The following is a 72,089-nucleotide window of genomic DNA, read 5'->3' on the forward strand; positions in this document are numbered from 1 at the left end:
GTAAAGACCCTGCAATCATAGTTCCTTTATTATGAAAGTGCAAGTGAAAAGGCCCAAACAATAAATACACTTGCAATAAAACCATTATATAAACTTGTTAAATAGAGAAAAGTTCCATTCAGTGCAAGAAGATTTAAATAAAGACCTTACCGTAGAATGTTGGAGAGTATGTAATAAACTGCTAATATAACTTACTGCATAACCTCCACAGTTCTGTTAAAAGGTCATTACTGAGTTCTATGGATTACTGCAGATCCTGAATGTGGGAAAGTGGGATGGCATGTCTATCTTCAAAGCAAAAATCTTTATATCCTCTCTCTGAACATAAACAGAGAGAAGAACTTTTAAGAGAAGTATCTTGAAAAAAATGGTGTTTTATTGTTGTTGTTTTGAGAATTATCAGTGAAACAGGTGGATCTGACACACCTTCAAGTATTTCATTGTAAAAACCGTTACACCAAAGGAAAACCAATTACAATATTTGTAAAAACACAATCCTATTCTCTGTCAACAACACTGCTTTGATTTCAAATCCAAGGCTGGAAGGTCTCATTGCACTATCTAGTGCTGTGATCTATTTTAAATGACTGTTTGGATGTTTTTTTGTCAAAATATAATCTACACTCTTCTGTCCCCAAAATTTCCATTTTAATAACCTTCAGACTCCTTACTTCAGCAGACACACCTACTGCTAATCATTACAGTAACATAAGACAAGCACACTGCACAACTCCTATGTTAAACAACATATACACCAACTGAAAATACATTTAATGAGAACTTGTAGAGATGTCAGTAGGAGCCATATATTTTTAAGGCCTCAACTTCTAGTCATTTTAAATGTATAGCAGACCATTGGTTTTCAGTAGTTTGATTGCTGTATGCTAATACTGCCTTTGCTTTTGCAGTAATTCTGTTCCTTATATCTTGTCCGTTACTAACAGTAGTACTTACATAATGCTTTACAAATATTTATTAATGGATCCTCCTAACACCTCTCCATGAGATTAACTAATAAATATTATTCTCTATTTTATAAATGAGAAAACTGAGGCACTGATGTTCAATGACTGGCCCATGGCCTCCGTCAGTGGCCGACATGTGAGAACTCAAAAACAAGATGGTAGATTCTTTCCATTTCAGCCAATTTGTGCCACTCAGATGACACAAAGTGGCCAGAATTTGGCCCTAAATTGACAGGTGGGAATTCCCCTGGCATGCGTAAACAATTTATCTTGACATGTTAAAACTACAACTGCCTTGTCTACACTCGAAGTTTGCCATGTGATAGTTATGATCTGTCAGCTAACACATGGTCAAAATAGATTTTTTCCTAATGTAGATGAATGCACTGTTGGTAATATAAAGCCTATGAAACAGTTGTGCAGTTCCAATTCAATCTGGTAGAGGGCAGCAAAGCACATACCACAACAAATGGACTAGTGTGTATTTTTAATTTGTATGAATAGTTACAGCAAAATCATCAAACAGAGCTTTTGCATCTTTGTGACTACAGATCTATCTTCAACTGAAGAGATCCCATGTTCATCATAGTAATTCCTTCTAAACGATCATCTAGTTTATTATTGGGTTTTATGCTAATGTCAGTATTTCCTTTATAAGGCTCCATTATTATTTGATTGACTGATGGAGCACCACCTGGGTACTCAAGACTTTGTAGCTAAGAAAAACATTTCCTGTCCGTACCCACATACTAAAGGAACTTGCATTCTAATTAGACACAGAGAAAAAGTGCAGACACATTGACTCAGAGCCCCCAAGGTTGAGTTTACGCCATGGAAGTTGGATCTTTAATTTTTGCCAATGTAATAATGTAGAAATATGCATTTTCTTCACAGATGAGAATCAGTCTGTTCCTGGGGAATCAATGGTCAATGCCATTTTAATTAATAAGAAAATAAGGAAACCAAAAGAATTTAAAGAACACATTCCTGTCAGAAAGGTCACCCTGGAGTTAACTTCCAATGGCAATGTACAAGACAGTTCACCATGGCGTACACACCTGGGAATCCACCGTCTACTACAAACTGATTGTCAGAAGGCTCCATGTGATCTTGACCACTGCAAGAACGAACAGATTAGCTTTGACAATGAGAGATTGACTGTGAAGGAAAATGTCATGTTGCCATATGAAAAAACACTAACTGCAAGTGAACAATCCACAGTATCACTCAATGAACTGGGAAATTCAAGTATGTTAAACAGTCCCACTGAAGAGAATAGCAATTCCGTTTCAGGCATCTGCCATAAGTATCCTTTGAAGTCAGTCTCTTCAGCAATTTGGACACACCAACAGATTTCATCCACAAAATGTATACCCATATCCAGGAAGCTAAGCTATTACCCATTTCCTCAGAAAAAAACACCCAGGATCTCAGAAGCTGCAAGAAGACTTGGATTATATGTCTCACCATAAAGAAATTTCAGTAATGTGTAAAGTTTAGTTAACATTTAAAATAAAATTTCAGTAAACTAATTTTTCAAAGTAATTTTGATTTACTTGCTAAGGGGTTAGTACTTTATATTATAAGAATTTGCATGGGCCAATCAATGTGTTTTAGAAGTTCATAGAGTGAAAAGTCTGTTAAATGAGTTGCAATGTCATAAAGGATATTGGACAATAAAGAATTTTTATACCTAGAGCATCATCAGGATTATCCATACTCATTTGTGTACCTTCAAATATAGGAACTAATGTTAACTCATTTTGCATTGATTTATTTTTTTTTCTAAATCCAAACTACTGATTTTTGAGGGACAAGAATTCTATCATAGTGAGATTACAAATCATTTGAAAAAGATTAGCACTTACAAAAATTGCTGATGAAACAACTGGATTGGATTTCAGTACTGCAAAATTCAATTAGCTGTTTGAACAAGCAACAAATGAAGCAGGTTTTAGAACAACAGTAGCCAGGGTGATTAATACATTCTAGTTAACATGTGGTTTTATTATTCATTTACTTCCACAAGTTATTTATGATTGATTTTCCTGTGTGTATCCTAAAACAGTGAATAAAACCATCAGATCCTATTTCTGTTGCTGTCCTTAATGGCATTAAATACAGCAAATATCCAAATGCTTTTCCTATTCATAAATCCCACATGCTGTTAATTGTTTCTTCCAGCTGTGAATTAGAAACACACCTGTTCCTTGTGGTGTTGTTGTTGCTGCCACAGTAAGATGAATTAGTCAAGTTGTGATGTGGTTTTCAATCAAAGAATTGGTGCTAGCTAACATAAACATACAAGATAAATCAGATGTACAGTATGTACTTCCAAGGGTCATGTGGAGAAACAATTTTTTGGGTCATTCCAAGATGGAATGAGCAAAGCCCTAGGAAATACTGAGCACTATGGGGAATTATTTTACAGTGGCCAGGGGATGGACTAGAAAACTTAGAATATCTTTCCCATTTATCACTTCTCATTCTTTGATATTCTGTGCTAGTGAAAACATTCTTCACCTTCCAAAATAAGCTATTATGTGCTTCAATATTAGATTTGGTCCTGAGATGTAAACTTTCCATTTGACTTGTTACACAGCCAAAGCTACTAAAGGACTTATCTGTACAGGGAAATTGATTGGTACTTATTTAGCAGAATATTAATGTCATATATCTTAGAGCTTTTATAGCTATGCCAGTATAAATCCCACATGTGGACACCCTATTCTGGAATAAAAATGACTTTATACCATAATTATTCTAGAATAAAGTCACACCGATTCTGGAATAGAGTGTCCACACAGGGACTGGCATAGCTATAGGGGAATACCAGTTGCCAGGCAACTTCCCCTGTAGACAAGTCTTAAAATAAGATCTGAGTAAGTGGGGCACCTGCTTTATGAGACAAACTTCAAGGAAATATAGTTTCCTAATAACCATAATAATATGATACCACTTTTATATTAAAACTGGTCTACAAATATTAATGAACACTACGCAGAGTTAGTTGCTCCGAACTTTTAAAAGGATCATCTTAACTGCGCAATATGCTTTGGGATGATTTTTGGCCTAGTTCTCCAGACAGTTTACAGTTAGGGATGGTAAACACGGATATTAAATGCTGATAACTGTGTGAGGTTTTTGCCCTCGGCTTTAAGAGCCTATTCAGCTTCCATTAAATTCAAAGGTGGGATACCCGATGACTTCAATGGTAGTTGGACTGGGCACTAAATTAGCCAACCTCACATAATGGAAGCCAGGAAATCTCCAGTAATTTTTTTTTTTTTAATGTTTTAATTTTTTAATCAATGATCAATTGAAGACAATCTATTTTTACTAGGCAATAATTAAAAGGCACAGAAAATATAGACGCAGCATACTCTGAGAGAAAGACATAGCTATGCCAGCATACATTTTAAATGTAGAGCAATACTTACTCCTTTTAAATTTAAATCTTTGTAGACTTCCTTGCAATTTAGGGCAGGGCAAATTACAACTAGAGACTTTAATATTGTACTTAATATTCTTTTGAGCTGAATGGACAGTTCATATATCTTAGAGCTTTTATATTAAGTTGTATTCATCTCAATAAGGTATTCTCTTTGAGTTGCAAACACTCTATTGAGATAAACTGGTGGCTCATACCTTAGAGCTATTGAATCAGGCTGTTGGCAGAGATCATGGGTTAGTTTCTAAGGCCTGGTCTACACTTAAAACTTAGGTTCACACAGCTACTGCTCTCTGAGGGTTGAAAAATCCACACATCTGTCTGACATAGTTTTGCCAACCGACCTACAGCAATCCTGGAGTTCCTACAGTGATGGACAAACCTCTTCCATTGCTTTGGCCTGTATCTACACTAATATGGCACCATATGCACAGAACCACATAGCTATGCTGGCCTAACCCCAGAGCACAGACGCAGCCTACACCAACAGAAGATGCGTCTAGGGTGCCTTCATCCTCTACCCCAAGTTGACTATGCAGGGGGCCTGGAACAAGACATTACATTGTGGGAAGTAATAACCAGACTTACAAAAGACCAAAAACGCAGCCCCAGGAAAAGATGGCATTTGCTATAGCTTCATGAAAAAACAAGACCGTAGTTGCCTGGTATTAACTGCTATTTTCAACAAATGCAAACACTTCTGCCGTACTTTCAGTTTCTGGAAGAAGTCCATGATGGTGTTCCTCTACAAGAAAGGCAAGCGAGACAACCTCAGCAACCCATCTCTCTCTATTCCATATACAAACTGTATGCCAGCTGCCTTGTGGCTAGGATCACAGACTGGTCAGTGAATGGAGGAGCCATCAGCACCATCGAGAAGGGCTTCAAGACTTGCGAAGGCTGCTATGGACACAACATTGTCCTTCAGACTGCCAAACACCTGTCAGGGATGGTTCAAGTATAGTTGGTCCTGCCTCAGCACAGGGGGCTGGGATTTGATCATCTCACAATGTCCCTTCCAAGCCTGCATTTCTATGATACAATATACCTTCATTATATCTTTATACTGATATAACTGTGTCCACACACAGGTTTTACCAGCATAGCTAAAGTTATACAACTTGATTTGTAGACAAGGCTTAAGGTTTTCCTACAGTGCACATATGCAGCTGCAAACCAGCTGAGGTCTCTCTGAAAGGGGAAGATATTCTGATGCCTGGTCCACACTTGAAAATTAGATCAACCTAGCTACATCACTCAGGATTGTGAAAAATGTCATGCCCTGAGCACCGTAGGTAGCTTGACCTAACTCCCGGTGTAGACATGGCTAGGATTTATTTATTTATTTAGGATTCTTCTGTTGACCTAGCAAGCTCCTCTTGAAGAGATGGATTACCACCACCAGAAAAAACCCTTCCGAGGATGTAGGAAGCATCTATACTATGGTGCAACACCAGCAGAGCACAACTGCTGTAGCAAAGACATACCCTGAGCCTATACTGCCACAGCTATAATGACATAGCACCCTAGTGCAGATGCAGCATACGCCGACAGGAGTTTTTCAGTATAGGAACACCACCTCCCCAAAGGACATTATCTATGTTGACAGAAAGACACTTCTGTTAACATAGTTGTGCCTACACTGGCGGGGTTGTCAGCATACCTATGTCGCCAGGGGTTAGGGGGGTGTTTTTTCTTGTCCCTGAATGACATAGCCATGCCAGTCTAAGTTTTAAGTGTAGAGTAGGACTCAGCCTCTCCTTTCTCCCTGCAGCTGCAGCATCTGTGGGGGAAGGGAAGACCCATGCCACTTCCCCCCTCCACTTCTCTGCAATCAGGGAAGGGGCTCTGGGATTCTCTACCATCCACTCCTGGGCGCAAGGCATCTGCAGAGCCCCTTCTCCCTGCACTGGTACTGATGTGGGTTAGGGACTCAACACTGCTTCCAGATAGTATCTGTACTCCTCACAGCCCTTGACTTCCCCGTGGTCACTCCAAACCCTATAAGAGACATAAAGGGAGAAGTGAATGGTGTGCAGTGAAATGTCCATGAACTCCCTCATCCCCTCCATAGGTGATCCCCATTCCTCCCTCACTACTGCCACTATCTCAAAGTCAGAGAAAATTCACATGCAAAAAATGGAAGAGAGGTTAAGTTTGCTTAGCAGCAACACAGCCACACTGCCCTCTTTAGGGCAGGAAAGGCATATAAAAAAACTTCTATTTTCTCTGTGCCCACCTCAACTTCAAATCACTACTCGTTCATAAACTTCCACTGAGCCTTCCTATGCTTGGTGGAGCAGTGTTGAGTCTGGAACATTTGCAGCTGGTTGTCAGAGCTCATGCTGCCACCTCAGGAGACTCATAGCTGCAGCTGTGCACCACAGGCTGCTCACTTGCCCATGAAGATAACAGAAACAGCTGGGAACATAATAGTATTTTACCCCATCCTAAAAATTCCTGCCATTTTCTCTGTGCCCCTCCACAATCCCAAATCTGCACTCGTAATTACACACTACCATGACCATCACTGTCCTCCGTACCATACCATTACCTGGGCAGGACTTGTAGTGGGTTGGCAGTATAGCTGTGTCCACACTAGGAATGCTTTGCCAGGATAGTATACCAGTATTCCTATAATAGTGAAGCATTCCTAGTGTATTCATAGCCTTAGCTCTTGCATAGCATTTTTCAGCCATAGACCTATTTCTTAAAAAACAGGTAAATATCACTATCCTACAGGTCAGGAGACAGAGGCAATTTGCCCAAGGTCACAGGGGAGGTCAGTGGAAGAGCCAGAGCTCCTGAATCGCAGTTCAGTGCCCTATTCACTGTGCTGTGCTACCTGTGGGATTCACGTGTAAAAGGTTGCAGGATGTAGCCTCAGCTATCCTGGTTACAGTCACAGTTCTGCCTAAACAGGGTTTGTGTACACAGGGAAATTGACCAGGATAGCTATTCTGGAGTAGCTCAATTACACCATAATAAGGATCCTGGAATAGCTAATGCTGGTGTCAACGTCCCCCATGCAGACAGGGACAGAGAGAGGATCCCCCGGGGGATCTGGGCTCCTGCACGTGCAGATGGGCCCTGTGAAGAGAAGGAAGAGAGGAGACACAGCGGGAGGAAACCTTGGCAAAGGCACGTAGGAAAACGAGACATGTAAAACGGAGACAGCTACATCTAGATGTTCAAATCCAGCCCCATTTACAGTGACGGGGGGCGGGGAGGTGTCTCCCGTTCCCGCCCCGCCTCTTTCTTACCACGGCGGGGCCGGGGCCCGCGGCCGGTCACCTCACTAGATCCCCCCCCAGGGCCCAGGCGGATGGCGCCCCCTAGGGGCGCGCGGGAATACGAGGCTAAGATGGTGGCGGCGCCGGCGCCGGCCTGCACGTTTCCTGCACACGTGAGATTCGTTCCCCGCACCCTCCGCCGCTTCCGGGCTTCCGTAGGGAGCCGGCTGCCCCGCCTCCCGCTGACCTTGCGAACGCGACGTAAACAAACGGCCGGGAGCCCGCCGAGCAGCGGCAGCTACACAGGTGAGCGAGCCCCCGGCGGGTGGGGGCGGGGCCTTCCCGCCCCTGGGAGAGACTCAGCCACGCGCTGGCGCAGCCGGGCCCCGCCCCCTCCCCTTCCTCAACTGTCCCCGCCCCCAATTGCCTCTGCCGCCTACTGTGTCGGGGGACGCAGGCGCGGTGTTGCCCGGTGCCCCCGCCACGCGCACATTCCCCCCTCCCTGCTCCGGGAGTGATTCTCCCCGTGACCCCCCGACCCTGCCTGGGGATCGCGGCACCGGCCACTGAGAAGCAGCCGCCGCTGAGGCCAAAGGCGGCAGCTGGGCTGGGAGCTCGTCTGCGCTAGCAGAGGCCGGGCCCAGGGCTTCCCCCCCCCCCCAGTGGCTTTAGCGCTGCGACAGCCGGTGTTAGGCGGACAGGCCTGGTTAGGTTAGAGGTGGGGAGATGACCCAGTGTTTAACCCTCCCTGCCTTGTTCTGCAGCCCTTTAAACTGCGCGGGGAGCGAGCTGCAAACCTGAGATCTAGGCATGCTTAAAAACCAGATTGACTTATGTGGCTCAGGGCTGTCAAAAATGTCTTGCTCTGAGCGCCATAGGTTGACTTAGTGCCTGGTGAATTCTTCCATCGATGTAGGTATTGCCTCTTGGCCCAGGTCCACACTGCCTATAACTACGTCGCTCAGGGGTGTGGGACATTCACACCCCTGAGCGACACAGTTATACCGACCTAATTCCCAGTGTGGGCAGCCCTATGTGTATGGGAGAGCTCCCCCCATCTACATAGCTACCACCTCTCTGGGACGTGGAAGACCTATGCTGATGGGAGAAGCTCTCTTGTTGGCCTAGGTAGCATCTTTACTACGCACTACAACAGCACTACTGGAGCAATGTAAGTGTAGGCAAGCCCTTGGAGAGATGAATTAACCACATCAACAGAAACGCGCTTTGCATTGCTATAGGACACGTCTGCACTATGGTGCTGCAGCGCTGTAGTGGTGCCCCTATGGTGGCTGTAATGTAGACATAGTGTTTTACTAGTGTATACAGGTCCTTATAGAGCATAGCATACCACCCTACTCTTATTATATTTGGATACTTTTTATTTAAAAATACACCCAAGTTCTGGGACTGGTCGTACTTTTTATCACGATAGCCACATATCCTAAAGATAATGACAGTGCCATTTCCACCCCCCCCCCCCCCCCCCGGAATAACTAATCTCTCATTTCCATTAAGCTTGATTCTTTGGCATGGTTAAGTCGAACAGTGCCACAAAGACCAAGTTGCATTTGATTATCTGCAAACGGTTAAAGGCAAGATTAGCCACTGCCACAGAAAGAGAAAATGTAGAGCTATAATTATTTTAGTACTTACATACCAGTCTGCATTTATGAAATACCCCATCACTGCTGCATCATTCTTTCACTGAAGCGGGAATGCTGGATTTGCAGGAGCAGTGGCTACACAGGCCAGATTTCTCTGGGAAAATCCAGGTCTGCATGCCTGGTAGAGAATCTGAAGTGTATGGGTCCAAATCCTTCCATGGAACTTCTAACATTAACCACCATGACACTACTGTGGTCTTTAGGTCCCTTTCCAGGAGACCGTGCCACATGAGCTTCCCCCTTGAGCTGGCCATGCCGCCTCACTTCGAGCAAAGCCCCAAGTTATGTGTTTTTCTCAGTGAGCTTTTACCCTTGCTCCCCTCCCTCTACGAGGCTGCCAAATCTTATTTCTTTACCCATTTTCTCTTGTGTGTCATATAGAATAGGGGAGCAACTGATTCTGTGACTGCTTTTTATTCATAAACATCTGATGTTATATTCAAAACATCCATTGGGAAATACCCCCAATCTTTTATTGAAAACAGCTTTGGGAAATACCCCATAGCTTTTAGTGACGCAAGGCATCACGAAAGTGAAAGTTGAATCGTTCCAGGAACATTAATGTCGGACGATGGAGAGGTACGTCTAAATGTTTTATTAAGAATTCTGTTTTGAATACTGCAGTTTACTTGTCATAAATGAATATTAATAGTAAGATCAAAAAATGGCTCTAAACTTTGTTTAATAAACATGGATGATTTTTATAGGTAAAAAAGTGGCTTGCATCTTTGCCTTTACAAAAGTGAAACTACTTTGTTTTTTATATAAATATTCTTAAGATAGTTTGTTAGAACGGGAGTAAAATACATTTAACTTATGATTTTTCAGTCCCTATTTTCTGCTTTAATAGTTTAATAAAAATAACAGCTAAGCTTGATTTACAAAACTATACCAAAAATGTTGATAGTAAAGCCACTGTATGTATGATCAGTTTTCAGATTCAGTTTGAATTTAAAATTCTGCACATTGCAGTTAGTATATTCTCCAATGTGACAGATATATTTTGAAGACTTAGGGAAATGGAAGCTGTTACAAAAAGAACAGATCTGGAGTTTTAGTAAAACATCTAAAGGAGGTTTGCATGTAGATACAGTGTAACAATTTGAGATTTTTTATCTGGTCTCAACAAATGTCAAAGTCTCTGTTACTTGGATAAATTATTATTTAAGGCAATATATGTTAAGTAAAATATCTGCTATAAAATGATTTCAGAATTGAAAAAAAGATAAAAATAGTAAATAATAATGGGGTAAATGAATAAAATGTTGACTAAAAAAGAAGTGATTGTGTGCGGATGAAAACATAGGGGGAAGACTGTATTAGTAATACCCCCTGTGCTTTATTCTTATTTGTTTGGAGTTCAATATGTTTATCCTGTTTCCACTTCTTTTGGAAGATGATATTCTGCCACTGCCTAAAAAAAAGTCCCTTCAAGTAAAAGAATACATTGCTCACTCTGTGCAGCGGCACCGGGAACTTCCAGGGACTAATAGTCAAGAGTGTATGTGTGTTAGGCTCTTTACTCTTAAGCCTGGAGAAGGACTACTCCAGAGTAATAGAAACAAAACAGACAGGGCAGCTTACATCAGTTTCTACACAATTAACATTTCTATTTAAAAACAAAAAACAAAACAGTTTCTTGTCTTTGTGGTTACAAACAAGCTTCCAAATGTCACCCAGTGTAAATTGATCTCGTGTCGATCAGATTACAGGGAGGCTGTCTCCTGGTAAGGGTAACCTTTGCCCACAAGTTAAGTTTTTGTTTTTTAGGAAGGGAAGACCTTTTCAAAATCAAATATTAATAGAAACATTTCTTATTTTTTCCCCATTTCCCATGAACTGTCTGTAGCACTGTCCTAATATACAAGATCGGAAGTGAAACTATCTACAAGCAAAAGCGAAACTGATTAATCTATTTTAACACCCAGTTTTAGAGGAATGAATGTGTAAATGCCAACATTTAAAAAACCTTTCCATGTAAACTGAGGAATATTTTTTCTAAATAAGCTTGGGTATCTAGGGGCCAAAAGTCCTCCACCAGAATCCTTCCTGTGCATTCACATTTTTCCCTTGTATCTCCTCCATCTCTATCTCTTCCCTCTCCCCACTACCTTGGTTTCCTAATTTACCAGAATGTGACTCCTCTAACTTGGTAGGCCAATATTAAGCTGTTCAAGAGTCTTACCTCCCCCCTCTCTGAGGCCTGCTTTCACTTTGCCTATTCTGGCTGAGGCAGAGATGGAGTGTTAGAGTCACAAAGCAATTTATTAACACAAAGTAAAGGTTGCCTGGTAGTATCTCATGCCTTTTCTCAGGCTTCTGCCAAGGGTAGGGTTTGAATTTATAGTGTATGCGTGTAGCTCAGCTTCAATGATATCTGTACTATGTCCCCTGGAGCCACTAAATTACTGTGACAATGGATTGCCGACACACCCTCATACATAGGCTTGCTGCACATGCGCGTTTCAATCTCTGGCTTGCGAGTTTTAGCACATAATGTTCTAGACAGCTAAACTCTTCCATATTAACTTTGTCAGCATTAAGTATCAGAGGGGTAGCTGTGTTAGTCTGGATCTGTAAAAGCAGCAAAGAGTCCTGTGGCACCTTATAGACTAACAGACGTATTGGAGCATAAGCTTTCATGGGTGAATACTCACTTCATCAGTTGCCACTATATGCATCTGACGAAGTGAGTATTCACCCATGAAAGCTTATGCTACAATATGTCTGTTAGTCTATAAGGTGCCATAGGACTCTGTCACTTTTGTCAGTATTGCTTTTCCAAAGGGGCAGTGGGTGCCATGGACCAGCTGAGATAAAATGTCAAGTGAATGAGATCAGTGGGGGGACAAGTAGAGCCATGGTATGTGGAAAAACGAAATAAAAAGAACCTGTTGATTTTGTAAAATGCTGGCTTTTTTGGAGGGCTGTATCTCAAGAACACCTTGCTGAAATGACCCCAAATTTGGACCACTAACACTACCCAGCATCCCCATGAGACACAGAAGTTTTCAAGACAAGCTGAGTAAGCATGCAGATTTTAGAGTTGATCTTTAAACAGAAAATGCTGCTCGACCTTCAGTATAGCAGAGTTGGCACTTTGATATAATGAGTGTTCTGATTTGGTTCAATGGGGCCCGGAAGTTTAGCTGAGCTAATAGCCTCCTGCTTATCCAATCAGTGAGAGAGTAAACTCCAGCAGAGAGCAAGAGTTGAAACTATTCCTTGGCTTCCCGCTGTTGCCACAAGCTGCCAACATTCCCACAATGGTAGCTAGGTAGGTTAGTAAAGACAGAGCAGTTGTGGCCAAAACCAGGACTGTTGGCAGTTAAGAAAATGGAGAAAAAATAGAGCATATATGGTTTAAAAAGTGATTTAAAAATTCTTTTAGTTTTTATAATCAAAGATGTCACTGGTACCCTAAAAAACATTGGGCCCTGATCCTCCAGCTAGCTCTGTTCAATCCCAGTGGTTAACCTGCATGGAGCCAGCTGCAGGAGCAGGGTCTCTGGTTTTTTTTTTTAATATATTATTTTTAACTTATGAATTTTCCTTATTAACAGTGAAATTACAATAAAGAGAAGTATATAAAAACAGACTAAAGAAAATACTGTAGAATTGTCAGCAAATTTCCATCTCCAAGTTTAAATGAAATTTGAAGAGTTAGTTCATTTATTGGTTTCACATTGTACTTCACTTGTTTGGTTATTTATACGTAAAAACTGCATTACTGATGTTTTGCTGGCAGCCATTATCTTGCTGAAATCAACACTGGCCAACACATTTCCATCCTCCTGTGCAACTGGTGTAATAAAAAGAAAAAATGTTAATATTTAAATAGAAAAGTTTTTCCAATTATTACATAATTATCAGAGCACAATAAAAATTGAATTAGAATCTTTGTAAATTTGCTTTGTGTATTTTTAAAATCCTATATTAAATGCAGTCTTCCTACAGAACTCTGAACAATACAGTGCATGTTCCCTGAGGCCCAGATCCTCAAAGATGGGTGATTTAAGTAAAAACCGTGGGAGGTAGATGTCTAAATACCTTTGAGGATCTGGGCCTGAGTTAAACAAGGTATTTTGATTCATCAGAGAAACAAACATACAAAAAGATTAGTTAGCTTTTTCATTTTTCCTATTGTGTTTTGTATTAAAGAATGGCGCAAAAGAAATACCTTGCAGCAAAACTTAAAAATTGTTTAAGAGAAGACAAAATTCAGCTTTGGAAACCTCCATACACAAATGAAAATAAAGAATCTGGTCTGGAGTTGAAGGTACGTATTCTGCCTCGTTGTTCTGCAGTCATTTTTTTCACTTTTATTTCATACACGACACATTTTACTATTTTATGTTTTACTAATGTATGTTCTTTTATTTTTCTGTTAGGAGCTTGCACAGAAATATTCAGCCAAGGTGAATCTCGGTGAAAATGAAACGGAGTGCATTCTTGAAGAAATAAGATGTGAAGCAATTGAGCGTGGAACAGGAAATGAAGCTTATAGGACAACAGGGGTTGCAAAACTTGAAGTGGTTTTACCTCCTAAGATGAGAAAAGTAAGTCTGTATACGTTAAAGTTATGAAAAGAAGCATAACTAAAATCTATAGTAAAGGCCGTACAACTTTCATTAATTCTGTATCTGATGCAAAACATTTCATTTGTGCAAAGAAGCTAAATTGATTGGAGAAGGAAGGAATTCAGTTCAGTCATAAAACTACCTAGAAAAAAAATAAAACACATTGCAGCATTTCCCTCTTTAGGGTCATTCAGAAACAAATTCTGAGTGGAGAAAAATGAACCAAATTTAACTTGATCTTTTCTGATCTCACCAGCCAAGTTAAAAGTAAATGTATGGTGCTCATTCAGTTTTACTACTTCTATAAAACATCTAAAATTGTCAGTATATGGATATTGTTCTTTTTATATATTCTTTGTTTAATCACAGTTTTAATTATAAACAAAATACTTATTTAGGCACAGTAAGTAACCCCAAAACAACACTATCTTTTGTCATGTAAAGGACACTTATGTGACAACTGTATTCACTAGGGCTGTCAATTAATCGCAGTTAACTCGATTAACGCAAAACAAATTAACTAGATTTTTTAAAAAGTCACGATTAATCACACTTTTAAACAATAATAGAATACCAATTTAAATGTATTATAAATATTTTGGATGTTTTCTACATTTTCAAATATATTTATTTCAATTACAATACAGAATACAAGGTGTACAATGCTTGTTTTATATTTTTGTTTATAAATATTTGCACTGTAGAAAAGATAAACAGAAGAAATAGTATTTTTCAATTCCTCAGACAAGTACTGTAGTGCAATCTCTTGATCGTGAAAGTGCAACTTACAAATGTTTACATCGTTACCTGAAAGGGAGTACAGGCATTCACATGGCACTGTTGTAGCTGGCGTTGCAAGGTATTTACGTGCCAGATATGTCCCTTTGTGCTTCGACAACTGTGACGGGTTGGATCACAGAAACCCCCTTGGGAGCTGCCACCAGATGTGCAAAGACTACCCCTGCTCCTGTTTTCCCTGCCAGCTCAGGACTCCAGCACCCCTGTCTCGCTGAGCCAGACACTCCCGTCTGGCTCCAGACACAGACCCAGGGTCTGAATCACTTGTCCCAAAGCTGCAAGTTTACTTGAAAACAGCCCACAGTAGTGTGCTTGTCTTTAGCACTCAGATGCCCAACTCCCAATGGGGTCTAAACCCAGATAAATCCGTTTTACCCTGTATAAAGCTTATACAGGGCAAACTCATAAATTGTTCGCCCTCTATAACACTGATAGAGAGATATGCACAGTTGTTTGCTCCCCCAGGTATTAATACATACTCTGAGTGAATTACTAAATAGAAAGTGATTTTATTAAATACAGACAGTAGGATTTAAGTGGTTCAAAGCAGTAACAGACAGAACAAAGTAAGTCACTAAGCAAAATAAAATAAAAAGCGCGAATCTATGCCTAATCAAACTGAATACAGATAATCTCACCCTCAGAGATGCTTCAGTAAGTTTTTTTTCTCAGACTGGACACCTTCCAGGCCTGGGCACAATTCTTTCCCCTGGTACAGCTCTTGTTGCAGCTCAGGTGGTAGCTAGGGGATTCTTCATGATGGCTTCTCCCCCTCTCTGTTCTCTTCCCCCCTTTATATATCTTTTGCATAAGGCGGGAACTCTTTGTCTCTCTGGTTTTCCACCCCCCCTCACTGGAAAAGCACCAGGTTAAAGATGGATTCCAGTTCAGGTGACATGATCACATGTCACTGCAAGACTTCATTACTCACTTGCCAGCACACACATATACAGGAAGACTCACAGGTAAATACAGCCATCTGCAGACAATGGGAGTCATCAAGATTCCAAACCATCATTAATGGTCTACACTTTACACAATTACAATAGGCCCTCAGAGTTACATTTTATATTTCTAGTTTTAGATACAAGAGTGGTACATTTATACAAATCAGATGATCATACTCAGTAGATTATAAGCTTTGTAATGATACCTTACAAGAGACCTTTTGCATGAGGCATATCCCAGTTACGTTACATTCACTTATTACCGTATTTTCTCTAAAACTATATCAGTTACATTATATTGACTTATTATCAAGTTTTTATAAAACCATATAGACTGCACAACGTCACAACTACCATTCCAGAGGTCACGCTTCCATGCTAAATTTAAATTGGTATTCTCTTATTGTTTAACAGTGTGATTAATCACAACTATTGTTTTTTAGTCTTGCGATTAATTGAGTTTTTTTAAAATTGTTTGACAGTCCTAGTATTTACTTTAACTATGATATACCTATATACCTGAGTAATACTGTAAATTGTAAACTTAGTTACTTTAAATGGTAGATGTCCGCTTTTAATGATACGACCTGCAGATATGTTTGCATTGGTTAATCTATGGGTCAGTTAACTACTTTCCCAAACTAGCCATCTGAGGCAAATTAGCTTGAACTTGCTAAATCCATTGCTTGAACTTGACACAGAATGGAAAAAATAGTTTGTCTAGTGTGTCTTGTACACTTGGCCATGTTACAAAACCACCAGATAGAGGACTCAGCATATTTGAGAACTTTTCTTCAAGAAATATCAGGTCAGAACTCTAGTACTGTATATGACTATATAGCTGGGTAGATGAGGACATCCATGGACACCATGCTTATGTACCTGCCTCAGGTCAGCACCGTTAGTCCCTGGTTTTTCACGGTTTCTGACAAAAATGACTAAATTTTCCTCAACATTTAAAAAAAAATCATCTTATTTTATAGACACACCAGTTGCAGCTCCATAGTTAAGGCTGAGTTCTGCACTTTAAAGCAGGGATTCAACCTCTTGTTTTATTACAAAGAACAATTGCACCCTCTGTTTAAAAGAGAGAAAATTTACTCAGTTTTCTGAATGAATTTACTTTTGCAAAGTAAATCTTTTTACTGTTGATATTTACTAAAAAAGGAGTCTTTTTTTAAAAACATTTAGCATCGTCTGTCAGACCTTTGTTGTTGTTCCAAATTATCTCAGCTCAGGTATTATCTACAAAAAAAATTGTTTCTTGAATAGATCTAGTACAATGGGTAGTTTTTTTTATGATTATTATTAAAGAAGTTAGAATTAGTCTTCATGACTGAAAGTTTATCATTCAGCAGAGGCTGGACAATAATCTTCATAGAAATTAACCAACTCTTTGAAAGTGGCTGCAGTTTCCTATTTTTAATGTGATTGAGGCCCCCGGTTGCTCTTAGGGGGGCTTGCCTGTATGGGGAAATTCACTGATATAATTATGCAGCTATAAAATTATACCACTTTCATTATATTGGCATAATTCCTTTTATTAGTCCCTAAACACTTTTATTCTGGAATACATAGTGATATAGTTTCCCTGATGGACAGACCCTTAGCAAAGATGACCACCACCTCCATTCAGCAACTTTCTGTTTCCTGGCTGCATCGTGGAGTGAGTCAAGATCACTTCACTCCCACTGGTAACAATAGAAGGTAGTTTACATCGCTGCTGAGGGCGGTCTGTGCTCTTATTCATATTGACAACAATGAAAGATGAAAGATGCAGTACTTAGTGTTTCTGAAGGAGATTTTATGAGCCAGCCTCTGCTGAAAGATAAACTTTTATGAAAAATACTGGGTGGGGAAAGCCTTAATGGTAAAACTTTATTTGAAAAAACTATGCATTGGAATAGCTCTACTCAATGGGGAATGCGTTGTGGGTGCAGGGTATGCACCCTAAACAACCTTAACTCTGCTCTGTAGCATCACTATGAGGAAAAACAATCTAATATGTCTCTGTCTAATCTGGGACCACAAACATTAATAGGCTTTAATTATAATCTGACTATTCTATGGCAAGACAAAAAAAGCAGAGTTAAGGTTGAGTGCCTTAATTGTGCATTTCTATAACTTGTTTGGATTTGAGTTAACCATAACTCTGAATTTCCTGGCTTTACAATGATTATTTTGGGATAATTTCAGCATCCCTGTAAATCATTACTATGTGTAGTCTCAACCTTAATACTATTTTAACATAGTTTTTGTCTGAAAATAAAGAGAGAAATTGTGGCTGTTCAAAAGTAGTTAATTAAGAAAATGCCCAAAGTACCTGGATACCATAACTTTTAAAAATATTTACACTAGACCAGAAAAAACTTGCTGGAGACTAAATTGATCATCACTGGCGAGGAACTAAGATCCCAGTAAGTATAATAATCTTTGTCTTATTTCCACTTTAAATGGTTAGTGTCTTCTTTTGGTTTCGTGTCATCCTTTTGCATAGTGCTTTATTACGGTATGTTCTAGATCAGGGGATCTCAAACTTTCATAGGGTGCATATCTTGATAGTGTGTGTCTCATGGACACATCTTGTTTATGACTACATAACATCTCTAGTTACTGTGGCAATTGCTTATGTGGAAAAGTCATGTGATTTAACATGTAGCAACAAGGTGAAGGGTTAACACCACATGACTTTTAAGCTAGTTTGCCATGGACCACCATCATATGCTTAAAAGGCCATTAATGGCCCATGGACATAGTTTGAGAATTGCCACTCTAAATCAATAACCAACTAGAGATTCTGAGAGTACGAAGTGTTTTCCTTTAAATATATGCCATATATGAATGCCTTCCAACTACTTGGTCTGTCCTGGCCACTTTCCTGGCTGTTCTGCTCTCCCCGTCTCAATACCTTAGGCGTTCGTTTTTCTGGGTTTACTGATTTCATTTTTCAGGGTTTATTTTTAGCAATTTTTTGAGTTTAATGTAGAAGCCCCCAAATCAGGTTTTTGGGGAAATTTCTCTTTGTATATACTGTAATGAGTAATGTATATTATTTACATTATTCATTACATAATATATACTGTAGTAAATACTCTTTGCAATGTTCCCTATTGCAGTTTAACACGGTACTGTTTAAAGCACACTATGGAACCTTTAGTGCACACCAGCAGGGTCTGTGTGGACCAATTAATGAGCAACATAGTAGTTCCCTGTAGTTTGCATTACTGTTTCATGTAGACAAGCCCTTAGATACAAGGAATGATTTCTAGTGTTTTTCCATTGTTTATTGGATAAATACTTTTTTTTCTTTTTATTGGGGGTGTTTTATTGCTGTTTATTGATTAAAATCTAAACTCATAGACTCATAGACTTTAAGGTCAGAAGGGACCATTATGATCATCTGGTCTGACCCCCTGCATGCTGCAGGCCACAAAACCGTCCCTACCCCTTCCCTTGACTCTGCTGTTGAAGTCCCCAAATCCTGAGTTGTAGTGACTTCAATTGGCGGAGAACCCTCCTGCTAGCGATCCCTGCCCCATACTGCGGAGGAAGGCGAAAAACCTCCAGAGGCTCAGCCAATCTACCCTGGAGGAAAATTCCTTCCCAACCCCAAATATGGCGATCAGTAAGACCCCGAGCATGTAGGCAAGAGTCTCCAGCCTGACCCCTGTTAGCCATTATACTATTTACCTACCATTGCTTGGTATTCCTTGGCTAATATGTTTTACCATTAAACCATTCCCTCCATAAACTTATCTAACTTAATCTTAAAACCAGACAGGTCCCTCGCCCCCACCGTTTCCCTCGGAAGGCCGTTCCAATATTTCACCCCTCTGACGGTCAGAAACCTTCGTCTAATTTCAAGCCTGAACTTCCCCACGACCAGTTTATATCCATTCGTTCTCGTGTCCACATTAGTACTAAGCTGGAATAATTCCTCTCCCTCCCTTGTATTTATCCCTCTGATATATTTAAAGATAGCAATCATATCCCCCCTCTGCCTTCGTTTTGTCAGACTAAACAACCCGAGCTCCTCTAGTCTCCTTTCATACGACAGGTTTTCCATTCCTCTGATCATCCTAGTCGCCCTTCTCTGCACCCGTTCCAGTTTGAGTTCATCTTTTTTAAACATGGGAGACCAGAACTGCACACAGTACTCCAAATGAGGTCTCACCAGCGCCTTATACAACGGAAGCAGCACCTCCTTATCCCTACTAGATATACCTCGCCTAATGCATCCCAAGACCGCATTGGCTTTTTTCACCGCCACGTCACATTGTCGACTCATAGTCATCCTGCGGTCTACAAGGACCCCTAGGTCCTTCTCCTCTTCCGTTACTTCTAACCAATGCGTCCCCAGCTTGTAACTAAAATTGTTGTTAGTCATCCCTAAATGCATCACCTTACACTTTTCACTATTAAATTTCATCCTATTTCTGATACTCCAATTCACAAGCTCATTCAAGTCTCCCTGCAGAATATCCCTATCCTCCTCCGAATTGGCAACACCTCCCACCTTCGTATCATCCGCAAACTTTATCAGCCCACTCCTGCAATCGGTTCTGAGGTCAGTTATAAATAGATTAAATAAAATGGGTCCCAAAACCGAACCTTGAGGAACTCCACTGGTAACCTCCCTCCAACCTGACAGTTCACCCTTCAATATGACCCGCTGCATTCTCCCCATTAACCAATTCCTTATCCACCTCTGGATTTTAATATCGATCCACATCTTTTCCAGTTTAACCAATAATTCCTCATGGGGTACAGTATCAAACGCTTTACTGAAATCCAGGTATATTAGGTCCACCGCATTTCCCTTATCTAATAAGTCCGTTACTTTCTCGAAGAAGGAGATCAGATTCGTTTGGCACGATCTGCTCTTCGTAAAACCATGTTGTAATTTATCGCAATTGCCATTAACCTCAAGGTCCTCAACTAGTTTCTCTTTCAGAATTTTCTCCAGCACCTTGCACACTACAGATGTTAAACTAACAGACCTGTAGTTACCCGGATCACTTTTTTTCCCTTTCTTGAAAATAGGAACCACATTAGCTATTCTCCAGTCTAACGGGACCACCCCTGAGTTTACAGATTCATTAAATATTATTGCTAATGGGCCTGCTATTTCCTGCGCCAATTCCTTCAATATTCTTGGATGAAGATCGTCCGGTCCTCCCAACTATCAGAAACCATATCAATATCCTGTCCTCTCCTCACCTGATATGGTGAATTTGTGTCCAGTTACTAGTACTGTTATTTTATCTTCAAGCAGACTTATAGTAAAAGTTTGAAGCCAGTTACAAATATATAACATTTTAATTTTTATTGCAATATGTTGCCAAAATATTTCATATCAAAATGAGACAAGAAGGTATTTATACTTTGGAATTAACTACTTTATTTCACAGGATTGCACAGATGTATGGATTTCAAGAAAAATGTATCAAAATAATAATAAATAAGAAGCAGCTTGACCTTGGTATGTATCGCCAATTGAATATATGTTATATTTATTTTGTAATTATGTCTTTCTTAGAAATTATCTTTCTTGTCATTTTGTCAGTCACAGAAACAATATTAATAGCAGGGAAATAAGAACTAGATCGGTTCTCAAACTGTGGGTCGGGACCCCGTTTTAATGGGGTAACCAGGGCTGGCGTAGATTTGTTGAGGCCAGGGCCGAAGCCTGAGCCCCACCGCCTGGGACTGAGCTATGCTCAGGCTTCGGCCTTGGCCCTAGGTGGAGGGGCCAGGTTACAGGCCCCCCCCACCCAGGACTGAAGCCCTTGGGCTTCGACTTTGGCCTCCCCCACCCCAGGTCAGTGGGGCTCAGGCTTTGACTCACCCCCGCCCAGGTTCAGTTTCCTGCCCCCTTCTGTCATAGACTTTCTGTGTGACCCTGGGCCTTAGTCTCTCTGTGCCTCAGTTTCCCATCTGTAGAGTAGTTCTTTAGAGTAGAACCTAACAAATATGACTGCTGTTATTGTGTAGCTCATGGGGTTCTCAAACTTCATTGTGCTGCAACCCCCTTCTGACAACAAAAATTACTACATGACCACAGGAGGCTTGGGCAGGCTCAGGCTTTGGTTCCCCCTCCTGTGGTCATGTACTAATTTTTGTTGTCAGAAGGGGGTTGCAGCACAATGAAGTTTGAGAACCCCGTGAGCTACACAATAACAGCAGTCATATTTGTTAGGTTCTACTCTAAAGGAAAGTCTTTGTGATGGTCAAAATCAAAGGAGAGAATTATGGAAGAGGACAACTTGTTATCTTTACCATCTTTCTTGATTTGCAAGACATTTGTGTGAACAGAAGCTTTGTCTTTACAAATTAACTTTCTTCTGTTCTTTATTAATTCATTCATTGATGTCCTAATTTAGCTACCTTGTAAGAAATCATGATGTAAATGGAGAGAAAGGATGGACCAATGGTTAGGGCACTAGCTCAGGCCATCAGGAACCTGGGTTCAGTTTCCTGCCCCCTTCTGTCATAGACTTTCTGTGTGACCCTGGGCCTTAGTCTCTCTGTGCCTCAGTTTCCCATCTGTGAAACAGGGATAAAAGCACTTTCCTACCTCACAGGGGTTTGTGAGGGTAAATACATTTACGTCTTCACGTCTGACGAAGTGGGTATTCACCCACGAAAGCTTATGCTCCAATACATCTGTTAGGCTACGACTTCACTACCCGCCTGAATCGGCGGGTAGAAATCGATCTCTCGGGGATCGAATTATCGCCTCTCATTGGGACATGACAATCGATCCCCGAATCGACGCTTGTACTCCACCAGCGCAGGTAGGAGTAAGCGCTGTCGACGGGGGAGCCACAGAGGTCGATTTGCCACCGTCCTCACAGCGGGGTAAGTCGTCTCGGATACATCGAAAAAACACCCCCCTGAGCGCAGTGCTGGGAGCTACACCTCTTGCCGGGGCAGCGCTTTAGCATTGCCAGTGTAGACTAGCCCTTAGGTGGTTGCTCCTGTTGAAATCTTCCTAGCAGGAATAGCTGTTTTTAAAATGTTATCTGGCAGTACAATGAAATGTACTGTCTTCGTAAATGTCATTTGATTTGCCTATTAATCATGCTCTGTTTTTCAGGAAAAACACTTGAAGAGCAAGGTGTAACACACAATGTAAAGGTCATGGTGCTTGAGCTAAGACAGAGTGAGGAGGATACCAGAAAAAAAGTTCAGGAAGAAGAAATGCAACATGAAGAAGAGACCATGAAGGAAAAAGAAAGAAAGGAAAGGATGAAAAGAACTAAGAAGGGTTTAGAAATACTGGCAACGAGAGGTATGGGGTTTTTACCCTTACATGCAGTAGAAGACAGTAGAAGTATGAATTAAAAAAAAACCACTTCTATTTTAAAGAAAACAAGGTAAAGTGGAAAGATTAGTATAACTTTGGGTTGTGATCTAATCGCATCTAAACAAGGTCAGGCCTTGTCAGTACTTGGATGGGAAACCTCCCTGCAGCACTTGGGTTTTGCTTGAAGTGGACTAGATGATTCATTCATTCCTAAATTGATGCTGAACAAAGCCATTGTCATGATCCTAGGAGGCACCATGCTACTTCTATTTGAACTTGTGACTCTAAGGGTAGTAAAGCCAATAAATTGGCCAGATTCCAGTTTGTGCTATTACATTCTGCCCACTTGAAAATTGGTTTCTCCTGTTGGTTATAGTATTCTTCTTCATTTCCTGTCTTAAAAGACTTCTTTGTATAATGCTCGTGTTTCCATAAGAGAGACAGGGTGGGTGAGGTAATATATTTTATTGGATTAACTTCTGTTGGTGAGAGAGACAAGCTTCCGTGCTTACACCGACATTTTCTTCAGTCTGGGAAATGTACTCAGTGAGACATAGCTGAATATAAGGTGGAACAGATTGTTTAGCCTAAGTTGTTAACACGTATTTCAAGGGGACCATTCAAGATGAAGTGATTCCATAGAACATTTTGAGTTTTGAGGAAGGTACTGTATGAATCTATTGTTAAATGGGACACTTGAGAGTTAAGATACTGACAACTCTGGAAACGTGTTTTGTATTTATTGCAGAAATAGCTAGGCCAGAATGATAAATTGTAAGTTGTTATGCCCTTCTCTGTCAGTTATTTCTGTTATGACCGTAGGTGGCCATGATTTCACTATGCAAGGTAGTTCACGTGTCATTCTGGTCCACAGTGAGGCCATTCTCTTCTCCATGAGTTTTGATGGAGACTGTTGGCAACTGTGGACCAAGTTAAAGGAACAGTCAGTTTAAAAGTTGTCATTTTCAAAACGTGAGTTAAGAGTAGTTTCAGGCACTACACCTGCCCAGGATGCCCTTTTTAGTTTGAAGTTTTAAAAATGTTTTTATTTCCCTAGTTTCTGCTTGAAAGACCCACAAATAGAAAACTTAACTGGACTATTCACTAAAGTCCTGTCAAATGTAGAAGTATACAAACGAGTTTCCTGTAATCTTCTCTTACAATGAGTTGCTTACAATAGTATTAGGTTGTAACAAAAAATGTAAGTAGGTGGAAATGCCCCTCTGTATTGGGCCTGTTAGGCAACTTAGATTTCAGTTCTTCAGTAAGCTCTTTGCAGGTAGATCTCTGCACCTGCATAGACCCCCATAAACTTAGTTCCAGAAATACTGAGCAAGTATTGTAGAATAACACACCTTCATTGTACAGTTACTACTGGGGGAATTCTGCACCACTCCGCAATGCAGAATTTTCCAGAAATGAATGTAGTGCATGCAGAATTTCCTTCCTCCCGCCCAGAAATGGGCTGCAGTGCTGCTAGGAGCCACTGGACTTGTCAGAGCCCAGTTTGCACATAGAAGACACTGCTGGGGGGAGGGAGAGGGAGCTCGAAGGTTTCTGTCAGCTGCAGTTCCTAGCATGCCCTGAGGGAAGGAGAGGGTGGCATACAGCAGTGGTTCTCAACCAGGAGTCTGAGGCTCCCTGGAGGGCCACAAGCAGGTTTCAGGGGGTCCGCCAAGCATGGCCGGCATCAGACTTTCTAGGGCCCAGGGCAGAAAGCCAAATCCCCACCACGTGAGACTGCAGCCAGAGCTCCCAAGCTCCACCACCTGGGGCTAAAGCTGAAGCCTGAGCAACTTAGCTTTGTGGTGCCCCCAGTGACATGGTGCCCCAGGCAGTTGCCCTCCTTGCTACCCTCTAACAGTGGCCCTGGCTTTTATATGCAGGAAACAGTTGTTGTGGCACAGGTGGGCCGTGGAGTTTTTATAGCATGTTGGGTGGGGCCTCAGAAAGAAAAAGGTTGAGAACCCCTGGCATGCAGGAAACTGCAAGCCTGGGACCAAGCATCAGGCTGTTTCTCCCTCTAGATCCCTGGGCTCTGCGGGGGGAGGAGGACGGGTGTCTGGGCAAGGGGGGCCCCGCAGCTGGGTTGTGGGAGGGAAGGGGAACAGATATCTGGGCTTGGGAGGCCCAGAGGCTGGGCTCTGGCGGGGGACAGGGTGCGAGTATCTGGGATGTGGGGGCCGCTGTTGGGCTCTGGGGAGGAGGGAGTTCAGGTGTATTGGCTGGGGGGGCCTGCAGGTGGTCAGTGGCGGGAGGGGTTGTGAGTGTCTGGCCCCCTGGCTGGGGTGGAGGGATGGGGACAGAGAAATCGGAACTGGGTTGTCATAGGAGTTTCTTTAACTCTCTACTCCCGGGGGAATTTTTGTGTGTGTCTGTATTGTTACAGACATACTCGCTGACAGGTATTTTCAAATAAATTACCAAAATAATTGAAACTGGCATGATTATGTAGTGTTATTTTGACAAATAACATTTGCAGAATTTTAAAATATTGTGCATATAATTATTTTTTTGGTGCAGAACGCCCCCAGGAGTATACAGTGCAGCACTAGAGTATCGAGGATCCGTGGCAAGACTTCACTGGGTCCATTGGCAGGCTCAAGGATCAACCCACACAGCTCATTGCTGGATTGGGGCAAGTCAGTGAACATGAGAGAATAGGAGGGAGTTGAGAACCCAGTTTCCTGGGTTGAAGAAAGTTACAGGACAGAAGCTTTGCATATCTGGAGATCGCAAAGCTTTCCCTTGATGGCATTGGCATATTGTCAAAACATCTTTTCATGTTAAGTCAAACCAAAGCAAATAAAAAACAGATCATTGGGTTGCAAGCACCAAAGTAAAACTGAGGGAAACAAATATATTTAGTTTTAGTTGAATAAACCATAGAGAACAAAGCTTGTTATTTTGTATTTCACTGTAACCAGTCTATTAAGTGAAATGCATTATGCACCATTGGAAATGCAGATGTTTTCCTCTCCTGAATAAGTTCTTTACAGCACACACAATTTAGAATTTCATTCAAAAATTCAGGCTTGAGCTAGGGAGAAGCCCAGATCCTGCAAACAAGTCCATGAAGGCTATTCATGGATCAGATTTCTCATTGCATAATTGGTGCCATAATAGAGAACTCTCTCTGGAAGCCACATACACTATTCTACTTCATTTTATTTACAGTTTTTCTTAACAACATGCGTATTGATATGGTTTTAAGACCATAATCATACTTTGTTCTTATTGTTGAAGGCATTGATAATGAATCAGTGGGCACTCTTTTTTTTTTTTGTTGTTGCAGAGGATTATTTAGATCCAGATACCACTCCATATCTGGATATAGCTAACCAAACTGGAAGATCTATCAAGATTCCTCAGCAAGCCAAGAAAGTAAGTATAACATTTAAGGAAGATATTATTTAGAGACCTTTTAAATAATCTTCACATGTGGTACTTTAAGTATTATATTGAAATCAAAACTGTTCCTTAAACAACCTCTGTAGGTGCCAGCAAAAATTAATTGCTTAATAGAAGTGGTTTTCTGATCAAGGTGAAGCAGAACTGTGCTCCAGTACATTTGGGAATACTTTGATGGTCTCAGGGCAGGCAGTTGTCTAATGTCTGTGATTTCTTGTAGGGTCTCTTGTGAAATGTGTTTGCATTTTGTCTTCATGCCTGGACCTATACACTAATTTATGTATTTTACACAGCACCTATTTAACTTCTGGGTGTCTTAGTTAGAACAATATACAATAATTTCTACATTCGATTTCAGTCAGTTTAAATCACAAGCTCCAGGAAATGTGCTAATAGTTAACTCAAAGTCGAATTTTTAAACAAATATGTCTTCTTGTTTTGTGCCTGGACAGTCACCAAGCCTAGGTTCTGGTAGGCCATTAGAATGAGAGAATTCCACATCTGGGAGCCTTCAATTGAGAATGCCTTGCTACTGGTCCTGGACAATGAAACTCCAGGAACCGACAGCAAGAGCAACTCATTAGATCTTGACCACTATGGCAGAACAAAAGAGGAAGAGACAATCTCTTAGATAACTAGATCATTCAGAGATTTAAGAATCATAACAAACACCTAGAATCGTACCCAGAAGCAAAGAAATAGCTAGCATGCAGCACCAGTGCAATGTGTTAATTGTGACCTGATTTCCTCACATGGTGCATAATGTTATTCTGCCCCAGCTGATATTCCAGTATACTTTACAAAGGTAACCCCAAATAGCATATGTTCTGCATGTTCTGATGCAACATTGCAAGAAATGGAAAATCACCTTAAGGATTTTATTCAGTGCTGAGCACAAGATGTTAAAGGTACAGGAAGAAATCTTGTAGAATGTTTAGATAAAATAATGTTATTTATGATGCCGTTCATTGGCATAGTGCAAGAACCAGAAAGTTTTTAGCAACATTCACTACTTCTGACATTTAGTTCAGTAGAATTGAAAAATTAAGATTAGAGTTTTGGCAAGTGACTCATGGGATTTTATCACCTATTTGGAAATAGTAGGATTAGTTGGTTATTTGTGAACACTGGCTGGCTGCCGTTCTGCACTGTTATGCTCAGTACGAGACTTGTCCTGTTTATGAATAAATTCTTGAAAACCTATTTAGGTTGCATTTTAAAAGTAAACTCACAATAAGGCAGGTGAAATATGTCATGTATCTGTAGCAATCATTGTTTTCAATAAATTGGACAACACAAATGACAAACACATGGGTAGATGGGTGGGAAGAAGCATTAAATGATGGGAGATAATATGGCTTGATGGAGTGTTTTTTTCCATGGACAACAAATAATGTAAGTTATTTTCGATTACATTTCTTTTTAATTGTGAACATAATAAGCGTTTAATATATTCTTAATCCATTTTCATAGTCCCTTCTATTAGCTATGGGTTATCATGAGAAGGGCAGAGCATTCATGAAGAAAAAAGAATATGCTGTAGCACTGCCATTCTTGCTGGATGCTGATAAACGCTTCTGGTAAGAACCTTTCTGAATTGTCATGGCTTTTTGGAGTACCAACCAGTTATGGGAACAGCATAAGTGTATGTTTTACATCAGTGGTTTTCAACCTTTTTCATTTGCGGACCCCTAAAAATTATCAAATGGAGGTGCGGACCCCTTTGGAAATCTTAGACAGTCCGCAGAGCCCAGGTTGAAAACTACTGTTCTATAGTAACGACAGCCACTATTTTACATGGTATTCTTCCACAAGCATGCCACTAGTGGGCAACAGTTGATAAAATTGCTTTAGTCTAGTCTAATGCAGCCCCCTTTGGTGTCCAAAAAAGTGGTGGTCTCCCCATAGGTTTCTGATATGCCAACACATTCTGAGAGACTTCCCAAGGAGCACAATTTAGATCTTGACATGCCTCCAATGAGGGTAATTGGTTTCTGTACCCTCCCAAAAGGTTGGGGTGTTGTAACTCCACTATACTTTTAAAACTGCAGTATCATATGTAGAAACAAGATAAAGTAAAGATAGTGTAGATCTAAGTCAAATGTAATATACCATAATATGATATACCAGGGATTCTCATGACATGAGAGCAGAGCATATTATTTTGATAAATTAAAAAATAATTTTGTATGTTACATTTATATCAGTGTGATGATCAGACTGTAGAAATTTTCGGAATGCACATATGTGCATACACACACACCTTTTCCTTTTCACATTTTCCTGTCCCAGTTCTTCAACACAGTAGGGAATGAAGAAGCAACTTAGTTAATATTTTATTGCTGTTTTGCAGTGATTGTGGCAATGAACTTCTGAATACAGTTGATAATTATGCAGTGTTGCAGTTGGATATAGTATGGTGCTACTTCCGCCTAGGACAGCTGGAATGCCTTGATGATGCAGAGAAAAAGCTCGCCACAGCCCACAAATGCTTCGAGAGGTGTTATGGGGAAAACCACGAAAGACTTCTCACAATAAAAGTATGCTGGCATTTTACTGAAGGTGGTTTTGTTTTAGCAAATATTCATTCGTTGTTCCAGTATTTCATAACTTTTTTAGGAATGTAAAGTACTCATATGTCCCCTTTAACCTTTACTTTTCACTCTTTCCAGATGAGTAATTGTCAACACTGTAAAAGCATTAGATATGCATTGTGAGAATTCAACATAGCTGCTTTTCTCACCTCACTATATTGTTAGTGACATTTTCTTCAAACTGCATCACGTTTCTATCTGATAGGGAAATAATGTTACCTGGCTAATTCAGTATATATATCACCTATGTTGGAATTCCTTCATAAGTATTACATATTTAGGGTGACCAGACATCCCAATATTATAGAGATCATCCTGATATTAGGGGCTTTGTCTTATATAGACAACTTTCTCCCACCCCCACTCCGCCCCGATTTTTCACAGTTGCAATATATATTTTCACTGAGTTACATTTTGAACATGCACACTGACAGCTGTCTAGTGGTGGATAGTCATTGGACTGGGATTCAGGAGAACTAGGTTCTGTTTCTGGTTCTGCCGCTGGCCTGCTGGGTGACTTTGGACCAGTCATTTCATCTCTTTGTACCGCAGTTTCCCTGTCTGGAAAATGGGGGAAATTATACTTCCCTCCTTTGTAATGAGCCTTGAGATCTATTGACATAAAAGAAAGATGGTGGTGGTAACATGTTGCTCTAGTTCTTGATCAGAATTTGAAGACAGTGATCATATAAATTGGTTAGAGGCTTCTGAAAGTACTGCTTGAAGTAGTATTAAACAAAGGAAAGTATTTTAAAAATGTAATTGTTACTCTAAAATTGGTCTCACATTTTGTAGCTTTCTTCTTCTACTCCAGTCTGGAATTATTTGAGGCCTGGCATCATGAGTTTAAGAATAAAGGAGTAGTCTTTCACTGCAGCACCACAGTTAGTCACACAGTTTTCATTAACAAAGGAAACAAGGCTGAATCTTCTCTCAAAAACACTAACCCCAATACACAAGCATTTAGCAATAGGAGAATGTTTCTGCAGGCTTCAAGGCGGTTCATGCAGGCATGAGGCAGGGATGACCAGATGAACCAATAGACATTAAAGATCATAGAATCATAGAAGATTAGGGTTGGAAGAGACCTCAGGAGGTCATCTAGTCCAATCCCCTGCTCAAAGCAGGACCAGCACCAACTAAATCATCCCAGCCAAGGCTTTGTCAAGCCAGGTCTTAAAAACCTCTAAGGATGGAGATTTCACCACCTCCCTAGGTAACCCATTCCAGTGCTTCACCACCCTCCTAGTGAAATAGTGTTTCCTAATATCCAACCTAGACCTCCCCCACTGCAACTTGAGACCATTGCTCCTTGTTCTGTCATCTGCTGCCACTGAGAACAGCTTAGCTCCGTCCTCTTTGGAACCCCTCTTCAGGCAGTTGAAGGCTGCTATCAAATCCCCCGTCACTCTTCTCTTCTGCAGACTAAATAACCCCAGTTCCCTCAGCTTCTCCTCGTAAGTCATGTGCCCCAGCCCCCTAATTATTTTTGTTGCCCTCTGCTGGATTCTCTCCAATTTGTCCACATCCCTTCTGTAGTGGGGGGACCAAAACTGGACGCAATACTCCAGGTATTGGTGGCCTCCAGGTACTGGTGGCCTCACCAGTGCCGAATAGAGGGGAATAATCACTTCCCTCCATCTGCTGGCAATGCTCCTACTAATACAGCCCAATATTCCATTGGCCTTGGCAGTGAGGGCACACTGCTGACTCCTATCCAGCTTCTCGTCCACTGTAATCCCCAGGTTCTTTTTTGCAGAACTGCTGCTTAGCCAGTTGGTCCCCAGCCTACAGCAGTGCATGGGATTCTTCCTTCCTAAGTGCAGGACTCTGCACTTATCCTTGCTGAACCTCATCAGATTTCTTTTGGATCTGTTAAAGTGAACAAAAGTGTTCTTTTGGATTTCTTTGGATCTGTTAAAGTGAACTCTTCCAGCAGGAAGATAGACCAGGAGAATCTTTCACATAATATTGTGATGGGAGAAGATACTCATGTTTATAAATAAATATATTAAAAAAACCCAAGACTATTGTGTGTGTGTGTATGTGTGTGTCTTTGTGTGTATGTGCATAATAGATCCAAAAGAAAATCAAATTTGAAACTTTTTAAAAAGTTTCTTCCGTTTTGATTTTAATTTTATATAAAATGTTTTTCTGAATGCCTGATTAAGAGGTTTTCTTTGCTTCTCAGTCTGTTTTCCATAGCACAGTGCAGTACGTAACAGGATTTAAATAGCTTTTCAGACTTCTATCCTGTTGTTGGATCCTTGCATCTGTGTGGAATCCCACTGACTTCAGTGGGGCTCCGCCCATGTGGATCTGACTGCAAGAGCGGGTCTAGTTTCTGTAACTTTCACATGCACAAATCTCTAATCCTTTTAGAATGTAAGGTTTTTCACCTGCTTGTTGAGTGCCTTGACAATTAGCATCGAATGGATTGATGCTCTGGTATCTGCTAACTTTTTTCTTTATTGAAAATTTCTTTAGGGAAGTTCTGGAAGTGAGAAAGTTTTATTTCTAAGGCTTTACCTCCTTCAGGGAATAGGAAACTATCATAATGGCAAAGGAAAAGAGGCTGTTGAACTTCTTCAGAAGGTAAGGCATTGCACTGTGCAGCACATCACATTATAGGAACTCATTTGGAAACAGAGCTCACATGTTTTGCCTGATCTTGCATTCCTCCTCTTCTCTGTCCCCTCTCCTTTCCACCTCCCCTCCCTCCCCCAATGCACAGGGAATTTGGGAAGGGACTTTTAATATATATGCCAGTGGTGGAGTCTATTGATTGTTCTGTTCTTTCTACATATAGGCAAATGGTTTGTATCAAGAGCTCTCCATAGATCCTGAAAAAATCAATAATTTGTTAGTCCTGGGATTCTCTGCTCAGGAAGCTCGTCTTGGTCTACGAGCTTGTTATGGGAACCTGGATGAGGCTGCCAATCTTATTACCAACAGAAGAGAGGTACGGTGCTGGGAAAGTATTAAACAGGCCCTTGAACAGTATTAAACAGGTCTGAGTACTTATGTTCCAGAACGTACATCTTACGTACGTATTGAGACGTGAGACAAAGCTAAGGGCTTTCATCAATTCTGCATTGGTATTCATGGTGAAACTGAACAGTTTGCCATATGTTGTTGCAAGTATGAAATAGAAATTTAAAATTCTAAGGGGCAAATTCTCTCCCACCTGGCACAAGTGTGCAAGGCCTGAAGAAGAAGAACTGCCATGATATTGAAGAGGTACATGAGGATACTTTGCATCAGTTTTTAGCACTTAACTGTGCTCTTTGGGAGCACAGATAGGGAATCCCAACTACATAGATTTACCAGCCAAAACTCCCATTTCAGGGTCGGCTGGTATGACACCTCAGAGGCTGCAGTTGTGGCCACAGAGTAGCTACTCACACTGCTGCACATTTTGGCTTTGGATTGGGAATGCGGGGGAGAGGAATATTTGCTTTGTAAGGGAAGGGGGAGGGTGGGAATTTGGTGCAATATCTTTCTAATTTTAGACAGTTATTTAAACATTGATTCAGGAGTAGTCAAGTGGAAAGGGACTGAGCTGAACTCCTTGGTTAATTTGCTGGCTCTGATACTGATTGTCCAACCTTGGGCAAGTCACTTGACATACCTGTGTACCCATCTGTGAAACTAATAAAATATCTACCTCACAGGGATCTTAATAAACTCAGGCCTGATCCTGAGAGAATCCAAAGCATAAAAAAAGCAAACATCATTCTGGGATGCATTAGCAGGAGTGTTGTTAGCAAAACACAAGAAGTAATTCTTCCACTCTGCCCAGCGCTGATTAGACCTCAACTAGAGTATTGTTTCCAGTTCTGGGCACCATATTTCCTTAAAGATGTGGACAGATTGGAGAAAGTCCAGAGAAGAGCAACAAAAATGATTAAAGGTCAAGAACACATGACCTATGAGGGAAGATTGAAAAAACTGGGTTTGTTTAGTCTGGATAAGAGAAGATTGAGAGGTGACATAACAGTTTTAAAGTACTTAAAAGATTGTTACAAGGAGGAGGGAGGTAAATTGTCCTCTTTAACCTCTGAGGATAGGATAAAAAGCAAAGGACTTAAATTGCAGCAAGGGCAGTTTAGGTTGGCCATTAGGAAAAACTTACTAACTGTCAGGGTTGTGAAGCATTGGAATAAAATGCCTAGGGAGGTTCTGGAATCTCTGTTATTGGAGATTTTTAAGAGCAAGTTAGACAAACACTAATCAGGAATGGTCTAGATAATGCTTAGTCCTGCCAGGGGACTGGACTAGATGACATCTCGAGGTCCCTTCCAGTCCTACCATTCTATGATTCTATGAGCACAGTATGGCTACAAAATGGTGAATTAGGATTACAAAGTTTGCTAGTGTATATACAACCTTATACTGGAGGGGGGAATGTCTCTTAAAGATCATTGAGCAGCACAAATTTGTTTTAAAAAAAAGTTTCCTTTCTCCCTGGAAGATTTGTAAAGATTAAAAAAATGTACAGAAGAAACCCTGTATGCATCTATCAAAGTAGTAATGGAGCCATCTTCTAGTTGAAAGCTGACAGTATTCTAATACAATACTTCACTTTGTAATGACCATGTTTTTATAGGAAAAGGCACAAATAAGGAGAGAGGAGAGAGCTAAGAGGAGGAGGAGATTGGACGATATAAATACCTTGAAAACTATGGGCTATTCAGAGCGAGCCGCTAAAAAAGCACTTCACCGGGCACAAGGAAACTTGGACCAAGCCTTTAAGGTAAATCACTTTCAAGAATGGTACTTTCATACAGTAGACCTTTTCCACTGGAAGCCACAGAAATACAGCTGCCAAAAATGCATGTTTTCTAGACATTTTCTTTTTCTCTTTTTCTATTATTGACTCACTATGTGATTAAACTTTCACTCTCTAAACTAGTGAATCAGGCTGTCATGCTGTCTGGAGTGGCCCATGAGCAAGAATGCCAGCCTTTGAGCAGTTTGATAAGAAGCAGGGTACAAACCCCAAACTGGTTTTGAGTTCTGTATTTAGATTTCACCAACAAGTAACAAGTATAAACTCCTCAGGCACTGTACAGCCTTAACATGGGGTCACAGACAGTCCCCTTGGCCATGCTGGTCTATTTTGCCACCCAGGCAAGCTTGACTTTGTGATAGATGGTCACTTTACACAAAAGATCACAAAATATTCATGTTACTCCTAGTCCCAAAGGACCAGTCACTTACCCCAAATCAATTTGCACTTTAGATCTCACACCAGAGATAACGCTTGTAGCCAGCCCTGTAACAAACTAACTAAAAGTTTATTAACTGGGGAAAAGAAATAAGAGTTACTTACAAGGTAAAAGCAGGTAAGCATACGCACCCAAATAAGATACAATCTTAAGTTCAAAAGGTAATAGAAGCTTCTATAATAAACAAGCTTTTATTCCACTGGGGGTAACCCAAGCCAATCAGCTTGGGGATCTCTTGTTTATGTTTAGGAATCTTTGCCCCCCCAGAGTCCATAAAAAGACCCTAATTCCTTATGGTCACGAATTTTTATCCTCACCTCCCTAGCGTCCAAGCTGATGGGACGAGCGCTTCTGCGAGTAACCTCTTCATGAGTGGGTGGAGGGGAGTAATCGACAAAATATTTTTTCTACAATGGTCCTTCCTGATGGACAGTAGATAACACGTGTAGGAATCCAGCATTTTGCATTTGTTGAAGTTTTTTTTTCCTGTTTGGTGAGTTACATAGTTTCAGAACAGATATTTTACAGTTACAGAGGAAACACTTAAGTAGTACCTTATAGAGTGGAATACAGATAGTATAAGTAGGATTAATACATGCAGCATCCTACAAGCATTCCATAAAGTCTAAACACATCCTATAACAATTATATCTGTTTAACTGTAGTAACCCCCAGATAAGCCAGACTGGTTTCCAGCTATGCATTGGTCAGTGTTCAGTGGGGCTTGGGGCCCTGGCATGAGCTAGCACCTGGTCTGCCAGCATCACATAGGCTCATCCTTTTTTAAAACACAAATGTTTCTATATGTATTTACCAAGATAAACACCTGTCCCAACTTCTAGACACTTTTACAAAACTTCTCGAACAAAGGGATACAAAAAATAAATTCAGCAGGCTAGTCTCATTCACATACCAAAGATTAACCTGCTAAAAGACTAAAACGCACTCCTGCCCCCAACAGACCAACCCTCATCCAGTTCCCCTTCCAAGAAAGCCCTGAAAGCCAACAAATTATGGCTACTCTGGACCAAGGGGGAAATGAAAAACAAAGTCAAAGTCCCTTTAGATGGATTCCAATTTGAGTGTCGCTGTGGTAGTATTGTACTAGGAGAGGAAGTCCCAGCTAGGTAAGTCAAAGCCAACATCTTAAACAACCCCTAAAAACTAATAGGTAGCCAGTGCAGATTCATAGAGCTTAAGACCAGAAGAGGCCAGTTTGATCATCTAATCTGATCACACTCGTGTCATGTTCTCTCTCTAAAGAAAGGATGACTAGTAGCATTTTTATTTAGACAAAGGCTAATACATATGGGTATCCTGTTTTCTACATATACATTACTATAGGGCACTAACTTTAGGTTTTTGGACATTTCCATATCAGAAAGAGTAGACAAACTTGGACAGAGGTCAAACAAAATCAACAACAAAAAAAGATTTTGGGGCAGGTCAGATTGATTTATGTGGAAAGAACACAATAAAATACTGAAACTTAGGCCTGGTGTACACTGGGGGCGAGCTAAGTTGGTCTAAGTTACGCAACGTCAGCTACGAAAATGGCATAGCTGAAGTCGACGTACTTTGAGCTATTTACCGCAGTGTCTTCACTGCAGTAGGTTGACTGCTGCCACTCCCGTCAACTCCGTCTACGCCTCCCACTCCGGTGGAGTACCGGAGTCAATGGGAGAGCACTCGGCGGTTGATTTATTGCATCTTCACTAGATGCGATAAATCAACCCCCGCTGGATTGATCACTCCGGAGGTAAGTGTAGACATGCCATTAGCATATACTGCCCTTAATTTGTTTAACCAAATTGTCTTTTAGTATGTGAAGGGTATAAACTAGATTCCTCTCTCATTGAAAGTAGTACAAGTGGGCAGGTACTAGGAATTCAGGCTAATGATCTGCCTAAATTTTCAACAGTGAGATCTGTTAAACACTGAAACAATCTTACAAGGCAAGGGGTGAAAGACCCAAGATACAACATGAGGTATCACAAGATATGTAAGATAAATTTACTCTAGAGAACAGTATGGTGAGATATTAACTACATGAGCTAATGAGTCTTTTCCAGGTTCTGTAATTGTGTACACATCTCTTTTGAGGAATACTACAACCTTCTAACTTATACTGATTCCTGTCTCTTTCTGCTTTAGATTCTTCTTGATGAACCTCAGTTACTCTTGCTAAACGATGATGATAATGCTGATCCTATGGCCCCACACCAGTTTCAAGTTCCTAAGGAAAGTGTTGACCAAGTAAGTTCCATGTTTTTCTTAAAGATGGAGTGTAGGGTAGTGTTTTTTTTTTAATCAAGCCAGTTTAATTCTGAAGGCTCATTTCATCCCATTAGCTGTTTAAAACCATGTTAGATCTTCCTTTGCAAAGCCACAATCATGTTCTACCCCCCATGCCTCCGGCACTCATCAAATCCCCACTGATCTTCACCTACCACTTGGTGCAAAGTCACGCATTCTACTGAGTAATCCTGGGTTGTGAATGCAGATTCTAGAGGTCTTGGGTTCTTTTCCTCTGATATGGCATGTTTTAAGGTGGAAGTAAAATTCTCTTTTTATGTTCTGGCTCAGGGATTGGAAATAAGACTTAAAAAAAAAAAAAAAAAACCCTAAACACCTTGCAATATTTGGAGGGGTCAGGGAGAAAACACTTTGTAGGCAGCTGCCCTGCTCTGGTGCCGTTCAGTAGTCAGTATGATGTCACCAGCTGAGCGCATGGTGGAGTATCTCCGTCAGTACATGCCAAAGAGGAGGACAGCACTTCAAAGAATCCGTAATAGAAGAAATAAACAGGCACATTCAGATTGCTAATGTGGAATACTCTAGAACAATGGTTCCCAAACTGGGGTTCGCGAAATGTTACAGGGAGTTCTCAGGGGAAAAAATCCCTAATGGCGGACAGCACTGTCCTTAGGGACCCCGGGCAGCACAGGGCCAACAGCCAGGAGCCCCTGGACTTCCAAGAGCTAAGCAGATCAAAGCAAGCATATCTATCACACTGAGGAGATTTAAACTTCAAGACTCCTTATAAGAAATGGAGAGAGAGGTGGATATTTTTTGCTGTTTTTAACATTAAATAGGCAGCTAGTGTTGCTTTTAAAATTATTCTAAAGAACAAGTTTAAGGTTTGTTGTAACGTGCGTCGTTTGCCAGGACTGCTCAAGACCTGAATGCTGTGTAGGAGGAACTCTTTGAGTTGGCTTCTTAAAGACCTTCCTGCTGTTTCACGTCTGATACTCCTTGATGAAACATAGGAGCCTTGTCTTATAACAGGCTTATTCAAAGTGATACAAGCTGCGAAAGTGAGATCTTGGAGTTGCTGTTTTCATAATGTAATAAAAATACTGTAATGATAAATAATAGTTAATAAACAGTGTGTAATAAACATGTCATAAAAACAACTTTTATATTTCCAAGATCACTGCTTTTATAATTTATACTCAGGTAAAGGAGAAAATCCCTGGAAATATTCATTTTTAGGAGGGGGTTTGGGAGACTTGACATTTTAGTGAAAGGGATTCACAGGTTGTTAAAGTTTGGGAACCACTGCTCTAGAATACAAACAAGTCAGTCTCTCAGACTTAGGGTTTTTTTTTTTTTTTTTTGTCTAGTTGATGTACATGGGTTTTAATCGCGAGTCAGTGGAGGAAGCTCTGAAAGTCTTTCAGGGCAACATCCAGTTAGCTGCACAAACACTTGCTCATTATGGAGGAGTTCTTCCTGCTGAGTTGCAGCTGTCAACCGAACCGACCACTCCATCAGAAGAATCCATTTCATCAAAAGATTCCCCTACAGAGTCTGCAGGTAAGACTTGTGGCATATGACAAATATGGAGGGGAAAATGATTGCTGAATATTGAATTATTACCTTGAATATCTCAAGAATCACTCAAGCTTTTAGTAGCATAGTGTCTACTAGATAGATGTTATTAGGAGCAGGCTTTGGGCTGTGACAGTGTGCTATCTGCCCAGCAACAATAAGGAAAATCAGAGAAAAACAGAACGCTTACTAACCAGCTGAGTGAGAGAGAGAGAAATGCAGTCCATAGCTGCTAGGAATGAAATGACTACTTTAAAACTGCAGCTCTTTAGCTCTGACATATTTAAGGGGCAGCCTTGAGAAAGGTGGGCTGGGAAAAGTTTTCCTGTAAAAGGGCCACCCTACCCTGGAGGGAAGTTAGGTAAGGACTGGGAAGATGCAGTTTGGTGTTGTGCCTTCCATGACTTCAGCACAGAGTGTTCGTGTTAGCTTGTTATATGCAAAACATCTGAAAACAAGTCATAAAAATGCTTGTGTGTTTGAATCCCAATGCTAAAGAATCTCTTGCCCCCTACACTCCACCAATAACACCAGCTTCCACCATCCATTTGTACCTTCAAAGGGGAGATGTGGAAGAACACCTTTCCCAAACTACTCCATAAAACAATTATCCTTTCCTCCTTCAAATCCTTCCTTGAGACCTTTCTTCTGTGGAGCATACAGGAAACCGCCAACTGTTAATGGCTACATGGATGGCCCATGAGACTTGCTGATGTCTAGTTACCAAGCGTTTATTTTTTGTAAAAAGTCTCAGAACAATCAGTCTGAGCCTATAGCTGGCAATTTTAAACCTCTGGTACAACTGTAGGCTTTGTCCTCCTTCCCTCCTGTCCCTCCTTCATTGTAGTGTTTGTTACTCCCACCTGATGTGTCTTGTCCTAAATTAGATCGTAAGCTCTTCAGGGCAGAAACCATGTCATCTTATGTGTTTGTACAGCACCTAGCACTAGGGGAGCCCCAATCCTGAATGGGGCCTTTGGGTACTACCATCATAGAAGCAATAGCATGCTATGTACTTAAAGTGAGTTATGGTCAGAAGAGTGATGAAAATGGCACATCCTAATTAAGAGTACACCTCTACCCCGATATAACACTGTCCTTGGGAGCCAAAAAATCTTACCGCGTTATAGGTGAAACCGCGTTATATCGAACTTGCTTTGATCCACTGGAGTGCGCAGCCCCGCCCCCCCCCTCCCCGGAGCACTGCTTTACCGCGTTACATTCGAATTTGTGTTATATCGGGTCGCGTTATATCGGCGTAGAGGTGTATGTCTAGGCTTAAAACACTACAGCGGCACAGTTGCAGTGCTGCAGCTGAACCACTGCAGCGCATCAATGTAGACGCTCGCTACAGTGACGGGAAAGGTTCTTTGGTTGCTGTAGGTAATCCATCTCCCCAAAAAGCGGGAGTTAGATCAATGGAAGAATTCTTCCATGCACTGTCTATAGTGGGGGTTAGGTCAGCCTAGCTACATGTCTAGGGGTGTTAAAAATCCACACCCCTCAGAGATGTAGCTATGCAGATGTAAGTTTTCAGTGTAGAACAGCCCTAAGAGCTGCTCCTTGCTGAGGCCTGTCTCAGGGAGTACCAGGACTAGAAATGTTACTAGGCCCTGTGCGAAGGAGGGGTGAGAGCTTACATCATCTCTTCTTTTCCTCCCCTCCACCATCTCTCTAAGGTAGTCCCAGTTTAACCCCAATTTATTACAATGCCTCCTAATGTACAATTAAGGCTTTTCTTACTGCTTAAAAAATTGGTGCATCTCACCCCAGACATCCTTTGATACAAAATAATTTTAAACTAGTTCTCCAGTGAAAGGTTTATAAAATTAGTGCGGTTGGCAAAAGAGAGTTTCATGGGAAGTTGACTTTTTCAGAGAAGAGATGATTTGTTTTTTTCTTTTTGTTTTTGTGTAGGTACTTCTAGTTCATCAACGGATGAAGACATGGAAACAGATGTAGTCAATGAAATCTTGGAGGATATTCCAGAACATGAAGAAGATTATCTGGATTTAACTCTGGAAGAGGAAGAACAGGTTATTAAAGAATACTTAACCTATATGCATGAGGAACAACCCTGAAATCTCATTTCTCACAGTTCAGTTACATGAAATTACTTTGGCTACATATCACATTTTGGACTCTTGAGTTTGGATTTAGATACCTATATCCTCATGCTTATCTTTTGTCAAATGCCTTACAATTCAGTTCAATTATAGATGAATTATTTAATTATCAATTAATTACAACAATCATCAAAATCTGCTTTTTTTTGGTTTATTATAATTCATCATAATCAGCATAATGAAGCAGAAACAAATATTTTTCTGAAAAACATTGTTTAGTAGAGAGTTGAATATATATTTATATGGGTGTGAAATTAGCCCATTTAATTAATATAGCAAATAAAAGCATTTTACAGCATTTTGCATCATCTGTTTTAAAACAATATTTACGTTTGTAAATCAGAAACGTAGTTAATACGTTTATAGAGCTGTCAGTTTACAAAACCAATTTCCTTCTCTTTGAAGTACTGTTTTCCAAAAATCACTTACAGATCAGTTTTATATGAACTGATGATGTCTTTTCTTGTCTCTGTTCATGTCAGATGTTGCAACAGCAACTAATACAAATAAAACATATGGCGCACCTTGCTTTTATTGAGATTTTTTCCATACTTTATACATAAAAATATTCTTTTTTTAAAAAAGGGCAGTTGGAAGCAGCTGGGGAGGTCATGCCCCCATCCTTGCCTCAGGGTGATGGGGCTGATTTAAACACTTTTCTGTAAAAATTGGTGGGCATGACGTAGGAACACATTTTGCAATTTATAATGACACAAATTCTCAACAAAATCACCCTTGAGAGCCAAACATGACCCGTGGATCATAGATTTGACACTCCTGTCTGTATCTCAATTTTTAGATAATTTATACAGGAGGAGGAGGAAACAAAACACCAGCCAGCTAATAAAGATAGAAATTAGGCCAAGCTCATTTCACCTGTCACTTTGTTGCCTTCAGAAATTTAGCCCAATGTTCCTTCCTAATGCTCTTTATCTTCCTTTTGATTCTAACCCTTTTAGCCCTCTTCTTTCTGGTGCCCCTCCAAATGCAACTGCTGAACGGAGATGTTCCATTTTTGAGATCTGTGGTGGCGCTGTAGCCCTGCTAGTCCCATGAGACTAGAGAGACCACATGCGGGAGGTAATATGTTTTACTGGACCAACTTCTGTTGGTGAGAGAGACAAGCTTTCAGGCTTAAACAGACCTCTTCTTAAAGTCTGGGAAACTGAAGAAGAGCTCTGTGTAAAGTCAAAAGCTTGTCTCTCTCACCAACAGAAGTTGGGCCAGTAAAAGATATTACCTCACCCACCTTGTCTCTCCATTTTTGAGAGGCTATTTTGGAACAGAGAATGTGGTATCATATTTTCATTAACTTCATTCAATCAGTAGAGGGACTCAAAGTCCCATCCATTGTGTCAGTCCATTTAAATGGTCCTACTTCAATGAGGAAAACAGTGATTGGGAAAGGAGGGAATGTGACAGCAACTTGTGGTGTTCATAGTCGTCTGTATCTAAAACCAGATGAAGCCCCTTCAAAGGTCAGTTTACTGCCTAAGCTGTACACACAAGTTATTCAGGGGCCTGCTTTTCAGTTTACTCCAGTTAATTGATATGTGCTGGAATTCTAATGAATTAGCCTTCAGTGGCACCCTATGGTCCTGTTAGAACAAGGAGGAAACATGGAGCTGTAGTTCGGTCCACCAGTATAACAATCTTCAAATTCCAGTATGAAGCATATTTATTTGATTTAGTATGAAGATTTCTTTTAGTCATGGCAAATATGGATCAGCTATTACAGCTCACAGCAATGGTGTAGACAGTAGTATTATTTGTATGGCTTTAAAATTTGATCTTATTTAAAGCTTTTGTACACCAATCCAATGGACAGTACAAAAGTTAAATACAATAGTTATGCATTTATGAGAACGCTGGTAGCATACCAAAATCCAATAAAGGGTGGCTGGAATGAAACAAACCTGAAAAAGATCAGCCCTGGGACTACCCGAGAAACAAACAGAAGAAATATGATAAAACCTCCAAGACAGCTGTACAAAGGAAGGACAAGGAAGTCGTTTAGCCCTGAGGGATTTGGGCGTGAGCCTGTGATGGGCTGAGAACCCTCAGCTCTTATTGAAACCAGTGGGAGTTGAGAAGGCTCAGTGCCTGGCAGGATTTGAACCCTTATTAAATTGATACTATGTTACCAGATAGCGCTTCCCACCAAATGATGTAGGTGGGGGTAGATGGACTCTATAGCTTGATAGAGTGCAGAGTGAATAGCAGGAGTGGGGGGACAATTGGGTGTGCATTCAGTTTTGATGGAAATGTGCACTTCTCCTGCTTTGTGCTTTCCTTAAGCACTGAAGCTTTGCTTATGCAAGACAGTACACTTTAAAATGAAATGCTTGCCACAGGGAAATGTAAAATATACTATTGAATGTGTAAGGTCATTCCAACAGAAACCGTTCCACCAGTCATGTAACTAATCCATGTGCAAATAGTGAATATCTGCCACTGGCGAGTGAGCTGCAGAGTAAGAATTACAAGTTGAAGTCTAAGAGTAATTTCAAACATGTTTGATACTGTGATCTGCTTACAAGCAAGAGGAAAAACTCAAGTTACTCATTCACCCAACTCTGATCCAAGGGATCATCTTCTCCATCATTTACCGTTATTTCCCAGCACCATGTGCTGGTGCAGGGCAGCCTGTTAAGTTCATGTAAACATATCCACTATTGTTTTGTTTCAAATTTTCTGTAAGGATGTAGGTTCACTTTACCCATCAGAGAAAAAGATAAGCCTTTACCGGTCCTCCAACCAGAACTCCTATTTATTCATTTGAACCGCTAACACACATCAGTGAGCTCACAGCCCCTGAATAAAGTGAGCCTCCTGGCTGTTGAACCTGGTAAGAGCCACCATCTTATAAATGTGTGTCCCGCCCCCAGACCAATGGTTAGTACAGAGCTGCATAGCAAGATGGAGTAGTGGCCGACAGTGGTAGAATACAGGGCCCGTCCTGCTTGCAGGTAGGTACCTAAACCAGCACAAATCAAGCTGGTGGAGACAGCACCAGGCTAGCTCTGGACAAGCAAGCTCAGGTCATTCACCTGGAGCTAGAAGTTACACCTTTAGCTTGAAGTGTAGACATACACCTAGTATGAGTTAAACACACAAACTTCTGTCCCAGCCAACAAAGTGGTGGTGGCACCTGCTGGACATAGGCAACAACTGGTAAAAAAAAAACACACCTGCGTAGAAAAGCAGGACTCTGCTTGTTTAGTCAAGCAAAAGGAAGGCTGAGAGGGGCAATGATTGTGCTCTATAAATACATTGCATGGGTGGGGTGGTGCTAATAGTATGGTAGGGGACAAGCTAGTTAAGCTAATGGACAATGTTGGTTCATGGGCAAATGGGGGTGAACTGGCCATGAACAAATTCAGGCTGGACATTAGAAGAAGGTTTCTAAGCGGTAGAAGGATGAGTTAGTAACTTAGTTTGTTTCAAGAACAAGCTGGACAAAGTTATGGATGTAATTGTACGAAGGGGTTACTTTTGATGGTGGGGAGGGCAGGGCTGACGTCCATGTTACACTCATGCTTCAGGGTTTCAGCCAGCCAGCTGGAGGGGGATCAGGAAGGGATTTTTCTCCCCCCTCAAAGTAGTCTGGGAGAGGAGTTGTTTTTTTTAAATCTTCCTGTGATACATCTGGGATGACCCTCCCCCCCTACTTCCTGCCCCTGTCACTCCTCAGCCTTGGGGAAGGGGCCTGGGGGGGTCCCTGTACAGGGCGCTGCCCCCCATGCATCTGGACTCCCTCACACCCCATACCCAGACACACACTCCAGCTGAGCCTCACTCCCCCACCAAGTGCCCACACACACGTGAACGCCCATCCCTCCTGCACCTGGATCATGTCAACAAGCTCCCCCTGCACCCAGACCCTCTCACCCCACTGAGCCCCCACTTGCTGCATCCAGACCTCCACCCCCACTAAGCCTCACTCCCTCAGCACCTGGAGCCTCCTCCCGCCCCCCGCTGAGCCCCCATCCCGCTCACACCCAGCCCCCAAAGCTCCAGACCCCTCCCTCTGCTGAGTCCCAACCACCTTCACCTGGACCCCCCCACACCCAGAGTTCCATTCCCCCTGCACCCAGAAACCGCCAAGAAGTCCCTGTGCATCCAGATTTTTCACTGCTGAACTGTCCCCCTCCAGCTTGCCCCACACAGAATCCTCACCCCAGATCTGGATCCCCCACACTAAGCCCCTCCACACTTGGATCCTGCACGGCAGAGCTGCTTGCCCCACACCAGGATCAGTGGCCAGGGCTGGGCATGCAAGTGAGCCTCTGTTCTGCTCACTGTCTTGGTACCTGGAATGGAGGGGCAGGGCCCTGGGGTGTGGGGCGGGCGTGGCCCTTGTGAGGGTCAGGTATAGCCCCACTGCCAAATCTAGCAGGGGGCACAGGGTGATTACCTACTTTTGTGCAGCCAGGGCCCTGTTCCCCGCCCCCCCCCCCTTCCCATGCTGCAGCCTCCACATTTATTTATTGACAAAATATGCAGCATTTTAAAATGTTGCACACACAATTTTTATTTTTTGGTGTAGAATTTTGTTTTTTGGCACAGAATTCCCTCAGAAGTATTAGGTGCTTGGCTGGTTCTTGTTCAGGGTCTAACTGATCACCATATGTGGTGTTGGAAAGGGAATTTTCCTCCAGGTCAGGTTGGCAGTGACCGTGAGGGTGTTTGCTTTCCACTGTAGTATGTGGGTACCTAGAATTATCTGGGTCTATCTCAATCATTTCTCTGCCACTGCAGCACCTTGGGCACTGGCAGGGCGGCAAAAAAGCCACCCCCCGCCCCCAGCGCGGTAGGAGAGGGCGCCGAGCCTGGCCGCGGGCCCGCAATGCCCGACCGGTCGGAGCGCCGGGGGGAGGGCGGCGAGCCCGCCGCGGCTCCGCTCTCCCCGGCGGCCAGCACGCCGGGAGGAGGGCAGAGAAGCTGGCCGGAGCTCTCCGCTCTCCCCGACCGGCCGGAGCGCCGGGGGGAGGGCGGCGAGCCCACTGTGGCTCCGCTCTCCCTGGTGGCTGGAGCGCCGCGGGGAGGGCGGCGAGCCCAGTCGCGGCCCCGCTCTCGGGCCGGAGCGCCCCGCCGCCCCCCTCCAGGCACCGCCCCAAGCACATGCTTGGTGGGCTGGTGCCTGGAGCCAGCCCTGGGCACTGGTGCACCTCAGTCCCTCCTATTCTCTGTCTGCAGCACATAGTCTCCTGTGGGTTGTAATACTTCACTCTAATGTGGGGCTGGTCCCGGATGGCGTGGGCCAGTGATATACACAGGGTCAGACTAAGTGATCTGGTGGGCCCTTGAAATCTTGAGTATAGCTGTGCTGAGCCTGTCATTGGGCAAGGACAGAATTTCACCACTTCATTTATAAGAGAGAGAAAAAAAGATAGGCCTGTGGCAGCTTGTTTAAATACTTCTAGGACAACCCTTACCATATGAGCACATGCTGCCTTTCCCACAGGGTGAGGCAACAGGCTTTGACCCAAGACCTTCTGATCCCCAGTAGCCATCTCTACTGCCTGCACTACAGGAACAACTGATAGCAATGTAGGCTGTTATCCTTGTGGACCAGGCACTATGTGAGGGGTTCAGTATGGCACAGACTTTGCCCCAGTTTACACACCTATCTGCTAGAAAGTATTAGAATTGTAGGAGCAAGGCTGCCTTGGTTCGATACGGTGCATTGGGAGGAGAGCATGCTAACGGTTAGGTTGAGCCAAGCCTTACAGGCAGTGTGACTGAGAGGTGGCAGGCACTGCACTACCAAAGAGCTAGGGTCTGTTCCCAACTTTGCCAGCCGAGACTTTATTTGTAAAACAGAGGACGTACCATTCTCCTGTCTCAGGGGAGAGAAGGATGAGATACCTCGCTCACTAATAAGAGTTGTGAAGTGCAACAGCTAGTGAGAGCCAAGAGGTGAAACCAGGGTGTCCTGGCTCCCAGGATTGCATACTTGTCCCAAGGCAGCAGTGTATTTTGTGGCTTTGTCAGTCAAATTCAGCAGCTTAAAGAGTTGAGACGTTGGCAGTCATACAACTGCAGCAGGCGGGACAGAAGAATTTAGGGACCAGTAACAGACTTGACTCCAGCCCATCTAAGAGGGGAAAGTGAGGGCATGTTTGTAAAGTTCACATGATTTTTTTCCCTCTGCTTCTCCCCTTCCCCTCCCTTTCTGACTGCCATTTGTCTGCAGCCAATCCTATGTATGCAGCAAGAAATTACAAATAAAGGCTTCAGTTTCATCTATAGATGCCATGTGTTTATTACCCACTCACAGAGTATTACAGCATTTATCTGCCACAATACAGAATAAATAAAGCCACAAAAATAAAAACACATGGTTAAGTATCTGTTTCATTGAATCTACAACGTGTGTTGTATCTACAAAAAAAAATGACACGAGTATTTATGGCTCAGTGATTATCAAGGAGCAGTGAACTTGGAAGAGATGAGTGCGACACCCCTAAATTTAGATCAACGGTTCTCAACCTGTGGCCCAATTAGCACACAGCTGCAGCCCAACTGTGTGCTAAAAAAAAATTCAAAATGTGCCGTTCTGGTCTGGCGGGGGCAGGGCTGGCTGAGGGGAAGACTGAGTCATGCAGACTGCTGAGTGCTCCTGCCAGCAGGGGGCAGGTGAGTGCCTCCGGGGGACGGGGTGGGAGAGTGGGTCTGTGAGTAGGTTTGTGGAGGGGGCTCTGGGCAGTGAGGGGATGGGGGGCACTGGGAACTAGGGATTTGCCAGGGTGCTGCAGCACCCCCAGGTTTCAGGTGGGGCTCTGCTCTTGGCCCCCCTTCTTGGGTCCTGGCTGCCAGCCGCACCGGGCGCTCAGCTCCTGGCCCAGTACCAGGGCTTCCAGCTGCCTGACCCCATGCCGCGGCACTCGGGTCCCAGCTGCTATGCAGCCCCACATGGCAGGGTCTGGGTCCAGCTGCTGCCCAGCCCACACCCAGGGATCGGCTCCTGGCCCACGCTGGGCATAGGGGACTGTGGGCGGCTGGGGGGGGGGGGGGGGGGACTGTGGTTCTCAACTTGCGGCCCACGTAACACACTGTGGGCCACATAAACAGGTTGAGAACCATTGATTCAGATGCTTATCCAAACCCCCCTTTCCTTCAGGCACACCTAGGTGATCTCTAACAATTTCACTCTAGATCTTTACACATCACCACCTTCCTTCCAACAGGTACCCACCTTCTTCCATGGTAACATGCTCTTCATTTCAAAGCCCATATGGTCTCCAGGCACTCTCTAGATTTTGTCTGGCTCCTATGTCACCTGTCATGGAATGTGCAGCACCGCTGATGGGTTCATGAGATGTGAAAGGAGCCCAGGCCCAGCAGCGAAGCCAGAGAGATACTGGGTGGCTGCATTCACTCAACCCCCCTCCATCACATCCTTCAGAACCAGCATCCTTACATGAAGCCTGTTGTCCTGCTTTCCAATGTCCACAACAAAGAAACAAGTCCCTCGCCCTCCCTCCCCCACCCCTCAGGAGAACTCACTGCCAACCTGCTCTCCCACTCACGCTGCATGCGGAGGAACAGGCCTGAAGTTCAGGTTGGTCATTTGTTGGGTTTTTTCAAAGCCCATTTAAATCTCTGCTCTGTTGCTCTAAGCTCAAGCATCAAAGAGACTTCAGGCATCTGTGTGCCTCAGCCAAGCTCTACTACATTCGGATCAGTGAGAGGCAAGGACATTATAACCCTAAAGGGAGCTGAGAAAATTCAATTCAGAGTCATCCTGCAAGGCAGCTTTCGCTTGCACATTCTGCTCCATTGCAGTGTGTTGTAACACGCAATAAGAAGGGGAGGGAGCCTATTGGCTTATTACTTATTCCTGCCGCTCCTCCTGTCAGGGACCAGGGTGAGGCAGCAGTGGGGTCAAATACCACTGTACAGGAAGGAACTGGGAAAAGGAGTCTTAAATACAAATTATAATTACAAACAAAAATATAGGGGAAGGCATATCTCATGGACTGCTCTCCACAATGACGGCTGACCCCATATTGCCCCTGGTCAATAAGTCATCCACGCAAGTTTACTTTCCATTACAATGTACTATGAGCTGCTGTGAGACATCAGTAATATTCTGAAGAGAGTCAGTTTCATGATTCACATGAATGTGAACTCTTGATTGAATACTTTAGGCAATGTCATTTCCCACCTCTTTCCAAGGTCTGGCTTATCTGCACCCAAGGGCACAGAAGATGGCTCAGTTTTTCCTCTTTGACAGAAAGTTTGTCCCGGGCAATCACATTAGTTCAACAGCCTCAAGTTCCCCATTCTCCTGTTCCACTGTGCAGCCAACTCTGTTATTGAAAAGACGAGACAGACTTCCCTTCTGAGAGCTCTTGCCCAGGACAGACCGCTCCTTCTTCAGGCGAGGCTTGTTTCGCTTGCAGATTCCTTGTACGTCCCAGATCCTTAGCGTGCCATCGTGGGAAGCTGTGTACAATAATTCATTGTGAATCTGGAACAATAAGGTCATACTTAATCCCATACTGCACATTTCAGAGTCACCACAATCAAAATGCAGCTTGGAAGTAAACAGGAGGTTTAGTCCTTTACATTTAAGGCCCAATTCCGCACTGCATGTCATAGCACATGGCATTCCAAGTGTTCTAGTGCCCAGGTAACTGGCCATGTCAGTTTCCACAGAACATATGGAGAAATCTATACTAAAACTTGCTGATCTGGACGTTGAGTTTTTCAAAGTACAGTCCCCTTCTCACCTGAATACAGTTGATGATGAACTTGTGTCCTCGGAAGATCCTCTGCAGGACGCCTGTCTTTGAATTGAAAGCTCGAGCGCAGGCATCACCACTTCCTGTAAACACTAACACAAAGGAGCAATGAGGCCTTTTGAGGATAGCCATGTGACTAATCATAAAGGATCAGTTATTCGAGGAAAACACTTTCTGGGCCTGATTCTCCACTTGCTCATACCAGTTTAGCTTCATGGACACCAGTAAGGTTGCTCCCAATTTAGTCCTGTGTAAATGAGAGAAGGGTCATTCTGGGATGTATTAGCAGGAGGGTTGTAAGCAAGACACAAGAAGTAATTCTTCCACTCTACTCAGCACTGATAAGGCCTCAACTGGAGTACTCCATCCAGTTCTGGGCACCACTCTTCAGGAAAGATGTGGCCAAATTGGAGAAAGTCCAGAGGAGAGCAACAAAAATGATTGAAGGGCTAGAAAACATGACCTATGAGGAAAGATTAAACAAACCTATTTTTTTTCAGTCTGGAGCAGAGAAGACTGAGAGGGGGGACATAACAGTCTTCAGGTATGTAAAAGGTTGTTATGAAGAGAAGGATGGTAAATTGTTCTCCTTAACCATTGAGGACAGGACAAGAAGTAATGGGCTTAAATTGCAATAAGGGAGATTTAGGTCAGAAATTAGGAAAAACTTCCTAACTTTAAGGGTAGTTAAGCACTGGAACAAATTACCTAGAATCTCTATTACTGGAGGTCTTTAAGAACAGGTTGGATAAACACCTGTCAGGGATGGCCCAGATAATACCTTGGCCAGCCTCTATGCATGGTCCCTTCCAGTCCTACATTTCTATGATTCTGTGGTCTTGCCCACCATTGCCAAGAAATCTGGAGCTCCAAAAGCAGAGTAGTGTAGACAATGCACCAGTAGCCACTGATGTTTTAATTGCCATGAAATATAGGCTTGCTCTGAGCAGGGTTAGATGATGTGGGGCCAGACCCTCAGCTGATGAGAGTCAGCAGAGCTCCATTGGACTTCAATGGTGCTACCTTGATTTACTGTAGCTGAGGATCTAGTCCAGAATTCCAATATACATAATCCACTGGGAGGAAGAAGTTGCTGAACACAACATGAAACAAAGGATCCTGTTTTATTAACGTGGGTATCTTCCTCCAGGAGAAGCTGCCATGCAGCCCACTCAGGTTCATCCAACCAGCTACTGGCTTTACTCCTGAAACATACCCCACTCAAAAACATTTGTTCTATTTGTAAAGCAATCAGTTGCTGCTTCTGTGGCTACATTTGCTGTTCCATGCTACAGACTCATTACACTCGGCCTAAATTCCTTCTAGACTTTGTTTCCCCCACACACAACACTCATTTTTCAAAGTATTGAACTCTTCCTCAAGTCTACGGTTCCCTCTCATGTTAAGTCTACCTGACCACGTTCATTGCACACATTTAGGTTTCCCTTCCTTCTCTCTGTATGTTTCCCTGTCTATACATATGCTTTGACAGTCTCTAGAGCAGACAAGATAGCCTTGGTTTCATAGATTTTCCCGAAGCTTTCAATATCTTTGAACACCGTACAGTTCCAGGGGCCCATTCATTGCTGTAGTATCTTCACTAGTTTCTTCTGTTGCATCAAGCAGCGGAGGTGAATACCCTTCTGATTTTGAAAGAGAAACTGCAAACCCCAGTAATTAAGTACGAGTCTAACCCTTTCTCTCATAATATATGAAGCACGGCTTTACCACTGTTAGAATAAAGCCTGGGCTTTTCAACCAAAAAAGCTTACTATCAGCAGGTACGATTTCTCTGGGCAGAGCTATCAAACAATCCTTTTTCTTCAGCAGTGAAAATGCATCTTCAAGCAACTCTACAAATTTCCTTTCATAAGAGCAGCTTTTTTCAATTTACTCTTGTAGCTTAGGATCCTTGCAAGCAATACAGCCTTTGAGTGATTTAAGCCACAGGTTAGAGTTGGTATTCCATTACAGTATAGGAGTTTATAGAAATGACTGAAAATGTCCTGTCATGTCTATATTGTACACCACATACCATAGGAACTATGGGAGGTTATTTTAAATTCAAGCACAACTAGTGATTTTGGGTGCCCAACCTGAGATACTTTAAAGGGGCCTGATTTTCAGAGGGTATATGCTCAGCACCTTTAAGGAGTTTCAGGTTGGGCACACAAAAATCACAAGACATTTTTGAACATTTCAGACTATGAACAACTAGCTATTAATACACAGAGTAAGGAACATTCCAACCAGCTTGAATTGTTGGGGAACATTCTCTTCTAATGGCACAACTTTTCTTAACTATTCCCAGCTCGTTGACTTTTCCTATAGACAGACATTTCTGAACTAAGATAGAAAATAGGTGAAATCAGTGATCCTTGTATTTCATGCCTCATCAGAAACTGCCAGTGTGGAAAGTTTTGTGAAACAGAAGGGCATCCAAGGATTCACATTCTGTCTCCAGCCGCCTCACCCCTCAAAACAGATGACAAGGCATTGATTGACTACTGAAAGAGAAGAAATGGACAAAGGTGGTAGTTCAGTATTATTTACTGGTACATCAAACAACCTGTCACTATACATCTAGTGGCACAAGCTTTGCAGATCTCAAATTAAGCAAGGGCAGGCTGGATCAGCAAGTGGATTGCTCTTAGCGAGTACATTTTAGTTCTCTCTTTCTTTCAGGATTTGCTTTTTGACAGGTATCCTTTATTTCCCTGTGAACTGTCATTTTGCATTTAAAGAGGTAACTTGTACATCAGAGCTTCAAAGGGGCAATGTCAAATCAAGTTCAGGCCAACATTTAGATTGTATATAAATAAATTTGTATCCAAACCTACCTGCAAACCCAACAGAAACCCCTTTTTGGGGGGGGGAGGGGGGAGAAGAAGGGGTTAAAATTCAATGGAAGGAGCAGTTCTTAAACAAGATTCCCTGGCAATCTTTGCAACACAAAAACTGCAGCACAGACATCTGAGTTGACTAAATTCATTTTCATTGTCCAAGCCCAGAAACGTAAGAGAGAAACAACAAGCACAAACAGTGAAAGATAAATTGCACTGAAAAAAAATCTCGTTTTAATAATCTGTGGTGGTGTTAGTTACAGAGGTAAAGAGAAGATGCCTGGTAGTGTGGCTAGGATGCTAGCCTGGCCTTCAGGAGACATGGGTTCAAGTCCCAGCTCTGCTGTGGACTTTCTGTGTGACCTTGGGCAAATTGTTTCTTGCCTCTGTTCTCCATCTGCAAAAATACTTTGCCTGGCTTGTCTTTTTTCAGCTGTAAGCTCTCTGGAGCAGGCAGCGTCTCGGACTATGTATGTGTACAGTGCTGAGCGCAGTGAGGCTCTTATCTCCACTGGGCCTCTAGGCGCTACTGTAATAAAATCATATTGTAAACAAATGACTGGTTGTAAGGGGGAAGTTTCTTTTTTACAAGGTTAAAATGGTGTGTTTATTCTTCCCAAACAGGTCCTTAATGTTCTTCATTGCCCACTGGATGTTCTATTTCCCAAATGGGACAAGTCAGCTGTCTCTCTTCAACACCTTTTAGCTTTTATTGTTATATTAAAAGCTAATAATACCCCTGTGAACACCTCTGTCACACTAACACCATGTTTCTCCCAGGTCTGGCTAAATATATCAATGCTGACTGCTTAGTCCCAGAGTGTGGAGTGTTATGGAAAGAGAAGGGGATGAAAGGAAAGACGGCAGAGTGTGCAAAATCTGGCAATACTGGGGTGGCAGCTTGGAAAGTTTGATTTGAACTTGGTGTGTAATCTTTCAAGTGAGCCAATGCCCATCGATTTCCCAGCTTAGCTACAGAACGGGAATTGTTTTTAGACTTTAGTCTTTCTCATGCTCTCATTAAACAAAGAACGACCTCCCACCCCTTCACCTCTCCTGTCCTCCTCCCCAGTAGGAAGTAGGAGTTATAGTAGTGATCAGACCAGCAGTGTATATAGTTCAGTATCATGCCTCTGGGCTTGTCTACAGGAACACTTTTTAAGTGCCCAAGTACAACTATGAAATCAAGTTAGCTTACTTGATTCTGATCATGACCAACCAGCCACTGTGGACCAAGGAAAACCATATGCAGTATCATGTCAGCTAATCACTATTTACCCATGATCTGTATGTCTGAGCAGTTCATATTATTCTTTCCAACATGCATTACCTTGTATTTGTCAAAAGTGAATTTCACCTGCCATTGAACTACCCTTCCACCCATAGAGATGGACAGTTAGTTCCAAATTACCCTACAACAAAGTTATTTGCAGACGTCATAGTTGAGACAGATGTGGAAGAGGGAGCTGAAGAGAAGAGAGCAGTGGCCTTGTGGATTGGCTCAGGAAGGGCATTTCTTCCATGTTGCCTGTATGCAAGAAGGCATGGAGACATTTACTGGGCAAATAGCACACCATGGCTATATCACTGGCAGATCAGGCCAGAGGATGATACATAAAAAGGCTCAGGATGATGACTATCTAGGATCAGCATTATACATGAACCCGAAGCCAAGAACAAGAAGCATAAATGAGACATGCTAGAAGAGACAGCCAACAAAGGGATTCAGAGAGGGGAGAGGACATGGCCAGAAGTCTAGACTGTAAACTCTCTGAGGCAGGAACTATCTTAATTGTTAGTAATGCCTAGTACAACGAGGCCTTGATGGGGTTCATAGGCACAAGACGTTAGTTATTTGCAGGAATCAGTATGGGAGAGTATGGGTGTCTGAATAGGAGTTTTAGCTTTCAGGACAAAGTAGACAGAATGTTTTGGAAAAGGCCAAGTTTCACAAATATACTTTTTAGTTTGAGAACAATAAACTGTGCATTACACAAACCCAATATCTTGCTATCCCTGCATGCTCTAGTGCTAGCTGGTGCACATGAGGATGGAACCCAGCCACGTCTCCAACCCATCCAGATATACTTTGAGATGTGCAGAAATAGCAGGATCCCGCTGCAGCCAGGGAGTAGAAACAGCTGCATGCACCTGCACTAATGTTCTGCTTGGGAGAAGTGAAGGCACCCAGTAGAGTGAGTGCCATACTTTGGTGCTCAATCTAGTAGCACTAGGGCAGGAGGAAGAGTCAGTGAAGATTTCACATGATCTCACTCCTCACAACTATAATGTTACCTTTATTATTCACTTTTAATCAAAGGAAAAACATCCATAAATAGCAGGGAAAATGAGACAAAATGTGGGGAAAGGCAACTTACAGATTCCTGCATGGTATTTCAAAGTGCTAACGCTGTGTTTGTGAGTCTTGTATGTTTGGACTTGCTCCCCAGTGTCTGCTAACCAGCACTTCACCGTCTTGTCTGCACTTCCCGAATACAAGTATCGATTCACCAGCTGAGGGGGAAAGAGAAAAGAACATCGGCAATAGCCTCCAGGGGAAATTCAGGGAATTGCACTCAAGTGATTCATCCTCAGTCACATCTTCCAACTGAAAAAAAAAAGCAATTAGCTTTTAGAGGGGGGTTTCAGCAAAACAGTTCTCTCCGAGCTGAAACAGAATTGCCTGATCCGGAATTCTTTGCACAGCCACGTCCCTCATGGGACTTCTGGGCCCTAAAAATGGTTTCCAAACTTCAAACGAGGGAGAGATTAAGGGCCAGATTCTCTTTTGGTGAAAGTGGACACATCTCTCTTGAAGTTTATGGAGCTGCACTAGTCGAGAGTTTGGACTAGTTTGTCAGTTTATAAAAGCACTAGACTAAAAACAATTGGTAAATACATTATGAGATCACAAATTTCAAATAAAAAAAAACCCTCAAAGAACAAATCCTAAGTGACAAAAAGGCAAATTAAATAAACCAAGTCAGAGGCTAATGGGATAACAACAGACAAGGTCGGTGTTTTGAAATACTGTGTTTTCTTTGTAACTGTTTTGGATGTTTGTTTCCAGTATTGTTCAATGATGCAATAACATTTTTAAAAATGCTGTTTTCAGACAGGATCCTAGAAGTGTTTCATAAATTATCTTAGCAACGTAGCAATTAAAACGGTTTCCAATATTATTTGAATTCCAGCAATACTGCCTAGAGGCTTCAGCTGACTTCATTGTGTTAGTCACTGTAAATACATATAGTAGGAGACACTCCCTTACAGTCTAAACCGACAAGACAGGAAGGGCAGGGTTACCTCCACCAGACAGATGGGAAACAGAAGCAAAGGGAGATTAAGTGGCTTGTGCAAAATCATGTAGCAAGTCTGTGGCACAGCTGTGAATGAAACCCAGACTTCCTGAGTCATAGTCCAGTGCCTTAGCCACAAGGCCATCCTTCCTCTCATCAGCCTTCCCTAATATGGGAAAGATCTCACTGAGTTCTTCTAACATACAGATAAGGAAAATAAACCAAGACTAAACAGGCACCAGTAAAATACTAAGATTGTAACCTCTTCACAGCAAGGACTCTGGTTGGGCGCTTGTCTGTAAAGCGTCTAGCACGCAGCTGGTGCTACATTAAAAAAAAAAAAAAAAAAAGTCTCTTACCAAAAGTTCCAATTCAGGTGCCAGGGTAATCACAGTTTTACATATCAGGCTTTTAAGGGCTGGTAGGAACCACCTTGGGACTGATTTAAAGACGTAAAGAGGAGGGAGAAACAGGTGGCAATCGGAAGAAAAACAGAACTTGCACAAGGAATAATGGCTTATTTTCCCCTATGAGCACACAGGTTAAAAGGCTGTCACGCCCAGAAGCAGGGCTTAAATTCAGCTGGAGCTTACTGGAGCAGAGCACCGGTAAATATTTTAAAAACTTGACTCCTGTCTGATGGTGTTACAGTTCCCAACTGGGGGTCCAGGGTCCCCTGGGGGGGCTGCAAGCTGGTTTCAGGGGGCCCCCAAGCCTCTAGACACCTCCCATGAGGAATGGGGGTGGGGGCTCTGGGAAATACTCTGAGAATTTAAGCCCTGTCCAGAAGATAACCCCTTGCTTGATCAAACTCCCTCTGATGTCAAGGGGAGTCCTGCATAGAGACTGACTGCACGTTATGCACTAACCCAGCTTGACATGGACTTCACTTTTAGGCCATGTCTCTACTCCTATACTTCACCATAAAGTAAGTTATTTAAAACACCTCTCCCCATCCTCCACCCCCTCCACACACTCCATGTGGCTATTTAGCCCTTTTGCTCACCCCTGGATTGTGCAGATAAATTTGATTTCCTTCCTGCCCCAAATCCCCTTTAGTGTCCCGAGTCAGCTCTGTACCAAAGGGGTAAATCACATCTTTACTGCTTGTACAGTATTATGAGAACCTCTAACGAAAGATACTTAAAGTGTTTACGATGGGGCTGTGCTGCACTGGACGAGAGTAATGGCAAACTCACACAAAAGGACCAAGATGCCCTTGAAGACACCTGCACAAACCCCACCGAATTCAAGAGTAACTGTGCTCATGCAACTGACTGCAGGCAGAACTTGGTACACAGGACCTCTTCCAAGGCCATGTCTCAGAAGCTCATAAAACACACAATTGCCCCAACACTAGGAGCTTGAAATTTCACATCTCATTAAATTTCTGATGCATCAGCAGTGGCACTACTATTACATCTCAAGAAGGGAAGCGAGGGAGCGACCTGCTGTATAAACACAGATTTTGAGCTACACAAATAGCCTGACAGAGCTAATCTGACCTTAAAACCCAACCTAAGTGGGCATGGAAAACATTGTCACATTCCACTGCTAATTGGAAAAGGTTGGCTGGAGTTGGGATCCTGCTGGATTGTTCTTGGCCAACTCATGGTATTTCTGTTCCAAACATCTTACAAGCAGCAGAATCTACTCAACAAGAACGAACACTAAGTTACAGCCTCTTACAGGTGCATGCCACTTTGGTACATTAGGTTATAGTGCTTAAGCTCTCCATTTAAGCGGCTGTGAAAACATTTAAGTCAAACAAAATAACAGCTACGTGTCTTGGTTTGCTCTCCATCTTTATTTCTCTGCTAGAAATACAATGTGGCAAATGAAGGGGACTTAGCTGGCTAGTTAATGGAACCCACGGTGTAACAGCAGTGAAAACCTTCCCTGAAAAGCCCTATCTGTGATATGGAGGGATGAACTCTAAGAGTCTTTGTGAACTCTAGTTCAGTCTTTATTTAGTCTGTAGCCTCTGTGCCAAGAAGGGTACCAGTTGTATTGATTTATAGGCTTTTCTATGCTTTTCACAACTACAGTGTATGGGCATCACACCAACCTAATGAAGTTAGACTCACAATACCCATACGATATAGGAAAGTATTATCAGCCTCATTTTACAGACTGGGAAACTGAAGTATCAACACATTAAATATTTGCCAAGGGTCACTCAGGAAGTCTGCTGCCGAATCAGGAACAAATCTCTCAAGTCCCAGCCCTTAACCATAACATAATCCTTCCACTCCTTTTGATGCTGTTTTTGCAATAGGAACTGAACTGAAGCCCCACCATCTCATTGCACCTAGGGCACCTGTCAGCCATCACTTGGTGATAGCTTTCACAAACTCCCACTGGATTTGAAGCTGTAACCTATATGGCACTCTGCACCCCAAAGCACCCCATATTTACCATGGTGATGTAATTATGAGAGGTTTTGTACAAAGTATGCCTTGTGAGGTATCATTCTAAAAGTCTTGATCTGCTAAACATTAATATCTTGTTGGATTGTATGTGCTATCATTGTATGTGAAGTTATGAAATCTTGCTATGTGGGAGTTACTAAAGTATGACGTGAAGCTGGAAATACCCCAAACCAGCCTTTCAGGTACAACAATGGAGTAGCCAGACAGTGTTAATTTCTGTCATCAACACCCATCAAGGGAAGAATCTACTAACACAGGAACTCTGCATAAGGAAGCCTCCTCCCAGGTGGCACCGAGACAATGGAGAATGTTTGGCCAATGGAAGTGGACCCCTTCCTTCCTCCCCCCCCTTCCACATTTATAGACTTTCCAGCAAACTGGAAGAAACTATAAAAGACAGGGAGTGACATCTTGATTGGTCTTCACTCCCCCACAACTCAATACCTGAAAGAACCTATGGAAGACAAAGGACTTTGAGGGGAACCCAGGCTGAAAAGCAGATGCAGCCTGCACATCAAGACTCTGTGAGCCTGCTTGTACCATCAGTCAGGGTGAGATATTGCTGATTCAAATCCTATCCAGTTTGTATGAGACTTAGAGTGCGATTGTTTGATTTCCTAGGTAACCTGCTTTGATCTGTCTGCTATCACTTATAATCATTTAAAATCTATCTTTCTATAGTTAATAAACCTGTTTTATGTTTTATCTTAACTAGGGTGGTTTTGAGCGAAGTGTTTGGGAATCTTAGCCCTGTTAACAAAGGCTGGGGCATATCTTCCCCACAGCGAGGGGGGAACAGACTAATTAATGAGTTTGCACTGTACAGATACCAGTGCAGTGCAAGATGGTCTAATTCTGTGTTTATGCTCCAATAGGCGTGCAATGCTGGGGAGCTGGGAAATTGGCTGGTGCCTCCATTGTTGGTCCATGAGTGGCTTAGGTAAAGCACTCAGGTAACTTAGTGGGGTGTGTGGTGCCACCTGCTGTCATGTCGGGTGATAACAGGACCCAGAGGGACTGGCTGTGTCTCGCCAGCAGAGCAGGGGAGAGGCCAACCCAGCAGAATAGTTAGGGGAGCACAGCGGTTCCAACAGCTTCCCGGCTTCACCTTGGGGATACATCCCATCACAACCTAGATCTACCTATAGTACTTGTGTGGCGTCCATCCCTTTACTATCTGAGTGTCTCTCAATAGTCCTGTGAGGCAAGGAATTAATAATATCCCCATTTTATAGATGGGGAATTAGGGAAGAGAAATGAAATGATCTGCCCAAGATCATACAGGAAGTTTATGGTGAAGCAGGGAACTGAACGTGGGTCTCAAGTCTCAGGCTAGCACCCTAATCACTAGATCATTCATCCTAGATGTGAAAGATTCCATATATCATTACCAACTCTTGACTTATCCAATCCTGTTCCTTTATTAAAGCAAAATCTATTTTCATACAAAAACAAACCATACAGACCAAAGAGAGTGAACTTTAGGGTGACCAGATGCCCCTAGTTTATAGCGACAGTCTCGATATTTGGGGCGTTTTCTTATATAGGCACCTATTACTTCCCACCCCCGTCCTGATTTTTCATACTTGCTGTCTGGTCACGCTAGTGAACTTTCTAGTTTAGTAAGGCCTCACCCATTTGTTTTTCCAGAGTAATATTTGTTTACAGCATATAAAATATGGAATAAAATACTTTAGGCAATCTCCTAAAAAATTCGTTTGGCTAATGAAATGGAAAAATGACTGCAGTCTCAGGCTTGAGATATGCATTGTATGATATAGACTATCAAGTACACAAAATCCTAAATTAGGTCTTCACTACAAAATGTCAAATATTCTAATTTTTAATTTATATTTGTTTCATTACAAAGATACGGATGCCTTATGCTGATAAGAGTGCAAATTAATTTTCCATGATTTAGGTGGGGGAGGGGAAAAAATGAGAAACTTTACACAACAGCTTTTTTAAATATACCCAGGTCTGTCAACTCCTGATTTATAAGTGATCAGAAGATACAATTACAAATTCTAATCTGCCACTGCCTGGAGAAGCAGCGATATCCTCAGACCTGTGGTTTCCTTGGCTGACTTTGGAGAAGCTTTGTTCGCTTTGGCCAATTTCCCAAGAGAGCTCCTGTTGGGGAAAAGCACGGCAAACTACGGAGACTTCTAATAGATTAGAGAGCACAGGCTGAGATTTGCAGCTCCAATATCAATGAGAAAAGTGGACACTAAAGTGCCTCATTTAAAGGGCTCTAAACATTTGAAAGCTAACTAGCTAAAAAAGGAGATGGCAACCAGCTGCCTGGTTTTAAAGCCTTATTTACAAAATGAATTATATGGAGTGGCTTTCACTGCACAGCTGCCCAGAACTCCGACCTGTTCACTTGCCCCATTGCTGAGAGAGACTTCTCCTCTGCACTCTGTGCTAGCTGAAACACTAGCTCTCACCTACAACAGAAGAATAAAACAAATTTGAGCATACAGGCCACACCGTTTGAGATATACTATTGCATGAGAAATTTCAGGCAGACCCGTTTGGCACGCAAAATTAGGGCAGGAGGGAAACAGATCATAATGGTAAAATTGTTACAGCTTTAGCTATGGCGAGGTCATCTTCCGGATGGCTCTGTTCTTGGTTTGGGCCTCTAAAACACTATTTTAATACAAACACTACATGAATAACAATGTTCTCATCCAGGCAGCTCTCAAGACTGAAGTGGCCAGTAATAGCTTAATGCTCAGCAGTTTGGTGGATCTGAATATGCTGCTTCTCAAGATTTCCCTTCTCTTTGTATGACGGCCAAAAATATCTGCAATACAACTGCCTGGCTGGTACTTATGCCACGGTTCATAGACATGCACTTTCCTCTCACGGGTACATCTCTGCCAGAAGAGAACAAGTTCGCTTCTCAGCCCTCCAATCAGATCTGGACAAACATTATTGGTGTCAGTGCATCCATGCACATTCCCAACCACTCCTGTGTCTCTTCGCTTACCAAATTCCCAATTATCTGCTTACTCACCACATCACTGGGCTGCATTCCCACAACTTTTCAGGGGGAGACTCATTTAAACCGAGCTTGCTAAATACAGAATCACTAATGGGACCAGTTCCTGAGGCCCAACTATGCGAGCTTTCAGCTGAGCTGGCCTTGCAAGATCCTGTTCCAACCACATTCATTTTAATGAGCAAAAAAAAAAAAAATCTGCAGACAAGAGGTTGTTTTCTGACAATAAGACCATAGTTCTTATGCTGGCTGGATTCTCAGAAAAAACAGTCCAACTCCTCCACTGCAGCTTGATTTCTTGGATTGGTGCTGAAACTACGCTTCTCTAGTACCCCCAGGTACTGTACAAAAGTACATTACTCTGATTTATATGTGCATCACCTGACTAGTTATAAAATAAATACTAAGGCAAATTACAAGATTTAAGAACATGTCAAATCCAGTTAACAACTGGAACAACGGGACAAGTCATTCCTCCTCTTGTGATCACACTGCATCAGGAATTGGAGTGCAAGTGACAATTGAGTAGGTGGCACTCCTCCATCCCGAGTACTAAAATTCAATACATCTTTAGAGGGACTTGTCCTACTAAAGGTGCCGTATTTTGGAAGAGACCCAAAGCTAAGTTCCTGCCTGTTTGTGGTCATGTTGCACTTTTCACCACAGTAGGAATGTTTCCTTTGGCTTCCAAGCTAAATCCCAAACTAGATAACTTCGTTCTACTAACCTATGTTCCTCATAAGAACATAGGAGATGCCATACTGGTCAGACTGAATGGTCTATCTAGCCCAGTATCCCATCTCCAACAGTAGCCAGCACCAAAGCTTCAGGGAGAGTGTACACAACAGGGCAATTTTGGACTGATCCACCCATCTTTCAGTTCTGGCTTCTGTCAGCCGGAAGTTTAGGGTCACCTCAAGCATGGGGATGAATCCCTGACCATCTTGGCTAATAGACATTAATGGCCCTATCAGCAATGAACTTGTCTAGTTCTTTTTCTAACCCAGCTATACTTTTGGCCATCACAACATCCATGGCCATGAGTTCCACCAGCTAATTGTGCATTGTGTGAAAAAACATTTCCTCGTGTTTGTATTAAACATGCTGCCTATTAATTTCATTGGGTGATCCTTGGTTTGCATATTGTGAGAAAGGGTAAATAATACTTCTCTATTCACTTTCTCCACACCATTTATAGACCTCTATCATATCCCCCCCCCGCCTTAGTTATCTATTTTCTAAGCTGAACAAACCTAATCTTTTTAGTCTCTCCTCAGACAAAAGCCATTCCATAGCCTTGACCATTTTTGTGGCCCTTCTCTCAACCTTTTCCAGTTCTACTATATCCTTTTTGAGATGGGGCAATCAGAACTGGACACAGCATTGCAGGTGTGGGCTCACCATGGATTTATATAGTAGTATTATGATATTTTCCATCATATTATCTATCCCTTTCCTAATAGTTCCAACCCTACTGTTAGCCCTTTTGACCGCTGCTGCACATTGATTGAAGGTTTCAGAGAACTATCCACAGTGACTCCAAGATCTTTCTCGAGTGGTAAAAGCTAACCCATCATTTTATATTATATATTACTATAGTTGGAATTATTTTTTCTCCATTGTGCATACTTTGTCCTTATCAACATTGAATTTTATCTGCCATTTTCTTGCCCAGTCACCGAGTTTTGAGATCCACCTGTAACTCTTCACAGTCTGCTTTGGACTTAACTATCTTGAATAGTTCTGTATCATCTGCAAACTTTGCCGCCTCACTGTTCACCCCCTTTTCCCAATCATTAGGGAATATGCTGAACAGCACAGGTCCCAGTACAGATCCTTGGGAAACCCCACTGTTTACTTCTCTCCATTGTGAAAATTGACCATTTATTCCTATCCTTAGTTTATCATCTTTCAGCCAGTTACTGATCCATGAAAAGACCTTCCCTCTTGGCCCACGACGACTTAGTTTCCTTATGAGCCTTTGGTGAAGAACCTTGTCACACACTTTCTGAAAATCCAAGTACACTATATCAACTGGATCACCCTTGTTCACATGCTTGTTGACCCCTTCAAAGAATTCTAGGAGATTGGTGAGGCATGATTTCCCTTTATAAAAGCCAGGTTGACACTTCCCAACTAAATCGTATTTATCTATGGGTCTGATCATTCTTTTCTTTAGCACAGTTTCTACCAATTTGTCTGATACTGAAGGTAGGTGTGCTAGCCTACAATTGTCAGGACTGACACTGGAGCCCTTAAAAAAAAAAAAATCCGTGTTACCTTACCTAAGTTCCAGTCATCTTGTATAGAAGTTGATTTCAGCAATAGGTTATGTACTACGTTAGTAGTTCTGCAGTCTTATATTTGAGTTGCCTCAGAACTCTTGGGTGAATAAACATTGGGTCCTGGTGACTTGTTACATTTAGCAATTTGTTCTAAAACTTCTTCTATTCACAGATAAGTATGGGATAGTACTTCAGATTTGTCACCCCAAAAGGATAGCTCTGATGTGAGTATCTCCTGCACATCATCTGCAGTGAAGACTGATGCAAAGTTTACATTTAGATTCTCTGCAATGACCTTGTCTTCCAGGAGTGCTCCTTTAACACCTTTGTCATCCAGTGGCCTGGCTGCCTGTTCGGCCTACTTAAAAATATTCTTGTTAGTTTTTATATCTTTAGAGTAAGTTGCTTCTCTGGATTGCATTTTTATACTTTTACACTTAACCTAACAAAGTTTATGCTCCTTCCTATTATCCTTACTAGGATTTGACTTGCAAATTTTTGCCTCCACTGGCCTCCATTACTCTGCTACTTAACCATGGTGGCATTCTTTTGGTCCTCTTACTGTCTTTTCTGATTTGTGGTATACATTTAGTCTGAGCCTCTCTTAGGGTGTTTTTAAGTAGTCCAGCATGCTGCCTGCAGGCTTTTAGCCCTTGTGGCAATGCCTTTTAATTTCCATATAAGGAGCATACTCATTTTTGTGTAGTTTCCCTTTTTAAAATTAAATGTTATTGTGGCAGGTTTTTTTGTATTATCACCCCTCCAAGGATATTACATTTAATTACATTATGGTCACTATTACTAAGCAGTTCAGCTATACGGATCAGATCCTGTGCTCCATTTAGGTGTAAATCAAGAATTGCCTCTCCCTTTGTGGGTTCCAGGACTAACTGCACCAAGAAACACTCATTTATGGTGTCTAGAAATTTTATCTGCATCATGTCCTGAGGTGACATTTACCCACTCAATAGAAGGAAAGTTGAAGTCACCCATTATTATCGTACTTTCTGCTTTTGTAGCCTCTCTAACCTCCCTTGGCATTTCACAATCATGGATACCATCCTGGTCAAGTGCTCAGTAGTATATTCCTACTGCTACACTGTTTTTAGTCAAGTATGGAATTTTTCTATCCATAGATTCAAGGACTGGAAGGGACCTTGAGAGGTCATCGAGTCCAGTCCCCTGCCCTCATAGCAGGGCCAAATACTGTCTAGACCATCCCTGATAGACATTTATCTAACCTACTCTTAAATATCTCCAGAGATGGATATTTCACAACCTCCCTAAGCAATTTATTCCAGTGTTTAACCACCCTAACAGTTAGGAACTTTTTCCTAATGTCCAACCTAAACCTCCCTTGCTGCAGTTTAAGCCCATTGCTTCTAGTTCTATCCTTAGAGGCTAAGATGAACAAGTTTTCTCCCTCCTCCTTATGACACCCTTTTAGATACCTGAAAACTGCTATCACGTCCCCTCTCAGTCTTCTCTTTTCCAAACTAAACAAACCCAATTCTTTCAGCCTTCCTTCATAGGTCATGTTCTCAAGACTTTTAATCATTCTTGTTGCTCTTCTCTGGACCCTCTCCAATTTCTCCACATCTTTCTTGAAATGCAGTGCCCAGAACTGGACACAATACTCCAGTTGAGGCCTAGATATCCTATGGTACAGTTTGTTTAAGATTTTTACTTGGGCTGTTGATTAATCACAGTTAACTCACGCGATTAACTAAAAAAATTAATCATGGTTAAAAAAATTAATTACAATTAATTGCAGTTTTAATCACACAGTTAAACAATATAATACAATTGAAATTTATGAAATATTTTGGATGTTTTTCTACATTTTCAAATACATTGTATTCTGTGTTGTAATTGAAATCAAAGTGTATATTATTTTAATTACAAATATTTGCAGTGTAAAAATGATAAAAGAAATAGTATTTTTCAATTCACCTAATACAAGCACTGTAGTGCAATCCCTTTGTCATGAAAGTGAAACTTACAACTGTAGATATTTTTTGTTACATAACTGCACTCAAAAACAAAAAACAGTGTAAAACTTTAGAGCCTACAAGTCCACTCAGTCCTATTTCTTGTTCAGCCAATCGCTCAGACAAACAAGTTTGTTTACATTTACAGGAGGTAATGCTGCCCTCTTCTTATTTACAGTGTCACCAAAAAGTGAGAACAGGCATTTGCATGACACTTTTGTAGCCGGCATTGCAAGGTATTTACATTCTAATTAATGTTGCTAAACATTCGGATGCCCCTTCATGCTTTGACCACTATTCAAGAGGACATGCTTCCATGCTGATGATGCTTGTTAAAAAAATAACGCGTTAATTAAATTAGTGACTGAACTCCTTGGGGGAGAATTGTATGTCTCCTGCTCTGTTTTACTTGCATTCTACCATATATTTCATGTTATCGCAGTCTCGGATGATGACCCAGCATATGTTGTTCATTTTAAGAACACTTTCTCTGCAGATTTGACAAAGCACAAATAAGGTACCAATGTGAGATTTCTAAAGATAGCTACAGCACTCGATCCAAGGTTTAAGAATCTGAAGTACCTTCCAAATCTGAGAGGGACGAGGTGTGGAGCATGCTTTCAGAAGTCTTAAAAGGGCAACACTCCAATGCAGAAACTTGTAATCAAATATAAAAATATAAATATAAAGTGAGCACTGTACACTGTGTTAGAATTGAAATCTATATATTTGAAAATGTAGAAAACACCCAAAAATATTTAAATAAATGGTATTCTATTATTGTTTAATCATGCAATTTTTTTAATCGCTTGACACCCCTAATTTTTACTTTATTAGACTCTATGCTTTCTTTCACATATAATGCCACTCCCCCACCAGAGCAACCTCCTCTTGCAGTGTCAACCCCCCGAGGCTGTACATCAGTAATAGATGAAGCAATCTCTGGGGACAGTTGGTAGAACATCTTGGAAATTCTCAGGTTCAGAGGTCCTGTATATATTTAGGGAAGCTTGTCCAAACTGTTGTGGTAAGGAAAGCATGTATTTGGTTATGAATTGAAAATGTGCCCTTAGCCGTGCCCTGACATTTTTAAATGTATAGGTCTGAATCAGCTGCATCCCTACACCCTCCCCAGCGGTCTCCAAGCAGCTGCTGTACCTTCCCTGATGCAGCCGCCGCGCTGGTCGTGTGTTGCATTGCAGGGAGAGGAAAGAGTGAGTAGCTCTAGCTGCTCCACAACCTGGTTAGGTAACAGGCAATGGAAGTCTCAGAGGGAGCAGGTTGGAAGCTTGACGGGCTCTGCCTAATCCAATGAGAGCACCTAGCAAAGGACAGCCCAAGAAAGTGTGTATGGGGGGCAGGGGGCCTGAAGATGCGGCGGTGGCGGGGGGGAGGGGGGGGGGGGAGGGGAGAAGAAAACCTAAAAACCAACCACCACTCACGGCTCCCTGATTCTACTCCCAGAACAGCCTGGAGGCTACTCCAGCTTGTGCCAGCTGGCGGGGATACTCAAGAGACCACAAGCCAACTGAGGAAATCCAGAACACAGCCCAATCCTGCCACTTCATTGTCCCCACTCCCCCCAACATGTCTTTTGCACCTGGGGCCACAGGAAATGAAGTATAAAACCTGGGTATCCCAGCTGTATTCCCACCAGACACCACCCCTCATATGCCAGAGGAATCTCCAGCAGAGACTTGCAGGTGGTTTCTGCTCCCTTTTCACCACCTGAAAAATGCAAAGTGAACAAGGCAGAAAAATCAGCCCCGAACTACTCACTGTGGCCCCTCGATCTTTCTGAAACAATATGTCTGGCCCTCAGATTGAAGAGGTCTGACACCACTGATGTATGGTATTCTAAGGCAGGGCCTATGCATGTAGCACTGCCTATAGTTAAAACTACCCAACACTTTTCATTACAGTCCATTTTAATTTGCTTACACCAGTTTCTGGCTACTTTGTGGTCTGAGACTAAAGCCTGTGCTTCTTAGTCGTGCTTACTGAAACATTTTGTTTTATAGCTTGTCAGTACTGAAGCTTTTTAGCTATGGATGAGGCAACAACTGGGCAGGTTTCCTGCACGTAATTTCTGTACACTGTCTCAGAGAAACCTCTTCTGAGTATAAGAAGGTGGCTCAGTCCCCTTGGCCTATTCAGTTCTTGGCCAAGAATGGTATAATGTGGATAATCACCTCCAGGTGGCAGTATGAAACACACTGGTTCTTACCTCTAGACAGATAACCGATCCTTGATGCTCTTTGAACACTTTTAACTGCTCGCCGGTCACAATATTCCATGTTCGGATGGTATAATCTGTGCTGCCAGAAAATAACTCCCTGTTTGGAGCATCAAGTATAAGGCATAAAACAGCCCCAGTGTGCCCTAGCAGAGTCTGATAGCAACGCCCACTCGACACCCACCAGACCTTAACAGTGCAGTCTGTGCTTCCTGTCACCAGGAAGTCTCTGCTCAGTTTCTCCTGCTCCTCCTCCGACTCATCAAGAACATCCCTGGGGGAGTAGTGAGCCAAAGTCAGAACACAGTTCCGATGGCCCCGGAATTCCTGGATTTGCTTCTCCTTGTCCACACTCCAGCACCGAGCTGTCCTGTCATAGGAGCCGCTAAATAGATAGTCTTTGGCAACCAGGATCCTGTTAAAAATAAACAACTATATACACACTGTTGCTTTGTGCTTTAATCTCCACCCCCTCGCCCCCGGTGACTGCATAAAGGATACTGTACCAAGAGTGCAATGAAGCGCTAGCAGCAACCGTCCCTCAAATAATTGTTCAACCATCAGATATATTAACTATATCAGTGTGAGCCACACGCAAGGACATGGCACAGTCCTTCAGAGCCTTACCCAGTTACAAATGAAAACAGGCACATTGCAAGGCAGAAGACTACTCCATTCAGGGTTCATCAAGGTTTTCACCTTTGGTATTTGATTCTCTGCTTCTTAACATTTCCCTTCCAGTTTAGCACACCATGTTGCTAGCAAGCAACTCCAATTCCCCACTGCAGGAAGTATTTAGATTTCTGATACACTGACAATGGAAGATTCCCAGGATCATAAGATTTGCCAAACCAGATCAGAGGTCCATCTAATCTGCTATCCCATCTTCAACAGTGGCTAACACCAGATGTTTCAGAGGAAGATACAAAAAATCCCATAGTGGACAATTACATATGGAATAACTTGCCCATAAAAAAGTTTCTTCCGAATCCCAGCTAATTAGGGATTATTTATACCCTGAAGAATGAGAGTTTAATTCTTTTACAATTTTTATCCTCATTTAATTGCTGATGTTTTCATTAACTATATGAATTACATGTAAAAAAAACTACATAAAAAGAATGTTAAAGTTGCAAATATAAGCATTCAGAAGTTAGGAAACGCCAGAATTAAGGTTGCACAAGCAACCTTAATTTAGTCCTGTTGCATATGCATTATACATAATCACATGCTATCCTTCCTCTCCATCTCCTCCATCCCCCCCAAAAAACCAAAACAAGCCAAAAACAAAACCTGCTTCAGCATTTTGAAGTCATGTAACTTATTTAGGCACCTAAAATAGACTAATTTTGGGCACCCTCTAAAAAATAACCTTGACCAGCAGCGCTACCATGTGTTATTCATTAGTTATCAGTTGCTTTTTTAAACTTGTTATTTAGCAGCTCATTTTTCATTATGGCTATTTAGTTGTCCAAATGCTGGCCTAAGAAAATAGCCAACAATAACAGCAATTACACTAATCAGACATTTAGTTTCCAAGAACTTGAACCACAAATGGTTCCTAAAACCAATTATCATGCAACTGTCTGACAAACAGGCAGGTTAAAGACAACATTTAAATAAACACCTAGCCAAGGATCTCACAAAAAGAGGATAATCATCATTTTACAGATAGAGGCTACGGCTACACTAGAGAGCCGTGCACTACAGCTGCGCTGCTGTAAGCTCTCTAATGTAGCTGCTCTAAGCAGGCGGGGGAGAGCTCTCTCAACAGCTTAACTACTTCAGCCCCGGCGAGTGGCTGCTACCTATACTGGCAGGAGAAGCTCTGCCATCGAAATAGTGCTGTCCACACCAGCGCTTATGTTGGTGTAATTTATGTCACTGGGGGGTGGTTTATTCACACCCCTGAGTAACATAAATTGTGTTGACAAAAGCTGTAGTGTAGACACAGCCAGAAAAACTGAAGCAGAGAGAGGTTAAGTGACTTCCTTAAACTCTCAAAGGGAGTCAGTGACAGACGTAGGATCAGACACCCAGGCCAGCACTCCATCCACTGGACGACAGAAGAGCTGATCAAAGAGCAGCATGAAGTCCATGAAGTTCTACACAACAGTTCATAGCCCCTTCACCTTAATGAGAAAAAGCAGCTGGTCCACTTAGATCAAGAAGCCAAACATCCGAATTAGAGACAGGGCAGGGTGGGGAGAATACTTCTAACCACCTTCTTGTCCGTAAGTTAAACATGGCCCTTTGGCATCTTTCAGGCTGCAAAGGCAGCCATCTAAAATGGGCAATGTTTTGGTGTTCCTTTAATTGAAGACGTCATGAAAACTGGCTGACCCAGTATTTGAGCTCTCTCCTCCTATCTGTTTAGGGATTCTGTTACATGTGTGTATTTGTTTTTTCCTTTCAAAACAAATGCTTCAATTGCTCTATTCCTAAATAAGTAAATATTTTCCAGCAATCAGGAGAAACCCAATGATAACAAGCTAGGGAATATGCAAGTTCAGTAAGAAGTCACAGTGTCGTTTTAAACTTAGTTTTAACAATAAGGAATAAATCATTCAAACAGGACCATGTCCTTTTTGCTAACAAGAATGGCTGACACGCTGCTTTTAAAATCTATTTATCACAGACATCTGCTTTCAACTGAGCAGTTTCTTCTAGAATTCCATTCCCAGTGGCAGATTCACCATGCTGTGAGTCTTTTGCTGTTCTCCCATCTCCAGTCTATAGCTGTGTCAGCACTGTTGCTAGGATAACTCAACATTACAGCAAAGAACATGAGTAGCAGAAAGTCAAAGATTTACACAACCCATTTAGTTGTGTAATGGAGATTACTGGTAAAAAAAACAATTTACTGGTAGAGAGACAAGGTGTATGAGATAATATTTTTGTTGGACCAACATCAGTTGGAGAGAAAGACAAGCTTTCGAGCTACACAGAGCTCGTCCTCAGGTCCCACAAAAGATTCACCTCTACCTCAATATAACGCTGTCCTCGGGAGCCAAAAAATCTTATCGTTTTATAGGTGAAACCGTGTTATATCGAACTTGCTTTGATCCACCGGAGTGCGCAGCCCCGCCCCCCCGGCGCACTGCTTTACCGTGTTATATCCGAATTCGTGTTATATTGGGTCACGTTATATTGGGGTAGAGGTGTATTACCTCACCCGCCGTGTCTCGCTAACATCCTGGGACCCACAGGTCTACAACAGCTGCATACAATGTATCTGGTGTCAAGTTACAGAAGCACAATGGAATGATCCTCTTAAGTGAAGAATCTGTATTACCAACCTGTTGACAATTGATGTGTGCCCTCGGTAAATGGCCAGACACTGGCCTGTCATCACGTCCCACTTTCTAATTGTGTGATCTGCACTACATGTGAATGCAACCTCATTTTCTAAGTGGCAAAAGGTGATGTAGCTTTCATGTCCTAGGAACAATGAGGGAGATAAAAAATATTCAGTATGTTGCAAACAGAACAGATCTGGCATGCTGTGACATGTTCTCTTTAGTTTAATTAAAAAAAAAAAAAAAAAAAAAACTTAGTTTGAAATTGGCCTGATCCAAAACCCCAGACCTTAATGCTTTTGAGGCTCTAGTTTTAAAATCCACAACCGAGTTCATCACAAGCAAGAGCTCGTGGAAAACACGGCACTTTTAATTTTAAAAGCATGAACTCCATCTTTGTTTTACAGCTTCACGGGTATAAGGAATAAATGAACAGAGGCATAGGTGCTGGAACTAGGGGTGCTGGGGGTGCTACCGCACCCCTGGGCTTGAACTAGTAACAACCCAAATACATGGTTTCCGCATTCCCCCACTATAAAAATTGTTCCAGGACCACTGAACAGAGGTATGGTGGATCATTTCAAGGATTACTCTCAACCAGCTTAAGGCCCATCACTGAGCTTCTTGTTATTTTAAAGGTTATTATGGAAATGGAAACAATGAGCCAAATTCATCCTTGGTGTAACTCAACTGAAATCAATAGAGTTCAAAGGAGTAAGGAATTTGGTTCACTATATAAATACGTGTCTTTTCTCTGCTCTTTTTTAATTTGGTGAAAAAAGTGTATTTCAACACTGGTTTTTTTAGACAAACAGCAGCACTGGGCTAGTGCAGGAAATCCTGAAATACAAAAGACTAATTGGAAAGTTTAGTTACCAATCTAATTTAATAGTCCAATCAATATGAGTGAAATGCAAGCAACTAAAAGAACATGAGTGATGAAAAGTAAATCAGCTGTATTTCACCCCCCATTATATCTAATAACAAATAGAAATATTACATATGCTTTTAATGGCAATAGTAGCTCTTTAAGCAAATAAAGTAGAGAGAAAGAATAAAGGCATTGTCATTACTATTTATACAGTGATCAGAGCGTACTAGGCTTTATAGTCAGATTAAAAATAGACACGGTCCCTGCCCTAAAGAGTTTACACTCAAACAAAAGTGTGGGAATAGAGGCAAGGAGGACAAGGGTTACAACATTTAGGTTGAGCTGTTATTTGATTGTACCATTAAGTGTATTTTACTGGGACTCATGAGTTCAAGATTCAATTCCCACCAGCTCTGCCATAGCCTTCCAATTTGGCCTTGTCACAACATCTCTCTGGGCCTTGGTTCCCCATCTTTAAACTAGGGGTATAATACTTTCCCTCACCTCCCAGCCCCGCTTCGTTTTATCTGTTTAGATTGCTTACTCTTGGAGTAACATCTCTTACTATGTGGCTGTACAGTGCCCAGCACAATGGAACCCCAATCTCAGGAGGGGCCTCTAGGCGCTGTTATAATACAAGTGATGAATATTATTATTCCAGGTTGCTTGGGGTTTGTTTGAGGTTTTTGGCACCCCGGGGGAGGGGGAAAGAGGTAGAACATGACAAGCAGAAGAGGTTGGAGGGAAAGAGGAAGGAACAAAGATATGAAGAAATCCTGTCTCCTAGAACTGGAAGGGACCTTGAAAGGTCATTGAGTCCAGCCCCCTGCTTTCACTAGCAGGACCAAGTACTGATTTTGCCCCATATTCCTAAGTGGCCCCCTCAAGGATTGAACTCACAACCCTGGGTTTAGCAGACCAATG

At 42.1% G+C, this 72,089-nt stretch overlaps 3 protein-coding genes across 6 annotated transcripts in view; 2 read left to right on the forward strand and 1 right to left on the reverse strand.

Annotated features, from left to right (window-relative positions):
* C2H9orf152 (chromosome 2 C9orf152 homolog) overlaps positions 1-3,042 on the forward strand; it is an 8,200-nt gene extending 5,158 nt beyond the window's left edge. The window contains exon 2 of the mRNA XM_034759951.1: positions 1,860-3,042. Coding sequence (XP_034615842.1) covers positions 1,860-2,437 — 578 coding nt within the window. The 3' untranslated portion in view covers positions 2,438-3,042. The remainder of the gene's footprint in view (positions 1-1,859) is intronic.
* Positions 3,043-7,732: 4,690 nt separating this feature from the next.
* NUB1 (negative regulator of ubiquitin like proteins 1) lies at positions 7,733-40,674 on the forward strand. The gene is made up of 16 exons (XM_034759950.1): positions 7,733-7,955; positions 9,698-9,895; positions 13,478-13,595; positions 13,708-13,875; positions 18,000-18,058; positions 21,053-21,123; positions 22,741-22,935; positions 26,246-26,334; positions 27,835-27,941; positions 28,715-28,901; positions 31,443-31,550; positions 31,765-31,917; positions 33,565-33,711; positions 36,341-36,442; positions 37,813-38,005; positions 39,938-40,674. Exons 2-16 carry the CDS (start codon positions 9,888-9,890, stop codon positions 40,099-40,101), a joined length of 1,869 nt encoding a protein of 622 aa, XP_034615841.1. The 5' UTR covers positions 7,733-7,955; positions 9,698-9,887; the 3' UTR covers positions 40,102-40,674.
* Positions 40,675-46,389: 5,715 nt separating this feature from the next.
* Positions 46,390-72,089, reverse strand: part of WDR86 (WD repeat domain 86) — a 32,680-nt gene continuing 6,980 nt past the window's right edge. Inside the window, exons 3-7 of one of the 4 annotated variants that reach the window (XM_034759953.1) lie at positions 70,295-70,436; positions 66,987-67,410; positions 54,121-54,256; positions 48,888-48,991; positions 46,390-48,625 (exon numbers count right to left, since the gene is read on the reverse strand). In XM_034759953.1, the coding sequence (XP_034615844.1) occupies positions 48,407-48,625; positions 48,888-48,991; positions 54,121-54,256; positions 66,987-67,410; positions 70,295-70,436 (1,025 nt within the window). In that variant the 3' untranslated portion in view covers positions 46,390-48,406. Of the gene's footprint in view, positions 48,626-48,887; positions 48,992-54,120; positions 54,257-57,898; positions 59,924-66,388; positions 66,488-66,986; positions 67,411-70,294; positions 70,437-72,089 lie in introns of those variants that run through there. The other 3 variants (XM_034759954.1, XM_034759955.1, XM_034759956.1) reach the window with 3 other exon arrangements.

The sequence above is a fragment of the Trachemys scripta genome, chromosome 2 (assembly GCF_013100865.1).
Source record: "Trachemys scripta elegans isolate TJP31775 chromosome 2, CAS_Tse_1.0, whole genome shotgun sequence".
NCBI lineage: Eukaryota > Metazoa > Chordata > Testudines > Emydidae > Trachemys > Trachemys scripta.

Coding starts and splice junctions, on each gene's coding strand:
- NUB1 (XM_034759950.1), top strand. Junction 21,124..22,740: donor TAAGAAGCAGCTTGACCTTG/GTATGTATCGCC, acceptor TCTGTTTTTCAG/GAAAAACACTTGAAGAGCAA. Junction 31,918..33,564: donor TTATTACCAACAGAAGAGAG/GTACGGTGCTGG, acceptor ATGTTTTTATAG/GAAAAGGCACAAATAAGGAG.